Source organism: Dermacentor andersoni, chromosome 8 (assembly GCF_023375885.2).
Source record: "Dermacentor andersoni chromosome 8, qqDerAnde1_hic_scaffold, whole genome shotgun sequence".
Lineage (NCBI taxonomy): Eukaryota > Metazoa > Arthropoda > Arachnida > Ixodida > Ixodidae > Dermacentor > Dermacentor andersoni.
This window is the reverse complement of record NC_092821.1, coordinates 102,277,072-102,349,160: the sequence shown is the minus strand read 5'-3', so window position 1 is coordinate 102,349,160 and position 72,089 is coordinate 102,277,072. Positions and strand designations below refer to the sequence as shown.

The window sequence follows — 72,089 nt, the reverse complement described above, 5'->3', positions numbered from 1 at the left end:
AGGAAAAATTACTAGATAAATACCAGGACATAGGTATTAGAGCTGCAGATCCACGCAAGAAAACTAATGTAAGCCCTACAGCACATAATTCCTCCCATGGTGCTAGAGGCAAGCATCCATAGCACCACAGCAGCGTAATAGACAAATCCCGAAGTCTAAGCCCTAATGAAGTTGATCTTCTGAAACGTGGTCTAAATTTTTGTCCTACGGACAACGCACTCAACGAATACGAACTCCACCGAGATATAACATAGTTTTCAGGACGCATGTGCGTCGAGAAGTCCTTTTTTGATCGGCCAGACGTAGGAAAACAAGATAGATAATCTCTTAAGCCACCTATAAAGTGTACACCGGAAACCGACCAGTACCCAGACCTGGATTCATACAAATAAGGTAATCTCAAAGGAAATTAAAGAGTAAGCGTGGCATTGCCGGAAACGCAAAAGTGTGTCCCCCGCTCAGCACCACATTTTTAAAAAACTCGCCGAAAGGAATGATATTGTAGTAAACCAGCCGACAAAGGCGGCTGTACCGTAATCGGGCCTATAGAAGAGTACAAGAACGACGCCTCTAAACAACTGAGCCACGACACCTATTAAAGAAAACTCGACTCTAACCCAACTTCACACTATAGCAATACTGTGCAAAGCACAATAGCGGAGCTCCTGTCGTGGGAACTAATCACGCAATCTGAATATCGCTTCATGATGCCCAAGAACAAAAAGCAGGCCGTTTTTATCTTCTTAAAATGCACAAAGTTCCCGTTGAAGACATATTGGCGGAGGAATTCCCATGTTCACCTATTCGCCTGTTGTGTGTATTACAACACACCTACCGAGTCACTATCTAAATTTTCAAATCACCACCTGTCAAACATCCCAACTACTTCCCCATGTTTTGTTCAAGACACGCCGCAGTTCATTCGAATTATCGACGGTATCAACGCCAACCAAATCCTTTTTGACCGCACTATTCTAGTCACATTGCATGTTTCCATCCTTTCCACTAACATACCCATGAGCGAAGGAATTAAAGCCGTTTCGAAATCCCTTGCAATCAATCCCCAAGCGCACGCACCTGAAGTTTACTTGTCACTCCTTAGGTTAGTTCTCACGCTCAATTATTTCGAATTCGATTGCATTCACTACGTGCAAACCTTTTGGAAATAGCATCGAATCACTATTCGCTCCCACGTATGCGAACATTTTCACAGGACAGCTTGAAGCAGACTAGTTGAAATCCGATGCTTTAAAACCCCACACCTATCTTGTTTACATTGACGACATATATATAATATGGGAACATGGCCCAAACGTCTTAACCGACTTAATTAGCCATTTCAATCGCATTCACACGAGTAATATATTTACTGCTCACCACTCTCCTAGTCTAATCAGCTTCCTCACACGATAGTGTGCATAGAAAACGAAAAACTGAGAATGACACTTTATCTGAAGCCTACGAATAGCCACCGATATTTGGACTACAACAGTCATCACACGCGACACTGTAAGCAAGAAATTTTTCTGCGACACGCGAAACGAATAAGAAAAATCTACGACGAAGACAACGATTATATCCACATCCACAACATAAGGACCTTAAACAACGCTAGCAGAAAGAAACTATACACAAGTTGATCTCGATAGAACTTATTTTGTCGCGTCAAGATTGCAGAGAGAACGGACTGAGCTAAGAAACGGGCCACACCAGAAATTGACCGACCGCCAGCCGTTACAACAAAATATTCTAATGCACTCCCAAACATAAACAACATCCTACGGAAATACGATCCAAAATTATCAAGTAACCAGCGTCTCAGAAAAGCGTTCCCAGAAGTACCAAGGGTTACCTATCAACGCAACAGAAATTGTAAAGACGTGTTAGTACATGCAAAAGTGAGCCAACCTCCTCCCGCCGTAATAAAATCATGTCGCCCCACGTGCAAGACCTGCAGGCACCATCGAACTGTCATTACAATTAAAAGCTAAAGCAATTGCAGTTAACCAATTAAATAAAACTAGCTTTACTTGTACAAGTTCGGATGTGATTTTCATGATTGAAAGTTCCTTCTGTTAGAAAGAATATGTCGGTGAAACGGGACAATCAATGAACGTCAATTTAGACGGACATCGCACGGACACAGCTAAAGAGCATTACAAAGCTGTCGCCGAGCATTTTAATCAACCAGGTCATAAGTTTGATGAACTTAAACTCTACATCTTCCAGTCAAATTTCCATTATAAACGATAAAAGAAATACAGAGAATTATACCTTAACCATAAGTTTAAGAAATTGCAACCAATAGGCATAAATGTTTCAACGGGAGCTTTAGAATCTATTTGCTATGCTAAATTGCAAGCTATAGGCAACAACGCTTACTTTGGCTGCTTAGTGTTTCTTTTTTTCATTTCTTTTCTTTTTTTCCTTTTATTTATTTATTTATTTATTGATTCCATTTCACTGTTATTTATATTTTTTTTTCACAAGAACCAGTTTCTGCCGCTCTTTCTTTTATCTTTCTCAGAGACACGATAGCCCACGACCACCGGCGAAGCAGATAATAGAGGGGTGCTGTGCACGCCGTTGACACGCCGGCTGACGCACGGCCGTGGACATGTGGCTCACAGACGGCCATGTCACCGGCCTTGTGCACAACACTCCTTTATTCTCAATTCTACACCCTCACCGCTTACATAATTTCAATCGCAGCGGCTCCCACCCGTCTTAACCCCTCTCCCCCTTAGAATAACCCTACCTATATAAACTCTGCCGAGGCAAGCATATGTCGCCCCGAAAAAGATAACTGCACTTGTCGAAACGTGGGCTCCTGCTCTCGCCTTGTTGTCTCTTTGCTTATCGTCTTGAATTTCCATCTCGCTCCACCCTCCTGTTCTGCAAGAATGGCTATGTCACACAAGGGTAATCACATGTCACACAAGGTAAAAGCGGAAGTAAAAGGAAACAAGGGGAGGAAAGGAAAGTTTCAAAGTAAGAGAGAAAAACTAAGATTGGAGCGTAGGACTGGAAAAGGCAACCACCAATTTCAATGATTGTGAAACATCAATGACGACAATGAAAAACAGAAAATGTCTGTCATCCCAGAACTGTCATACTTTAATGAATGTGCCCTATTTTCGTAGAATGGCTAAAATATATAATCGCAAATCATAAGCTGATGATGAAGCGCTGATTGTGTGTTTAGAATATTGTCCCAATTTGTGGCCCCTTGCGGTGGTTGGTGAAATTTTGTAAATCTGGCTGCTACCTCCACTTGTCCCACGCAATCCAAATAAAGGTACAGTCTGAACTATACAATGAAAAGGTATATTAGGGTGTCGTGGATGGGTGTGTATTAGGGCCACCCAACGTCCACATAGCACACATCGACAAGATGCAACAACTCGATCCACACTCACTACGGGAAACAGACAAAGACGGGGTCAGAAAAAAGTCATTTTTAGTTCTAGGAGGCCGTTAAGAGGAAGCTTTAGCTCGGGCCCAACTCCGACGTGGCCTATTCAAATACATGTAAAACGCAAAAACGTTTTTATGAGATAACCCCTGGACCGATTTTGATGAAATTTGTTGCACTTGAAAGAGAAAGTTAAAGTCTAGTGACTGTTGGAAGCAGAATTCTGATTTAGAGCTTGAATTTTCTTAAAACGATTTTCAAATATTTGACCGTTTGAAAAATATAGAAGCACGAAGTTTACAAATTCATAGCACTGCATCAAGAACTGATATCGCGGTTCTGTAAACGGCATCCATTAGATCATATAAAGCGGACAAATTCAATATGTCATTTTGCATCTTACGTGAATTTGTTACGTTGGTTACAACGGTTTTGCAAAAGTTGTATTTCCCTAGGAATAAATCTTTTTATATTCATATGTAACATATCAATTTTGTCCGCTTTAGATGTACTATTAGACGCAATTCACAGAATTGTACTATCATTTTTAGTGGTTTAGTTACGGAGTTGTAAACTTGATAGTTTCGTTTTTTAAAAATTTCCGATTTTGCCAATTTTTGCCTAACTCAAAAATTCAAAACGAACAGTCGCTAGATTTTAAGTTTGTCTTTTAAATGCAACAGACGTCGTCAAATTTGGTGCAGTGGTTGCCGAGAAAAACGAATTCTCCTTTTACATGTATTTAGGTAGGAGCACTCGAGCTAAAGCTTCCTCTTAAGCGCAATCACTGATATCGTTGCCCCCATGTCTACTAAGTCAAAACGACAATCAGTGACAATTATTATGAAAGAGTGACAATTATTTCAGACAGCTCCTCTTTAAACATACAAATGATTGAACCTATTTATGCCGATATTCAACACGATCTAGCTAACTGACCATCAGGGCTGCGCCGATAAGTTTTTGGGAGGTAGTGGCAGTTAGCTTCACCGCAGGAAGAGTAACCGGTTATTCGAGGAACGTCTGTTGGTGAGCTTCAATAGAACGCTGGATAACGGTTCCGCAGTGCCTCTGGATGCTGGTGAGAAATGCTTCCTGGAAATGTGTATGAAGACGAGCGCGTTTCTACATGTGGAGCGCGATTCTAACAAGACGTTCTTGATCAGTCGAACCTTAAGTCTTGGTCACGATTGAAGTAACTCACATTGTGGGCCACGTCCCAGCAACTGTAACAATCTTGTAAACGACGATCTAGCAACTGCTGCTGGAACTGCTTATCCCTAGGAGATCGTAGAGTAGAGTATAATTTCTCCGATTGCTGACAATAAGGCACTCTCAGACTCCGAGCAAACCAGCCAGGCCGAGGCAGTTCTCCATGTTATTCGCACAAAATGGGGCCTAAAGTGGCCATGGGGCTGCTCTGCGTTTGAAGTCGATGACATAAACCGAGGATTGTCTAGAAGCGCGCGATGCAGTATGTATCAAGTGTTGGGGCGAATAGCCAACAGTTTGTTGCATGGCATTGCAAGCCAGCATCTCGTGTCGTAGCTGTCTTTATGACAGTATCTGCTGTACGGTGGCGAAATGTCGGTGCACGGGTTCACATCGACGCTGGCGACGGTTTGCCCATGTGCTAGTCATGAAGATATTGGCACAAGCGATGAATGTTCTGCGTCTCAAATTAACGATAGTTACGTACGCCAACTGAGACAGAAGTACAGCCGCTGACAACTTGAAAATGACAAACGAGCTTTACCCAGAAAAAAAAAGCTTTGCACATGCCCTTTACCTCTAATAGAGAGCCGAGCCCTCTCGAGTTCACTCATGGCTTAGTAACATTGCTCTATTTAGAAAATATAAAAAAACGTTGATTCAAGCTATAACAATAACTTCTGCTCGAGAGATATATGAGAATTCTCCAGAAAATTTGCCCTAAAGGTTCAACATTCATCCTGAAGATAGCACTACAAAAGCAGATCTGTACGCAAAAACCACCTCTCTTTTTACACGTGTTACCACTTGGCGTCAGACAAATAAGGAAACATTATTGGTTGCAGTTACCTTGTACATAATTCTGCGATGGCCTCAGTTCACCCGGCTTTCATTCATGGGTGAAAAGAAAGTGCATTTCTCCATTACTTATTGTAATTTTTACATTGTCAATAGCTATTACGTGATTTGTGTCTATAAAGAAATCGTGGACATTCTGCGTAATTCCTTCGACGAAATGTACGATACAGGCTTTCCCAGACATCCTTGAATCCACTGTTTGAGACACTACAATAATTACTCCTATAAGTGTAGTGCACGTTTCTTTTGGTGCTTTGGCTTTTTGAGCTATTGTTTCTTCTATGCATTTCCGTGTGGCGTAGGAATTGCTAAAACACTTTTAAATTTCCATAACAAAGCTCTTCCAGGCGCTTTTCTTACTGCATCAGTGCTGTCTCCATCAGACATGGCAAAACACGAATAATGCTAGGTCATGGAAAATCCACTGTTGCATCTCACGCTTGTGTAGTGTGTCAGCCACTCGTCAAAACCCTCGCCTACACTTCATGTGCACGAGGGTGGGTTCACGTAACGCTGGACATGTTCGAGTGACATTGAGCTTAGCGCTGGTACAAGTGGTAATGGCGTGTGTCCATCACCGTCCTAAGACATTTTGAAGTCGTTGTCCAGAGTTTGGCAAGATGGCGGCTCCGACCTAGTTCAGGTGGTTGCGACTGCGTGGTACGTTGTGTCGTACCGCGCACTTCCAAAACGATGTTACGCCGACAAAAGCGGTAGATCTCGATGCCATCGAGTGATAGTCTCGGCGGCATTCGCCGAGTGCCTAACGGCATTCAGTTAGGCATACGAAAGTCTTCTATCTCTTCCTCGTTTTTTGCATTGCGCACATTCTTTCGGGGCGTAAAAGTGATACGCACAAAGTTTGCCCCAGTTTGGTTGGTATAACTGTGGGGTTCTGTATCACATCACGTCACTGTATTAGTTTAAAGACCCCCGTTTACGGGATATTATATAAGGGGTGGACTAACAACTGAAGGTTATAAATAAGTCTTTATGCGGAACAGTATGCTTTGACATTTTCTGTAAAATTTGATGGGCGCGCGATTGCTTCAACGTCTCGCGGAAGGCCATTCCAGTCCACTCCTATTTGATACCAATGGCTAATGCTGAGAGATATGTGCGACGGTATGGTGATGTAGGGCGCGCGATTGAGGAAGCTCGGAAAGAGTTTGTGAAGCAGAGGCTAACAATGCGGCCACGCACAGAAAGATTTGGAAGACCAGTCTTGCATTTCAGGGGTGGTATGCTTCTGTGAATTAACCACTTAACATTAATCATGCTATTTATTTTCAGAGCCAACGCAATGAACTGGTTGAAGAGTTTAAAATTCTTGAAGTTTATTTTTCTTCTAATTTACGTTGGAATGCCCATATCAAACATTTATGCGGCAAACTCACTGTGGTTACCGGTGCTATCTCACGTTGCCGCACATTTCTACATCGAGAGCAAAACTTCAAACATGCTATGGTCTCTTCTTATCGTATATAAATTACTCTTACCTTCTCTGGGCTACAACATCTAAATCTGACTTGCAAAAGCTGGTAATACTTCAAAAGACAATAGCTCGGTATATAGAGAACGTTGATCGGTTCTCACCAACAGATAATATATTTCTCAAATACAGACTTAACTGCATAGATAAATTATACGAACATAGATTACCAGAAACAATGTACTTCTTATCCGAATATGTTAAGGATTATTTGACATCCCTTGCTAAGGCAGAACTCTGCACTCACACGAAACATATTACACGAAACACCGAGGTATGGAAGGTACCATGGTTTCGAAACAGTTACAGCCAACATTTTTTAACGCACAACATACCGGCTGTACTAAACAATTATTAGCACACAGCTGCGCTAAATAAAATATGGCTTGCATGAATATTTTCTTTCTTTATAACAACCATTTTAGTATATTGCATTCAAGTGTAAAATGTAATTTTTATGGATACGTTCCATGTGTAAGGTTTGTTGTGTATAAAGCGTTCTGTGCATATATCATGTCAGTGCTACTGCCATGTAAGGGACCCTGGGGCTTCGTCAAGCTGCTGCGAGCTTTTTGCCCTGGTGTCCCTCCAGTTACTTTTGTTTATAGTAAATAAAATTGATTTATTGATATTGATATTATTGATGTCATATAATTATGAAGAATGAATGAATCCAGTTATACGATTTTGCACGGTTTCTAATTCGTTGATTAAGTATAGCTAGTGCGGACTGCAGATGGGCGCCGCATATTCTGGTTTAGATCTTATTATAAATTGATACGCGAGAAGTTTTCTGTCCAGTCGGGCGAGACGCAAACGGCGCTTTTAAAAACCCAGAGACCTGTTCGCTGATGATAAGACATTGATGACATGTGCACGCCAGGAAAGATCGAAGGACAAGGTTACACTAAGGTACTTATAGGATTGGTATTGTTCAACAGTAGTGTTAGAGATTGCGTGGGGAAAAAAGCAAGCGATTGAAACAAGTTTGCATTTAGTGGGATTAAGCATCATTAGCCAAAGATTTCACCACTCCTGTACACGGTTAAGGACATTTTGGAGCGCATTTTGTTCAGAAAGGTTAGTACTTGTGCGATAGATGGCGCAATCGTCAGCAAACATACGGATATGAGAAAATGCATAGTGAAGTAGGTCGTTAATATACATTAGGAACAGAAGGGCTGCGAGGACGTACCCTTAGGGCACGCCTGATGTTACTGAGAGGGAGCTAGAATGTTTATTTTTAATAGAGACGAACTGACAACGGTTGGTATGAAATTCTGAAATCTATCCGAGAATGTGAGGGTGAAGGTTCAACTGGGTAAGCCTTAGTAACAGGCGGTTGTGCGGTACTTCGTCGAACTGCTTTAGCGAAGTACAGAGATATTGCATTAGTCCAAATGTTACGGTCAAGATTGGAATGCAAGTCATGAATAAATACTGCCAGTTGAGTTTCAGAGCATATAGATTTACGAAAGCCATACTGGGAACAACGACAATAATTGTTCGTTTCCAGGAAGTGCATTATGTGAGAGTATATGACATGCTCTATGATTTTGCATAGGACGCTCGTTAGTCAAATGGGACTGCAGTTCAAAGTGGATTGTTTGTTAAGTGATTTAAGGACCGTAATGACTTTACCACTTTTCAGGGATCTGGAAAAATTCCTGTTTGAAGTGGCAGTGAGAACAGTATTGAAAAAGTGAAATTGAGTAATTATTAATCCGCAATAATTCGTTTAGTATATTTAGCAGTTTGGAGTTATTGTTGCCTACGCCCAGCTGGTGATTAAAGTTTAATTTTCTCGATGAGGAACGAAATGCCAGCAACAGAGAATGTCACTGGAGGCATGATTGGTAATGTTGTAGCACGTGGCCTAGGATATCGTAAATCAGCTTCTTTAGTAAAAACGGATGAGACCGCGATCTTAAACACTTCAGCACGATGAGCGTCACTCACTTCCTCGCCATTATCGTTCGTAAGTGTAACGTCGTGTGGCCGTTGCGGGTTTATGATTCTCAGAATGTTCTAGGGTTGCTTGTTAGGATTTTAGGTAAGTCATTGGGATAAAACTTCTCTTCAGCATTTCAGATTGTAGTAAAATATGTGTCTTCTGCAGCATAGTACGTATCCCATACGCACGCACTTTCATTGGGTTTCGCAATACAAAAGAGACGTTTCTTCTTTTTTTCTTGTGTTTATAAACTTTTTGAAAACCATGGTTTGTTTTTATTGGCGAGGAAGGTTACCTTAAGGATGAATTTATTAGTTAGCTCAATAAATTTTTCTTTAAAATTAGCCACTTGTTATAAGGACTTCAGGAATCGATACGGCTTTATACGTAGGCAGCAAATGTCGTAGTTCGTTATTATTTGCGTGGTAATCGGCTTTATCGTGCAAATGAATTGATTTGCTCAAGATGTCGCGTGTTCTGGGGAGGAATATAAATGTAATATGAATTACTTTGTAATCACTGATTTCACGTAGGTATGCGATATATTTTGTGGTTTGATGGATGTTAGTAAGTATTAGGTCTAAAACGTTTGAAGAATCATTAGAAACGCGAGTTGGCTCGGTCACCAGTTGACTAAGGTTGAAGTTCATGCAAGAATCAACAAATTCACTTGCTTCAGTATTGCCTGTGTTTGGTGATGTTTTATTCAGCCAGCCAATGTTAGGGAAGGCAAAATCTCCATCGTGTTGAATATGTGTGTTTGGGTGTTGATTAGTAAGCTGAGACAACATTTCATTATATTCACGGGCGAAAACTGCATCAGTACGAGGGGGCCTGTAGCATACGCCTCTTTTGGATGGGGCCTGGCACGTTACCCATATTGGTTAAAGTTGTAATGTTGATAAGAGAGCATGATAGCTCTTTGTTAGTCGTCATGAGTACGCTCCCGCTGCGTGTGTTTCTGCGGTCATGACGAAAATGTTATAGTGCGGAAAGCCAGCCAGGGCGTTTGTATCTTAAATGTCGTCAGTAGCCCACGCTTCAGTCGATATTAGGGTATTACTGCCCGATGACTGCAATAGATTACGAAGGAGCACGCGCTTAGGAAGAAAACTGCGTGTGTTAGTGTAAAGACCAGAAAACGAAAGGTTTGATCTAGAGTTTGTACGAGGCTGTTGGCGCACTTACCGACGGCGTACTCATCCTTGCGATACCTCTCTGACAATTGCTGCCCTGTCGTCAAAGATGGATCACTGCGATCCAGTGTGCAGTCTTGGAACGCAAAAAGAATGGTGCAGATTCGCCCCTAGCAAAGGTAACGAGCTGCTTTCGTGCAGCTCAAACAGGACGAGTGAAATCTTCGCCAATGTTGAGGTTAGTAGTACCTTTTAGCTTTTTGGCGTTTGAAAGAATAGATTCTTTAGTTGTGTGGGATGAAACCTTCGCTATTATGGGTCCTTTGCGGTTAGTATTGTGCCGCCCTTGGTGGTGCGCACGCTCTATATCTTTTGGTTCGATTGTAATACGAAGGCCAGTGACAGTGGTGAATATGTATTCTGATTGAGCGTATGTTTACTTGGGATTAGTGTGCCGAAGACCGTAAAATATTAGATTCTGGTGGTGAGTGTGGTTCTCGAGGCTGTGAAGACGCTTTTCTACGTCACACAACTGGTGAGATCACTGAACGGTGTTAGTGTTATGGTTTTGGGTGGTTAGACGATTTTGACAATGTTTTTCTAAATCAGCAATGCGTGCAATAAGATTAGTGATAGTTTGGTTTGTGGTCAATAGCTGGGTTTTAAGGCCTTGCAGCTCAAATATTCGTGTCGGCTGGCCGGTGGATAACTTTTTCAACTCCTCCAGGATAACTTTGTCAGGACCAGGGTCTTCCTCTAGGTCACTTGATAGCATTAGCAAGGCGCGCGTGACATTAGCACATGCAGTAAAAAGTAAATAGCAGCACTTCGGGCTCGGCAGCTGCACCAAGCAGTAATCACTTCATATTTTAGTAGGTGTATCATACGAGCTGCCAACTTGCATGATCTGGACGAACGGGTTAGTGGTCTGTGTAGTGGCACAGCCGCGAAGCACACAGTGCACGCTGAAAGGTGGTTGATCCTTTATAGGCGGCGTAGAGTATGTAGTGGACGGCGATAAAGCAGCTGAATTTTTCTCGAGATACACAGCGGGAGGGGAGGCGCTGTCGGACATACTGAAGCATGAACTACAGGGAGGGAGCAAATACAAAGTTCGCCTCTATTAGTAGTAGGCTGTTGGCTTCCCGAAGTGGCAGGCGAGGCTGCCAGTAAGGCAGACATGAGCAGCGGGGCGACGACATGGGCGAAAACCTGCATGATCAGGATGAACGTGTTAGCGGACGGTGTACTGGCACAGCCGCGACGCTCACAGTGCGCGCTGAAAGGTGGTTGCCTTTTTATAGGCGGTGTAGAGCATGTTGTCGACGGCGATAGGGCAGGTGGAGTTTTCACGATGGTCCACAGTGGGAGGGGAGACGCTGCCGGACATCCTGAAGCATGGGCGACAGGGAGGGGGCTAAACAAAGATCGCCTTCATTGGTTGTAGGCAGGTAGCTTCCTGAAATGGTAGGAGAGGCTGCCAGTAGGGCAGACATGAGCAGCTTTGTGATAATATGGTTGAATTATGGGTTTTACATGCCAAAACCACTTTCTGATTATGAGGAACGCCGTAGTGGAGGACTCCGGAAATTTCAACGACCTGGGGTTCTTTAACGTGCACCTAAATCTAAGTACACGGGTGTTTTCGCATTTTGCTCCCACCGAAATACGGCCGCCGGGGCCGGGATTTGATCCCGCGACCTCGTGCTCAGCTGCCTAACACCATAGCCACTGAGCAGCCACCGCGGTTGTGATAATAGGGTAAAAGCCTGCATGATCAGGATGAACGGGTTAGCTGTCTGTGTAGTGGCACAGCCGCGAAGTCCACCTTCACTCAGTCCTCTTACACTAATCAGTGCTCTTACACTATCAGGACACTTTGTATGTAGATATGCGGGTAATCAGAGATGAGTAATTGAAGGTTTCTGATTTTCTAAATTCAGGCTCTCTATGGAATGGGGAAAATCTTATGGCTACTGATCTCATCTATTCTTTTGTAATTACCATTATTTCTCCCTATTTTTTCTTGATGCGTAAAATGGCTAAAGTTGCACGAATATGACAGATATGACAACATATGGCGCAAGATTACATGTACTAAAACTAGCAACCAATGTAGAGCGACTCTAATTGAAAAGTTACACTTATGCGCTGAACTATTTGAGTTCAAAATAATTTTGAATACCCCTTTTTCTTATATTCAAGCGGAATACAAGGCCTGTAGTTACTTTTCCCGGTCTCCTGAGCAAAGGTAGTCGAAGCACAGTTTATATTTGCTGAAACGGGAAGCATATTGTGATCGATCAGTTTAGGCTAATGCCAGTATTGGCAACAATACATTTCACCTAAATACTTGGATGCACTTACACACTACACCGCCGCTGCGTGCGAATACACTGCCTTTTCAGGCTCTACCCCGACAGTTCGGTGAGAATGTACTTACGAGACTGGCACATATTTGTAGCAGTATATCGTCCTCTCACAACCACCGGTATGACTTGCTTGGAACTTAGACTTCACACAGTAACATGTACTGTTCATCCAATCATCTTCGTTCATCATTTGTAGATAAATATCTTCAGAATTTTGAACAAACTTCGGGAAGAGAAAAGAACACTCAAGTGAAATGTTGCTACACATAATAAAGCTAGACCAGTCAAAGGTATTCATGAGCACATGTAAGTATTTGCGCTTAGATATTTGTGATAATGAAAATCTGGGTGGAAGTGGCAAAAATTGTATGCATACGCTGTGTTTACGATTAGAAAACGTGCGCACTAGGTTGAATTCTAAAAGAAGAATACTGTCCGCACGTACGAAGAGAATGCCTAAAAATTCCTTTAATATTGGCCAATAATATGGCCATATACTTTCGCCTTCAGGAGCAGGCAGGCCACGAACTGCGCATTGGGATACACGCTTCGGCATAACACTAGAAAACGAATAACCCAAAGGCCGAGAAAGAAACTGTAACTATGCTCTAACCATGAGATTGTTAACTGGTCGGAGCATATGCTTTTGCAGACCGCAGTGTTGCTGGTGCTGTGCAACTACCTATGGTCGCAGGAGCATGGAAAAAATGTAGTTCTCATTGTGGAAATGGAAATAACGTTGCCGAGAAAATGCCGTATTTTTACGTAACTAATGTTACCACTAATAGAACGAGACGAGGCACTCTTGGGATCTCAGAAATAACACACAGACACACACACACACACACACACACACACACACACACACACACACACATATATATATATATATATATATATATATATATATATATATATATATATATATATATATATTAAGCACGAGTGTAGCTTGAAGTGATACCGCTGCGAGGAAGCAGGAAATGCCCCTTAAAGGCAGATGCCCACAGGGCGCTACATAATCGTTACAGCGAACTGTCATCATGAAAACACAGGGAGAGCCCGATTGAATGCACTATTCAGTCGCGCATCACTACTGACGTCTTTGAAACTGCCGCTGAGAATGCCGTCGTCCTCTTTCGCACCGTTCAAAAGTACCCACAGTGCAGAATTTCATCATTTGTGGACGCGTAGAGTGTGTGTAGGAATGCGGCTCTGTATACAATAGCAATTACGGTGGTACCTAATGGTTAATGTTACTAATGCTTAAACCTCAAGAGAAAATGAAGGAACTCTAAGCGTTATGTTCATGTTACCAGCCAAAGATATAACGGGAGGCGTGTTTTCTTCCGATCGGCAAACTCGGAAAACAAACTGAGGTATGTTCATGCAAATATGGTACGGCAGCAAATAAAGCGATTATGAAGAATGAAGAACTCATGCCATATTCAACCCTTGCACGTGGGAGAAAGAGTTCTTCGTATTCAGAAAGACGGAGCTTAATTTGGCGTTGACCGCTGCGAGTAACAGCTAAATTATATTTGCGTAGTGATGTCGCATCAATGCATATATGAAGTAGGTGCGCTTGCCTCTGAAGACAAACAAGTAAAATTGCGCTGTTCATTATACCCGTCCAGCTGAGTTTCTTGCATTTCTTTTGCTCTCATATTGTGATGCAATCAACAGAATTTACCAGAACGAAATAAGAATGAAAAGTACGTACCTTTAAAACATTTTCTAAACATATCTTTGGATATGAAGGACTTCCCTCAGGTTCCGGCGGCACGGCAGGGTTTGTCTGCATCTGGTCACAGGCTACACCCCATTATTCCATGCATGAAAGTCATCAGTGTACAGTTAGATAAAATAAATTTTGCATAAATTAATAATTTGAAGAAGGTGAATTAGAAAATCTAACAATGTTCAGTACTAAGACATCGCTGAGAAGGTCCCGCGCGTAACTTAAAGTAGGGTTCTTCTCTACTTTTTACTTATTTCAATACGCACTGGGATGTTATTATGTCAGGAGATCAAAAATTGCTTTTTACACACATATCTAATCAACGCTTCTATGCCTAAAGTCACGTGTACCAACGGTCCAAATTGGAGGACCTCATCGCTCTATGTACGTATTTTTCGGCTGAAACAGCCTGACGTAACAACCATACGCACTTCCTCACAACACGATTTTCTTTTCTGCTGTTCTGGTTGACCGCTAACATAACATGTCAATAGAATGCAGCTGGTAAAGGAGCGGTGATGTTTTACGGCTTTTCATTACCATCACGTAATGTCGACGCGCATTTCCGCGACTGTATTCGAGACAGAGCCTAATCGCATTCCTTTGGTGTGAAGAAAATCAGTTAGACGTAAAACAGAGGAATCTTAGCTAAGTTGCTGGAGCTTGTATCTTATAAATTTTTCGGGCACAGTTATCACTATGAACATTGCGCGCCAACAAATGGAGACATACAAATTTGAATTCCTTGTCGAGAAATCCTGTCTTCCTGAAGTGCATTTGTCACTTATACAAAGAAAGGTTATGTTAAGCATTCATGCCAAAGGCACCGGTCTCTTCACGAGGCTTACTAGGATACATCATTTTCGTGAATGCCTTGTCTAAGTGCACTCTGGCACAGCATCGCATTAACGCTTCTAGATATCTTATTTCTTCATTATCGACCGTTCTAGCATAAGCGGCCGCCATAGAGGAATGTATAGTGGAATGAAACACTGGAAGGAAGAATAGGTACTATTAGATCACGTTTCCGGCCATGCAAAGGGTGGTCGTAAAATTGATATCAAGAGCAGCAATAGTTGGATTCCGCCATGTCCAAGACAGCTAGACGAACCACATGTTTAGGGCCACTTTCTCACGATGTTTCTTGTGTGGCTGTGAATCGTGAATATTTATGTAGTGCAATATTTACGTAGTTCCTTTAGCAAAGGCACTGGCAATTGGGAACTGTGCCGAGCATGCCCACGGCGCTTTCCTTTCGGCGCCGTAGTGTTTCACACGAAAGTAAAAAACTAATGAATGAAGTAAATATTTTGCGCAATATCAACAATGACTTCAACAAATAACGGGACATGCCGCACAGGCAGCAGTCTGGATTATTTTGAGCCACCACATTCTCAAGCTGCCTTCGCTTTTTAACGATACCGGGCGCTATTGAATTCCATGCATAATCAACAGGCCCCATTTACCGCTTTACAATGGATTGAGTCACAGGCTCGGATTGCGCTAACCAGCACTGCTGAAAATTTCGCCTACGAATCTACACAAAGGAACCAATCTATACGCAGGAATTTCTAAAGACAGTTCGTCGTTCAAGCGCCTGCGCGAAGCGCTCTGTAATTGTTGCTACACTGAAATTACGGGAACGTGAAATGTCATTGACCAAGAAGTAGTCAAGGTGTTTTTTTTTTTTTTTTTTGTAAAATTGGGAAATTTCAGTCGTAAGCAATTGCTGCAAAGTTGTACGCTTTACCAATGCAACATATTAAGATACTTCGACGACTGAAAATTCTTGCTTGGAGCTATGGCTACAACTGTGGTGCCCTGTTTAGGTCCGCTTAATATGCCTAAATCTCAAAGGCAAGCATCAAGGCACAATGCAGGGTAGCGATGCCTCATGAATCTCATAAGTCTTAAAATTGGATGCAACTTTGCGGCACATCTCGCTCTTTGCCGTATCTCATTTATTGATTCCACAAACCGATTTGTTATTTTCTTAAGTCACTTTATGTAAGACTGCCTAAATGAATTTCGCTACTGGCAAAAGTAGGATAACGGTGTTTCGCCAAGGTTGAGTGGTGTTACAATCACAGTTATGCGTTCTTTAGTTAAAACCTAACCAAGTTAAAAGTGAAACTGCGCCAGCCAGTCCTGATAAAAGAGTCGTGAAGTCAATGTATTGTCACGTTCCAAGGCTCCAAAGCGCAAAGAAAAATTTCACGTGATTTGTAGAGACCATGCCGACTTGTCCAAGCTGCCTTCATGCGGGTTCTTTATCAATTTCCCACAAAGGCATTCAATTTCCAGCGCAAGAAATATCCTTACAACCTAACATTCCGAGCAATCCTTTCAAGTACTCTATCACCGTGTTCTTCATGCTTTGTAAGCCTTCACAAACAACGTGCACATTGCTTCTTGCTCAGGTTTGCCAATGAGTTTTATTCATGGATACTGGGCTTATTTATTCATGGACAGGGCGGGGGCATCCCGTGTCCATTTCAGCACGTGAATTAGCCATGCCACGTTCATACGAACGTTCATCAGAACTCATCTCACGAGGAGTCTGCATGGTATCGTGTTTATCGTTGAATCAATATATTGACAAAACGCATTTTTCTCGTCGAATCGTGTAATGTATTAGGGATGCACTGCAGTCGGAGCCCTCTTTCTTTCATCCCTACAACACTCGGTGCCAGCTAGCGTCGCCTCCACCAAGCTTGCGTGTTTCCCCAGACATGCAGGGCCCGCCGGCGCATGCGAACGCTGAGAAACGCGGCCTGTGTTAACCGGACTCCTCTCCGGTACATTTTTCTGGGATATCGCATGGCGTTGACTAGAAGTCGACGCTTCACCACTGAGACGAGAACCATGGTGGACCGGCTCCTCCAAGCGATAAGAATTGCTTCCTCTCTTGCCGCGTACCATCTGGCACATATTCGCTGAGCCAAGTAAGCGAGAGCTTCATTGAAGGGCGGCGCATACCTTGTTTATTCATGGCGCATCTCGCAAACGCATGAGCGCAAAAGACATTGATTGAAAAGCGACACACACAAAGTGCATTGTATGCGTAGCCTGGGCTCGATTTCACTCAGCATCGGAGAAATTGAGGGTGTTATTCCTCATTGCAGAGCCACAAATTACCAGTACCACGTACCTAGTTACATAACCTGTCATCAAAGACGCTCGCTAAGTGTGGAACACACTACTGGTAGAGAGCCAAGTCGGCATCAAAGCAGAACATTGAAGAGCACCACACACCACGTGTCACATACCCAATGCTACTTATCGTCCTAAAAGAGTTTGTGTAAACTGTGGTACTAACTCCGTCCCGCATATGCGGCGGCCTACTTCTGCGCCAAAGAGGTTAGTTGAAGTGCGGCACATATACACAGATTTCTAAATACTCAGTGGCCCTAGTCTGTCTGACGGTTCACTTTGAACCCCTCTAACAATTCTACCATGGACAGCCCAGTGACCCAGGTATGCGGGAAAATAGTTAGGTTGAAACACACAAAGAAACAGAAATAGAGAAACAGATAGCTAGCCCACCGGAAAACGCGTGATGTACCTATGAGTTCGAATGCTATAAAATAGTCTATACCAAATGTTACTATGGTGGCTACGTTTCATTGGCGGCACATTTTGTTTGCACCACCGTCCCAACTGTAGGCCACAATCCTGTCTCAAATCATTCCGCAGAACGTGTGCACCAGCTTCTGTATGTCGCTCCCTATAGACTTTCTTCATTCGCGTAGAACGGCACCTTCCCTTCAGTTGCAAATACGTTTAATTGTGGACCCCACGAAGGGGTTCACTACGTTTTCGTCAGCCGATTGCAGCGAGTACCCGTCAGGCTAATCTGTCTTGGACACAAGGTCTTCGACACCTTGTTTGTGATTCATTTGTTTGTGTGAGTTCTTTACGCTCTTCTGTGACATCAAAAAGTCGCAAGCGTTCGCGTCACATTCCCCGTGTTGCTAAAACAATGTCAAGCGCTTCCGTGCGTATGAAGGCACCATTTCGTCCATACAGCCCCGCAGTGACGGCCCTCACCTGGCTCTCAAGAGCTCTTAACAGACTTTTATTACATCTCGTGTAGCAACGATTGGAAGGAAACCGTTTAAATTGAGTGGTTTTCAACCACTGCCATTCTAAGCGATAACTATTTCGTGCACACGCATGCCAAATCAGCATGCATTGGAGTGACCGCATACCAGTTCTGCATATGGTGAGCCTACGTGCTTCACTTCTCGGAGCAGCACCCTCAGTATTATAGGCGGACACTCCTGCAGAGTGATGCCAGGGTGTAAATAATGCTTGTTCTGCAGAACAGTACGCATTTGGGCTGGTTGGTTCATGATTACGAGCAGTAAAACAGCGCTAAACAGCAGGAAGAGAAGAGAGACACAGACACCAGCGCTGACTAACAACCATGAGTCTTTATTCTTTCAGTCAGCATATATATACTCCGCCGCTATCTAAAAGCACAGAATCAACAGAATTCAGCATGCAGAGGGGAAGAATGCAATTAATGCATTTTTATAAGCGTCTTAGCTACATGAAACAGCCTATGTTGTGACTGCTGAAGTTAAATCTGTGGTTGATGGGCCTGCTTGATTTTGTTCCTATGCACTTACACTTCAGTGACACTTAAGCACTGTAGCCGTGTGAGAGCTAAAGTATTGCAGCAATGTCGAAGCTAGCGTGTACCTAAGATTGCTACACTATGCCAAAAGATACCTATCACCGTAATTGTGCATCTGCTGAAGACCAACCAAGTCCGCTAGATGAAATTTGTGGTGTCCTTTTGACTTTTCCGGTCAGCTCATATAAATTCTGAGGACACAATTTACGGAGGGATGGAAGGGAGACCAGACAACATAAGCGCTGCTAACAACTGATTATTTTTATCGAAAGATGAAAAATATCAGTAGCGCTAGATGTGTGCTTATATTGTGCAATGGTTGTTCCAGTGGGAAGGTGTGCGTTGACCAATTTCTGTCGCTTGTGATTTAGAAACGTGCCTTTCTTCATGCATTGATAATGAGGGCTAGCTTACATATCTTATTTATGTGGTACGCTTCACTGATTTCTCACGTAAATTTTTCACCAATCGTGAACACAGATGAAAAATCTTTATCACATCTGAAGCCTCCCTGCGGCAATACACAATCAAGCCAGACGAGCATACTGGTCCTTTCAAATGAAGTATAGTGACTAGCCACGAGTGAAAGAAATACAGTGCAATGCCTCTGACAAACGCTTGACAAATTTGTTGGTATCTGTCCCAAGCGAACATCGCTTGCCCTCTCGCCTTTCTCAATTCTCTTGTGGACTGTCATGTATATATACAGTCAATATCATTTTTTTTCTGGAAGTAAGAGTGCAGAACAGTTCACAAGTGAATTGAGAAAGGCAGCCAGGCAAGGGTGCCTGTCATGCCATGAAGATGTTCTAGTGATGCGTATAGATAGTTGTCCTTTTTCAGGCTGTGCTGTGTCTTTGTGCTGTGTCTTTCTGTCACTGCATATGGCAATGGGATGCAGCGCTGTCCAGCTCCGGCTCGACGCACCAGCTCAACCTGGCCAGGCGAGTGGAAAGGGCAGCTAGGGCCGCTGGACCCAGGTAACCACCCACTGTGGAGCGGACGAGCATTCTCTACGCGTGGGCTCTTTTGTAAAAAGTTTATTCTCTCTGTCTCTCTGGGCATCAAGTTGAGTTTGGTTAGAAATAGAAAGTTGCGCAGCTCATATGTAGCGTTTTGCCTTGCGAAATTATTTATTTGCTAAGCCAACACATTACATGCAAGGAAATTATGTGCCCTTAATTTACTTTATGATCATATTTTCAAAGCAAATTCAGTTTTTATGCAACAAATAAACAAATATTTGAGCAGCTCATTTCGCCTCTTACACTACAGCAACTTATCACCTACAGAATAAACGTAAACTAATTGTTAACCATGGAATTAGTTTACCATAACATTACCGCAGTATGGCAAACAATCCGCGACCTCTAGCAATGCCATGGGCACCCTGCAATGAAGTTTGCCTGTACATGTCGCGCCACCTAGCAGCGGCGGTGGGCACCTGTGGGTAGGCCCTCACCGTCATTTCACCCAACGTTACTAGATTCTTTTCAGTTGTCAAACTCCGCCGCGGCACCTGGCCCCTTTCTGTCGCGCCCGCGGGGTGGCGCGCGCAACACTGTTAGCCCGAAGGCGGGCGGTGCGCGCAACGTTTGTGCTCGCGGACAGAGACGCCGATGCGCGCAGCAGCGTACCACGTTTTGCTCGTGTTTCTTATTTGTATGCCAGGAAATTTTTGCTCGCCTTGTGAGCAAACATGCCTGCAATGGAACAATGAAACGGCAATGAAACAAGAAAAATCACGAGGAAGAGACAAAGTGATAGCTAGGGAGGTCAGAGCCCTTCCCATCTATCATTTTGACTGTTTTCACTCGTGTGTTTTTGTGTGTGTTAATAAAAACTTCCGAGCATTATACGACGAATTAGTGTACCAGACCACCGCCTTTGAACTTCGTGAGCATTTCCTAAGGGCTATAAACTTGTTACACTAATCATTTCAGGTCATGAAAGATTTTTTGGAACTTCTAAACTTGACAGAACAGAATGCAATTCAAAAGAACCTGAAACGACAAAGCCGGTGCGAGTAACTCTGATGTCGACTTTAGACATTGTCGATGATCTGCCGCGTCCAGATGCGCTCTATGTTTCGACAGCCAAGTTAATTATCAAGATCCAATGTAGGTAAGGCACACTGTTCACATTTGTTGTGACTGCACTCACATTGCACTGTTTGCTAGGAAATTCCCTCACTCATGTTTTTTCAGCAATAGATTGGACTAGGCGTTCCTTTGGTTGTGATGAATCCCATCCTACTGTAATCAACTTCCCGCAGATTCCGCCTTCTAAGCCTGTATACACCTGTTAAAACAGCGCTGCGTGGTAGTGTGGAAGGTGTGCCAGGCCCTGTGCTCGTCGGCGTCAACTACACATTCAAGCAGATGAAAGAAGCCTGCCAAAAAAAAAAAAAAAGAAAGTCTTCGCAATGCCATTGAGGCGACGTTGACAAGTTGCCTGGACTCCAGCCAAGCAGATCACCAGGATGTGCTTGCAATGAGCACACTTATGCTCGAGGAAACATAGGGGACAATGCTGTTTATTATCTGTGTGAATATGTCATTCATAAAGTCAGAAAGGGCGCACCATGTGATCTATGCATAGCGGACATAAGCTTTGAAATTCCAGCAATTAGCTGCGGCAGTTACTTAATTGAGTGCAGAAGTCTCAAGCAAGGTTCCTTAAAGGGACATTAAAGCGAAACAATAAATCAGTTTAGACTAATGAAGCATTGTTCGAGAACCCTGCAGGCAGTCATTTCAAAAAAATAGTTTCATTATTAGATGAGAAAATGAAGGTCCAAGTATCAGTATTTGAATTTCGCGCCGGAACCCCAGCGCCGCTACGTCAGCGTGACGTCACGGATTCCAAAGTATGTTTTCGCATTTGGGCCGCGTTGGCTGAATAAAGGTTCCCGAAACTTGCCATGTTTAATATTGGTTCCTTTAGAGCACAACGTAGTCAATATGTACCACTATGTATAATTAGTAGGCCCTAGAAGATGCCATCAAAATCCAAGACGTCACAGCCCCAAGGTGGGGGAACTTAAGTAGGCGTCGCCACACGTATTTCGTTCTTGCGCTTTTTCTGGCTTACCAAACGTCTTATCGTTGTAAGTGTGGTGTTTTTGGTGTTGTAGAACGGTAATTTACTGATGCAGAAGAAATCATTTTTCAATTTAGTGTCCCTTTAAAGCACCCGACGCCAAAGATGCTGGGCTTTATGAAGACTGCTAACAAAAGTGTGTCAGCTTCCCTGGATGAGGCAGGCCTTTGCGGAGAGATATTTCGGAAAGTTTTAGATGATCTAGAGGGGTGCTGTCTCCCTCTTCTTGGTTGTGCAGATCATTTGTTCGCGTTCACGTGCGAAGTACTGAATTTCTTCATTGTTATGCGGATGCATTTTTACTCCAGGGATACAACCTGTCATATAGAAATCAGTCACAAGGTAGCTGTAGCAACCAAGAAAGCGCGTCTTTTGTGAGTATCGATGCATCATGCTTAGATTCGTCAATCCGGAGTTGTACCGTTCATATATATATTTTTTTCATCTGTACATAAAACATGCCACAAACGAAAAGCCTCACTGTCCTCTTCATTCACCTATTAGCTGCTTTTTACAGAGTGCACAATGTAAAAATAATATTCTTTGAATATTTAGCGCCACGGAGAGCAGCAAAAAAAAATCTGGCATTGAGTCGGCGGCGCGCTGCTGCCTTGGGAAGTAGAGTTACTGTATATGCTACCTTTGGTAGCATATTCAGTAACTCTATTGGGAAGCTTCCGTAGCCAACCGGGCCAACCATGGCGGCAGCGCCACCTCGCGAGAGGAGCCGCCAGAGGGTCACTTTCTCGCGCCGCTCCCAGGCGGAGTTTTACAACTGAAAAGTACCTAGTAGCGATGATTTCACCATTGTCCGTGGTGCGCTCAGGCCCGCCTGAAAGCCTGCTTTTCCCATTTTCCAATGGATTCACCACGGCCTCTGAGAAGTCTGAACTAAAGAACAAGCGCAAATACTGGATTGTCACAACGGCGAAAGGAGATGTCGGCATAAAATTGTACCGCTTCCCTTCATAACCGAGGGAAGTAACCCGGCGGCTGAAGCGGATCATCGCGGTTCGTATCGGTCTTGCGAATTTCTGTTAAATGAAATAAAATGCAACTGCAAAAAGATTAAAAAAAGTAAAGAAAGAACCAGCAGCGGCATCCGTAAAAACACACAATAAAGCGTCAACTGCACAAAAACGCGTGAACTGGTTCTTGCTTTTATAAATCAGTTTGGATAGTTGTTTAGCTCGTCTTGCTCCAAAACAAACGCGCAGTGGTTCTTACGTCTCAAATCTGGCTTCGTAAGCGCTCCGTGCTGGAGCTTTGTACGCACTGTGCTTCTTCCTGCGCTCAGATCAAGACGCGAATGCTGGACCGGATCTCATTCGCGCCGATGTTTTCTCGCGCTTTGAACAACAGAAATTAGGTTGGAGTACACTGCAGCACACGTTGTACATTCGAAAATTAGCATTTCTCTAGCCCAGGCTAGCGCATATTTCTTCAGTCTTCACGTTGTTTAGTCTCAGCTGATCGCTCTCTATGATGCTTCAGCGGTAATGCGCTCTCACATTCGAGTCCGAACGACATTACCAGAATATGCTCGAGACCCTTTGTCAACGGAGAAAAAAGAACTTACCTGCTAATTCCACGAAACATCTACAATTGAGAGGTGGAAGGCATGCTCCAAGTAATGAAGGGACAAATGATAGCTGAAAGACGTCCACGGCCGTATTTGCTCACTTAAGTGGCATAAAATAATGATTCGTTACCTTCCTTTGAGTTCGACGTCGTAAGCATGCTTCCTTTGTTGTGACAAATACTTCGCCACCTGCGGTGGTTGCATAGTTGCTATCGTCTTGGGCTTCTAAGCACGCTGTCGTGGGATCAAATCCCGGCCACGGTGCCCAAATTTCGATGGGGTCGGAATACCAAACCCCCAATGTAATTAGATTTAGGTCCACGTTAAAGAACCCCAGGTGGTCGAAATTATTTCGGAGTCCCCCACCACGGCATGCCTTCTAATCAGATCGTGGTTTTGACACCTAAAAACGCATAAGTTATTTTAAGCCCCTAGCTCCGATGTCTGTGCTGTTTACTTTGACACGATGTAGATGGTTGTAGCCGTAAATTTGACATCCTTTCTCAAGCGCCGTTGCTCAAAAATGGACGTAGATGTTTCCGATTGCCTCAATAAGGCAATTTAGAACGACCGACAGGTTTCATACGAGCGCCGCAAAAGCATGCCTCCTTAGCAGTGGCCGCCTCGGTGTTTCGCGCAACTGACACGGTGGCGCTGACGGCTGAGCATATAGGCTACATAAACATGCAGGGCGGGCAGAAGAAAGGAAAAGTGGGCAGAGATTGAGGAGCAGTTACATAGAGAACAAATAGGGGTGTATGCGGTTACAGAAACGCACCTTAGAGATTCAGAAGAGCCGCCAGTTATTGAGAATTATGTATGGGAAGGGTGCAACAGAACTAAGTCGGAAAGAAAGGGAGGGGGAGTCGGAATGCTCATCCATCAGGGAGCCAAATGAAAAAGAGTAAATTCACAATGTCAAGAGCATCTTTGGTCATCAGGTACAATGAGTGGGAAACTTGGCTGGGAGTTACGTATTTGTGGACCGGAAAAAATTGCACAGAGAAGAATAAAGAGTTAGTGGAATGCATAAGCACTGATATTAAGGGTTTCGGGAATGGTGCTGAGATTGTCCTATTAGGTGACATGAATGCCCACATACAGGATTTAGATGGCTATACCGACAATAACGGGAAGTCAATGCTAGACCTTTGCGAGCAACATAACCTCGTGATCGTGAATACAGGGCCTAAGTGTGAAAGACAGATCACGTGGGAAGTGGGAAACCGGCAATCGACCACTGATTACTGTCTGATGACAGAAGAAATTCATGATAAGTTGAGAGAAATGGTCATCGATGAGGAAGGGTATAGCAGCATAGGGAGTGACCATAAACGCATCATTTGGAAAATGGGATATGTAGTTGGGAAGGAGAGCAAGGAAAGCACAATGGCCAGTCCGAATTTGAACGCTGAACAAATAGCAAATATAGTCACTAGAGTTGAAGAAGAACTTGGCAAGTGGCCAAGTAAGGAGTGGGAATATGGTGAGCTTCTAAGTGTAATAACGACAGAAATACGTAAAGAGAAACAACATGTTCGTTGGAAAGGAAAAAGGAAACCGAAAAGATGGTGGAACAAGGAGATACGAGAAGCGATCGCCGAACGACAGAAAGCATCTCGAGAGCACAGGCAGGCAAAGAAGGCGCAGTTGCCACAGGATGAAGTAACCAGTAAATGGGAAATATACCGGGAGAAAAAGTCTATGGTTCAAATACTGGTGCAAGCAAAATTAAAAGGTGAAAGTGAACGTTGATTGTCAGAAATACGTGAGAAAAAGAAGGCGCCACCTAGAATATTTTGGAATCACATAAAATTATTAGGCAGGAAGTCAGCAACAATACAACAACATATCCTAGACGAAGATGAAAACAGACTGGAAGGAGAAGCGGCAATAAATTACATCCGAAACGCATCAGCCGAATCCTTCCAAGGCAATGACGAGGTTGTACTTGAGGAAAAAAATAGCATGAAAGAGACCCAAGTGGAAAAGGAGCTGGTGCTGACAAATTTAAACTGGAAGAAAGCGGAAGAGAAAATTCCTAAGCGCACAGCCACAGGGCTAGACGAGGTTCCCGTTAGGCTGATAAATGAGCTGGGACCAAAAAGTAAGGAAGCTCTGGTGAAAGCAGTGGAAAAAATTTTAAGAGAGACGAATACCAGACAGTTGGCGACAAAGTAGAATGAATTTGATTTATAAAGGTAAGGGGGAGAAAGACAGAATTCACTCGTATAGACCGTTGACCATTACATCGGTAATATACAGACTAGCAATGCAGGCAATCAAATTAAAGCTTCAAGCATGGGCAGAGAATAATGGCATTTTGGGAGTGCTTCAGAATGGCTTTAGAATAGGTAGGCGTTTGGATGATAACTTGTTTGTTCTTACTCAGTGTATCGAAATATCAAAAGCAGAAAGCAGACCTTTGTATGTGGCCTTTTTGGACATTACAGGAGCATACAACAACGTAGACCGCAACATTTTGTGGGATATTCTGGAAGGGGAAGGCTTAGGTAACGATTGTCTACAGCTTTTGAGAGAGATTTACTTAGAAAATACCGTTTGCGTTGAATGGGAAGGGATGAGAAGCGCGGAGAAAGTTCAAATTAACAAGGGACTGAGGCAGGGGTGCCCTTTATCCCCGCTGCTGTTTATAATGTACATGGTGAGGATGGAGAGGGAGCTAGAAGGAAGTAATATCAGGTTTAATCTCTCATACAAACAGGCAGGTACAGTAATAAAGCAGCAACTCCCAGGTTTATTTTATGCGGACGACATCATGTTGCTCGCTAACAAGCAAAGTGATTTGCAACATCTGGCTAATATCTGTGGACAGGAAGGCAACAATTTAGGTTTGAAATTTAGTGTTAGAAAATCAGGTGTTATGGTATTCAATGAAAACAGAGAACAGACAGTGGAGATACAGGGCCAAGAAATACCTCGGGTAACAGAATATAAATACCTTGGTATATGGATAAACGAAGGCAATGGATATATGGAAGCACAGGAAAAAATCATAACAGTCAAGGGGAAGAGAAATGCAGCCATAATGAAGCACAGAGTGCTATGGGGATACAATAGGTACGAGGTCCTACGAGGTATGTGGAAAGGGGTAATGGTTCCAGGACTTACTTTTGGAAATGCGGTTGTTTGCTTTAAATCAGGGGTACAATCAGGGCTCGACGGGAACCAAAGGTCAGTGGGTCGCCTCGCATTGGGCGCTCACGGGAAGACTACAAATGAAGCTGTGCAGGGGGATATGGGCTGGACTAGTTTTGAAGTGAGGGAAGCTCGCAGTAAAATTGAGTATGAAGAACGGCTGAGGAATATGGACGAAAGTAAATGGGCTGGGAGAGTGTTCAGGTATCTGTACAGGCAAAACATTGATTCACAGTGGAGGAAAAGAACTAGGAAGCTTACCAGCAAGTATGCGGCCTGTGGGGCGGGCAACACAGCAACTAAGAAGGTCAAGGGGAAAGTTAGAGAGGCGGAATTAATCTCATGGGTGGCGGCAATGGAAAAGAAACCTGCCATGAGTAACTACATAAGAGGAAAAAACGAAATCAGGAAAGAAACCATTTATGATAACTCAAAGGGAAGCTCATTACCTTTCGAAGCGAGATCGGGATGCCTCAGAACACGCACCTATAAAGCGAGATATAAGAAGGAAGAAGAAGCATGTGCTTGCTGCGGTAAAGCTAGGGTAACGACGGAGCATATTTTATTAGAATGTGAAGACGTCTACCCAGCGGTGGATTTCGGCACCACTGGCCTCCTTGAAGCCCTTGGGTTCAGCGGGAGCAGTGGTAAAGCAAACAGGTCCGCAATAGACATTAGTAAGAGGCGATTGGAGGATTGGTGGAAGAAAAGTAGGGAAACGACAAAAGACGGAGACGTACAAAAACACAGTTCGCAATAGGGGATCAGAAAATTTGGACGTGTTAGTTCATAGTGTTTTTTTTCTTTTCTTTTTTCATCGGTTAACCTAGGTAGGATATCAGGCAGCATAGTAGTAAGAGCTTGGTGGCGCAACCCACCGCCCCGTTCCAAAGGGGACGCTCATAACATCAATCCATCCATCCATCCATCCATCGCTGCGCCGCCTGACCATTGAAGGTGGCGCATAGCCGCAGAGCTACCGCCGCGGGCACAGAAGTGTTGATTTAACGGTCGATCGCTGTTATAGTGTCGCCTGCACCTTGTTAAGCGCTTCAATTATTACGGCTCGGTTTCTGCACGCCTTGCGTAGTTTGTCCGCTTGCCATATTTGCTTGGTGTTTATTTTTCAGAAATTGCAGCAACGTACTGTTTCGTAGCTTGAACTTCAGCTTATCCAGTTTCCTCACAACCGCCGTCGTATAGTAGTATGGTTTGCTTGCCTTCTCACGTAACCCCCGCCCCTGCCGTGTATGGGAACTGCCTCTTCTCCTCCTTCCTCCATACAGTTTGATCTACGTCCCCTCTGGACTCGAACGTTAGTAGAAAGGGAAGCACTGCATCTTCTTCAATGCTTCCGAGGCGAGTCACGGAATAATTACAGCTCTCAAGAGGCCAATGTGGCGAAGGCCAGGGAGCTGCAGAGGGTATTGAGCGCATTCGATGCGGTGGGGCGGAAATGAGTCTCTGGCGTTGCCTCTCCTCTCTAAGTCGCCCCTATCATGTATACACTCCGTGTGCGGCAACTGGCGCGCCGCCACGCGGCTGTCAGAGAAGAGACTCGTTGAGCACCAAAGCAGAAGGAAACGTCTCCGCATGGTCTCCGTGCTTACGCCGGAATACGCATTCATACCTCCGTGGAGACGCGTAGGCCGTGACCGCGTCGTTAACGTGTACCTTATTGGAATAATGAATTGCTGCGTAGTCGGCTGTACCAACAGGTATATGTCGTGCCGAGCACGGACGAGCTTTCACGGTTTCTCAACTCGTCCGTGCTTTGTCGGGCAGCGGCAACACTGGATTACGGCTGTGCGACGAAAAAAGTAAGTTTAGTTCCCGTGACCATGACTTCTCTCTCGGCCGTCTCGCGTTGTGCGTTTTTGTTTGTCTTGTTCCACTACGATCTGCACATTTCAGTGCCGACGGAACAAACTGGGAGCCCTCTCGGCGCACGAAGATATGCAGCGTCCATTTCGTTGGGGGTGCCCCGTCCAAGGATGGGTCATCCTCATCGTACGTGCCAACGATATTTCCTGACGACTACCGCAAGCGGTGCGTGCTTCAGTGGGTGTGCTCGATGGTTCGTGTGCGCAGAGTTGCGCAAACTGTAGGTCAAAACTGCCCTCTCCGAGATGTCGCGGCTCCTCGAAGGGTTCCCCTAATTAAAGCAGAAATAGTACGGCGGGGGTAGCTATATGACACTCGAAAGCTTTGAGAGGTCGCTAGACCATAGTTTGGCTTACACCATAATTCCCGCAAAAAAAGAAAAGCGCAGTGACTTCACACAGACGAGATAGCCAAGTGCACACGCACTTAGAGTGGTGCATACTTGGGAGTAAACAGCAGTGCATGTAGTCATTCCAGGGGTTGATGAAATGCGCAAAGTGTGCAGCATGGGGACAAATTTGCATGCGGAACAAAGGTTGAGTCTGTTTATTCTCGTCTTAAGAGATCTGGCAGTCGTTGGTTTTTGTTTGTTTGTTCTGGTCTTTCACCACAACCTGACAGGGAGAGAAAGGGGAGGAGATTCATGATATGGACTTGTTGGCTGTAAACGAGATTTCTCCACTCTAAAGCAGGTCTACTGTAGCACCTCAGTTCATGCGTGCTATGCCCGTGTGAGCCAAACATTACGGATTGCAACTGTTCAAAATTTACAGTAGCAGTGCCCCCCCTAACTATAGAGGCATTTTCTTGTTCAATGCCAGCCGGCATTGTGATTATCTAGAGAAGTTACGGTGTGAATTTTTCTTCTTTGAATTAGGAAGCGGACAACAGCTGCAATAACTGCTGCAGAACTCACCCGCTCATTGACATCTTTGCCAAACATGGTGCAAGCTGCACCATCTACGGCCACTATTGAGGCGCCAGCTTCTCCATCACCAGCAGTCACACTACTGCTGGAGGAACCTGAAGGCACCGGCGCCGATAGGAATAAAGAACCCAAACGACTGCAAGGAGTTGAGGTAGGTTGAGGCAGTACTACCATAAGTTATCGAGTAAGTGCCCACTCAAATTTTGCAGGTTATAAATAAAAGGAATGCAGGGGGAGTTCTTGTGGTTGAAAGCTAAGAGGCAGAACAGACATATTGTCAAGAATGACAAACAATGCAGCAGTTAATAACAAACAACTGAACATTTATTGTGGTAAGCTTGTGCCAAAGACAAAAGAAAAGCAGCCTTTACTGCCTCCGTTAAAAGCACATCACCCCGATGCAACACAAAAAATGATGGTACACTGAAGAGCAACCTGGAACACGAAACGTGCACAGTCCTATCGAGTGTGGAAAGGCTTGAGAAGAATAATGTGAACCGCCTCTGGTCGCCAATGGTTGCATTAAAAAAATTGCGTTTTGTTAGCCGCCACTTCATAGTTTGAGTCCCCCAGGCAACGAACAATCCCGTAGGGTCCAATCCTTGCTGTTGTTATCCCTATTAAAAACCTGACATGGTAGTTCCCTTCTTGTTCTTCACAATGACCGTTCATTCAGTTTCACCTAGTTTTCTAGGGGTACTGTGGTGAGCATTGCAAGGGCTTTCATGTTTTGGTGCGCCTGGTTAGCGCTTGTCAACGTGGCATATAGTCGGTATTCTAGAGTAAGATAAAGCGAAAAACACCTTGTTCTCTTGTGTGAACATTTTAACATGCCATCAATTTTATGAAGGCGTCAACTCAGACGCTAGAGACACCGCAAGCCCACAGCAAAGGAGCCCTGATGATTGCCTGCACCCTGTTCGCCGGTGCATGGGAAGCATTCGCCCATGTTGAATTCTTTGCACCTAAACAGCCTGCAACGGCTAATGCAGGTGTTACTGCATTGCGTTTGGAAGACCACAAACCAAAGGGTTTCTATGGCTACCAGCCCCTGGTGGACAAGAAAAACTGCGATGCCCTCAGAGACCTGACTGGGGTGAGAGTTACGGTATTTCTGGCCCTGTTGAGCCTCTTGCCACAGGTAAATGTTAGATCAGCTTCCAAATGACACCAACGATAGCATATTCACAAATTTCCCAATTTAAATTGAACTGAAAAATAGATATGCTGATATCATGCACGGTAATCTAAAGGTGCAGCCTTTCTTTATATTTGATGTTGTTCTTTGGGAATTTGAGAACCACCTCACAAAGTTTTTTCTGGTTATGGATAATGAACCGCACAGATGTGTACAAGATGTCTGATGTATTAGAGCTTTCTTTCCGTTTTAACGTGCCGTGGAATTTGTCCGAGCATATGGTACTGCAGCATGGTGGTATTTCTCCTTGTTTTCACGTGCGCTAGCAGACAGTGTATCTGCTAACGAGATTTCAGCTACCTCAGTGCAAGCTGAACGACATCGATCAGAACTAAAATAAAGAACTGACTTCCTGGTCTGACAACATTTATTTAAGGTTAGTGATGAAGAATTGTTTTTAGCACATTTAGAGTTGAGGATCATGCTCTCAATAGGAAACCTCATGCCCAAACTCAAATCTTAAAACAAGCTCTTCGTACGAGGTGCATAAACATAGGCGCTGGAGAAAGTAAGCCGTTGAAAAGCGTTTATTTCGCCAGACGACAGCCGTGAAATGATGTCTGTTCTTTCTGGGTTGAAACGCTGGCTTTGTGCGTACATCCGTTCAACTTTTGATGAAGAAGGTGATGGTGGTGCGGTGAGATCAGGTGCATTTTTTAATCCTTTCACAACGCAATTCAGTGGGCAACTAGCTTGTTTTTACCCGTAGCATGGCCTTCGAGCATCAGTGTGCCAATTTATGTATGAAGACATATTTTCAGTTCCAAATACGGATCTCAGAAAAGCTTTGCAAAGTGACTGAATCTTAGGCGTGTCAGATGGGTTCGGATCCAATAAGCCAGGAGTGCAAGTTCCCCTGGTCTTCTTAAGTCTAACAAGATTTTCACAGTCGTCAAGACCTTCAACTGCATCAGGATTGCCAATGTTGGACTCTGCAGTTTGAGAATGAACGAGAAACATATGTCTAAATTGATACTCTGGTCATTTCAAGCTTGCATTTGACAATGCAATCGCACTAGGTGCCAGGGGGACGAACCTAGACATCGTCAACTGCGACATTCAGATAAGTGTTGACGTGAGACACAACACAGTGTTTGCATCAATGTGCCAGATGCACAGGCCAAATGAGCTTGAACAAATTTGGGAGCGATGTCTACCCACACCAAACTACCGCCTACTTGTGTTCAGACATTGGACGGTATGAAGAAACCCTTCATACACCTAAAGCACTAAACAGGCTGAGCATTCGTTGCAAAATTGTGGAACTTTCTGAATTAGTAAGAACAAAAAGCTTTTAAGGTTGGTTTTATCACTACTGTAAATGTTGTGCTCACAGAATACCTCTCATGTTACAGGTGCGTGGCGAGAGATACTTGGGCCTGGTGGTGGACAGCAAGCTTCTGCTGTTTCTCATGAAAATGAAGCATAGCCTCACATTCTCTGCATGAGCCATTTTGTTCGGCGTAAATCGAACTACCGCGTCGCGCATTTTCTATGCCACTCTGGATGTCCTGTCCGTCAGCATCGGAGGGTGGATCAAGTCGTTTTCAAGGGATGTCTTACAAGCATCGATCCCAATTGTAGGGTTATTGTAGACTGTTCGAAAATCAGAATTGAGAAGCCAAGTAAAGTGGCAGAGAGGCCGAACTGCTGGAGCAACTGCAAGAGTGACTTTACACTGAAATTTCTAGTTGGGATCACGCCATCCGGTTACATAACATTCATTTCGGATGTGTTTGTGCGCAGGTCGAGCGACACGTACATCATCGCCAACTCTGGATTGTTTAACCTGCTGGAACCTGGGATATGGTAATGGGGGACAAAGTCTTTCCCTATGTAAAGTGCGACTTGGAAAGTAAGGACGTCGCACTTGTCATGGCACAATTTGCAAAGGCCAACGAGCAGTTTACCAAGGCGGAGATGGAAGAAACTTATAATGTTGCATGTCACTGCATTCATGTGGAGAGGTGCATTCAATGCATCAAGAGTTTTGCGATCTTGAATGAAAGGCTAGCCCCAGAACTCAAGTATAACATCGACAAGATAGTGCATGTGGGCAGCGTGCTGGCTAACCTACAAGCTCCTGTCATCAAGACTGTGTGAGTGCTCTGAACAGAAACACATATTTCGACAACTCTTTATTTTTGCTGTATTGTGCAAGCGTGCCACATTTTGTTCAATAAAAGAAGAACATGCTTCACAAGTAAACACTGCTAAAGTTTAATACAGATTTCGGCACCTCAGCACAGCTGGGAAGTAGTGCCTAAAATAACCATTCCAATTTCGGCCCAACTTTTTTCAGAAAGGAGTCGTTCCTTCTTCTACACATTTCGACCTCTTTGACGAGTACACGTAAAAGTCACATATGCTCGCACCTACAACATACATGGTTATTTGAACTTGTGTGTAGTACACATGACTTTCCCGTAGTTGTAGCTTTTGTTCTTCATAGTGGAGATAGCCCACATTTATGCTCTCATTAACAATGGGCTGTGTCTCACATCATGAAGGGGCCTTGATCTCCAGCTAGCGGATTCCTTGCTTTTCGTCAACCAAACGATTCGGGCTACAGCACAACCATGGTTGCGGAATTCTGATGACAAGACCTACATGAATTACCTTGCGCCCCTCTTTGGATATCTACTCGTGGCCTGCGACTGTCTCTTTTGCCACACCGTATGTACATGCAGCGCTTTTAAAGGAGTGTAGCGTCGCTAGTTGTTTTCCCAAGCTTTCAAAGTCTGACTTGACGTGTCTTTATACTGTGACCCTTGGAACTGACTGAAATTTTCAGTGCCCTCTCACAATGCCACTGTAGGCATTCACTATGTAGAATCGTTTGTCTTGCAATGTTGCTGCGTTCATCCTCTGCCACCACTACCTCAAGAAGGAAGTCGTCACTCACTTCTTCAATTGGAGTGCTTTCTGCTCCGATTATTTCGTTGGGCTGACGCAGGCGCCCGAGCAGTCTGTCCAAGCATGTTAGATTTTCCTTTACTTGCTCCTCTTGCCGGAACATAATGCCCAAGGGGCAGTTTGAGTTGATGGTGGCTCTGGGCACAGGTTGCTTCACCAGCATGTCATCTGGACGCTTAGGTGGGTACATTTCCGAAAACAATAGTACCTTGTTATACATCCCAAGCTGCTTCGCCGATGGCCGTTCCCACACATTTGCTATTGACGTCTTCGTTGATGTGTCGTCTTGACTGACCTATGTAATCACTGCTGCTGAATGCTTGCACTGCCCTGGGACACCACCTCTACAGGTGCAGTGAGCTTAGGTGATGTTCCTGCTGACATGCAGCTGATGAGAAAAGAAACGTATGCTAGGCACTTTAATACTGAACAAAACTGTGGGAACAATTTCATAAACTTTATTAGCCCACCATCTACCTTTCACAAGATTTGAGAATGCAGTGCGAGGTCAGCTAGAGCTGTCCACGATTTATTAATTTGTTAGGAACATGAAGCAGTGAACTGAGTTGCCTAGCATATTAACGTAAACACACCTAGCGGCACGGCACCGCTACGACTACTCTGTAGAATCAAGCTAGGACGAAGAGTAGCTAGGCTACCAAAACAAGGGTTGCAGGAAAAACAAAGTGAGGCTTTCCGGCCCGCGTAAGTAAGCTGTGTGGACCTTGTGATGACAGAAGGGCATAAACATATACGCTTCTGCGCATGTGCATTTCTCGTATGTATTTCACGACGACATTATGGAATAAACAGTTGAAAGTAGTACCTGTCCTGTGTTTGCCCTTCCTTTTGTGCCGTGTCCCTTGTTTGCGCTGTGCAAACCTTTTTTTTTTTCTTTTTTGGAAAACAACATAAACAAAGAAACGGGTCGTTACACCAAGCGACAAATTTCAGCGAAAGACTGCGCAAGACGCGGCGACATGGCTGCGAATAGTCGTGACCCGAAGCCGCGATCGCAACAAAGAAACGCCGCCTAGCCAGTGGCCGCGATTTCATCTAAGCCATCGATAATTCTCAATAGCCTCAATATTGTGCAAGTACACGGGTAGTGGGTACGCACCGAACATACTCTAAGCATGAAAGAATGATAACTTACCTCGATCGTTAAGGAGTAAACCTCTTGCGAGACGCACGCCTGACGCCCACATTTGGCCTTCAAAACCGACGTCGCCGTAGCAAACCATTCGTGCACGTCAAAAACATGCCCACTTTGATGCAGTTTTTCGCCTTTCTTCGTAGTGGCATCGCGAAAGAATGATCCCACTACAATATCTTTAAAGCCAGCTCGAAGGCCTAATGCGCCAGCCACGGGCACTTGCAACCGCCATAGCTTCGTACGCAAGGAGCCAATACCGTCTGCTACGATTCTCAATATTGCACGCGAATCGCACCGCAAGTGGCGCTGCGTGCGGCTTTCAAGGTGCCCCCTATAGGCTCCGCACGGAGTGTATACACACGCTATGAATCACGCCCTCCGACGCGGTCTACTTGACAGCAGCAGCCACAGCAGCAACAGCAGCAGCAGCAGTGGGAATGTCGAAGGAAGAGGCAAAGAAAGCTTTGCTTTAAAAAAATCAGATCCATTCCACTCGGTGAACGAATGGCACTAAATTCATCCATGCTAACTAATGTTTCTTTAGTTCTGGATAATTTAGTGGCAGAATAAATTTAGTTGAAGAATTTAGTAACATTGATTTGTGCAGAAAGAAAGTATCGTGAAACCTTCTTTCCGATAAACTAAAAGGCGTGCAGTGAATGAGCATATTAGTAGTTTTATTTGAAACAGACATATAGGTCTTCTTAATGAGTGAGTCATTCTAATTTTATTTAATCACTCCTTCATATATATGGGCACAAGTACAGTTTGTTCAAAGAAGAAAAGAAAACTTAAGGAAACCTCCATTATAATTCAGTCATAAAACATTTCACTTACATGTCGTGGTCAGTGAAACTTCGGATGTAAGTAGCGCAATCAGCAGCAGCAGTACCATATTAGTCGTCGCTTTGTTTAGCCAATATATTCTGAGGAGATACAGCAACAAATACCTTCAGTGCATAATTGTGTGAGGGGTTCAAAAAACAAAGCAATTCTTTCGTCTTGGTAGTATAACATTTAAGCGACAATTTTATAGTGGCCTGTTCAACGGTAATCACTGAAATATTTTTATGCAAGAAAATGCGATAACTCGGAAATTACCTAAAATGCAGCTGAAGCTTCTTAGTCCCAGAGAATGCAAACAATGAAATATACTAATTAAAAGCGAAAGCACAGTAGTAATTTTAATTCATGCAAATGGAGCTGCTTCTTGATTTTAATTCATTTCGGTGTGAACCTACCACAAATGAGAGTATTTTTTTTCAATTGCCAGCTGTTAGTTGAATCCAGAGCCAAATGTAATTCTTGATTATTATGCCTATTTTTGTTCACAGATTGCGTAACCGAAGCTTGCACCGCATTACTTTTGAAGCACAATTTAGGTAAAACTTGGCGGAACTACCAAGTTAGGGGGAGAAATTGAACGCTCAATGCAATTGTTTGCATATTCAATCATACAAGTGAGCTGATTTTGCGGATTTTTCGCGGCAATAGTTAGAATCATTATCATCAGCCTAGTTTCGTATATATTGTAGGACGAAATCCTCAGCGAGTGACCTCACATTGCTCCTCTCTTGGCTAAATGATTCTGAATTGTGCTAGGAAATCTCCTAATTTCATCACCCCACCGAATTTTATGCCATTCTCGATTGCGTTTCCATTCCTTGAGCACGTGCTCTATGACGAGAATGGCACACCAGCTATCTGCCCTACAAGTTACATGGCCTGCTCAGCTCCATTCTTTTCGCTTAATGTCAAATGAAATATCGGCTATCTTCGTTCGCTGTCGGAACCTCGACACTCTCCTCTTGTCGCGTAACGTTACACCTAAAACATTTAATTTCATTGTTGTTTACGCCGCCGTTAAATTCTAACGATACGATGCGATAATTGTGTATTGGTTTTCAACGACAGCGGTAAGCTCTCAGTCAGGATTTGGTTTTGCCTACCCTATGCACTCAAGCACAAATTTAATCTGTCAATTTCTTTCTCAAGGTCAGGGTCCCCTGTGAGTAAGTGACAATTGACCAAGATAATCGTATTCCAGCAGAGAGCCTAGAGGCCGCCTGGCGAGCATAAATTCTTGTTTTCTTGCCGGGCTGCCGAACACCCCATTTGTTTTCTGCTTTGTATATTGGAACATTTTTCATGCTTTTTTAATCGTTACTATGCTATAATATCGATTATCGCTTCTTGCTTATAAGCTTTGTAAGTATAGATGATCCCATCTCATCTGTTGAGTAACACACTTTCATGATCAGTCGCTTTGGTTGCCCTTGTTTCTTTCTTCCTAGTTCAATTTGTGCTTCAGCAATCAGCATAATTTTGCTTTCATTCATTATCTCTAACTTATCGCTGTCTTAATCTTCTTAAGCTGCGCATTTGTTTGCGAGCCCCCAAGCCTGAATTTTACTTCCCCCTTTACTGCCTCTAGGTTAACCTGTGTCTTCTTGATTAGGTAGTGTTTACAGCGTATACCCTATGGGCTCATTCTAATAGCCGTTTCAGTTGTTCATGTAGTCCGCAGCCGGTGGTCGGCGAAGCTATCGCCAGGAATTGGGAAAAAATGCTGAGTTTCCACGAGGGGTGCTATAACCTAAAACTATTGTGAACTTTTCTATTCCAATTCTGCAATCGGCCCTCCGCGATTGGTGAAAGACTTTTTGGACCACCCCCCCTTCACCTGTCTGTCACGCGACGTCATGAAAACCGTGACAGCCTTCCATCTGATATGGCTTGTACACACTGATTATGCATCATTTCACTGAACAAAAGAAAAATAGTTCTTTCTGAATCGACGCCTTTTCGCCATTAGCTCTCGGCTATTGGTCGAAAGTTTTCGGGGTGCAGCCATTTCACCTGCATGTCAGGCGACGTCACAAAACCGCAAAAACTCACTGCGTCAAAGTTACGTGCATGCGTTAAAGATACATTCATATGCAGAACAAAACTGAATTTTCTTCTGAAGAGCCGCAGGCTGCCCCGTTTCGAAAGGAATAAAAGATGGCTGCCGCCGATCACTCAAGCACTGGCTACTCGCACTTGCCGGAGAGCATTGGTTTATTTGCGTGTAATAAAACTTTTCGCGTGGCCGTGTAACGTTTTCGAGTACTTTCGGCACGTTTGCGTCCTTGTTCTGCGAACAGTTCGTTGCTGAGGATCCGTTTTAGCGTCATTCTTAAGCGTCCGTTGAATGCCGCCGCGATTATTGACGAGCCACCGTGAGCTAAGCAAGGGTAAGCGGACCGATCACCGACGCCGGCACCACTCTCTTCATCCGGTTATCGATTTTCAGTGCAGTGGCTCGGCCCCATTGAATCCCTCTCCACTTGAGCGTGCTCCTCGCCTCTTGTCGGTCAATTAGATAAGACAATCCGCTCATTGTAGGCATCGTTATTCGTTTTTCAAGCAAACAAAAGTGACCTCCTATAAACAAGTAGAGGTTTTGGTTGGTCTGTGGGTGAGCGCCCGATGCTTGCGTCGGCGATTACGCAAATTTGACGTCAAGAGATTGGAATAAAACATATTGGAATAGTTTTGCGGTATAGGGCCCCAGGATAGAACCGGGTCCCCAGCACGGGATTCTGCTATTCTACCACTGCGCGTGCCAGTGCTTTTCAGCTGCCTCGAATACATGCCCTATACACGCGTCCTAGCAGTCCAGGAATCAGGCGACGTAAGATGCGCACAACGTAATGTCAAATTGTACACATTTTACATTGCATTTGCATTTTAACGAACCATTAGGCATGACGTGTAGCAGTTGCATAAACCGTGCTAGAAGGTATATCGATCAGTCTCGAAGAAAAGGAAGTTGAGATGTGCACAAAAGTGCTACAATGAAAAATGTTTATAGCATGCCTCAATAAATGAAGCAGGCTAGGTGACTTTTGTCATGGCCTCGCTTCAAAGGAGATGCCGAATATTTCAGATCATCGTTGTCAGCAGCAGCATGTTTACGGAACGCTTGCTAGATGCGGCGGAAACATATCGTTTACTTGTGTCCTCACCCATGAAGAGTCATGCGATGTGAGATGCACGCCGCGTGGCATCCATATGTGCACTATTTGCACTTCAATTGCGTATTGTGCCACTGTATTGAGTATTGTACAATTGCATAGGTAGCAGCGCGAGGTATATAGAGAAGTTTCGAGGAGGCAAAAGATTACCGATATGCATAAAAATGCTAGAATAAAAAACATATATAGCATACCTTATTGCATCAACCAGACTAGGTGACTATTTGTCGAAAGAGATAACAATCAATCATCATATTGGTCTTCATCATCATGAGCAGCTGCAACAGCACAATTGTAACACAATATTCGATGCGCGTACCGTAGCATTGATACGTCCTACCTTTGCTTGAACTTACGTTCTAATTTACCGACTGTCCCGACATGTAGTACTTACACCGTGTCGGACCATGTGTGAAGGGATGTGACATCGACGCCACTCAGTCTCGATTGCTGTGTTTGCCCTTTTGTAAAATTTTCACACCTTCTCGATATGCACGAACCGCTGATGAAGTACAGCTACGCGCGCGGCTGTAACTAGGCAACGTCGGTCTCGGTAGACTGCTGTGCAGAGACAACCACAAGCCGCACCTCCACTTTAATGACGGGCGGAGAGTTCAGTTCGCTCTTGTGACAACGGTGCTCTTGTGCATGCAGCCGAAAATGGAGCTCCTATAGGGCCCTTCCACCAGCTCACGCTGTGACATTGGTATGGGCGCCACGCAGGCCTGTGACTTATTTATATTTTTAATTGAGAGCAATCCTTGACCTCACCCTATCATCACTGCCATTTAACCTAGTGTCTACAGTCTTTACTTTGCCGTGAACGACAAAGAGAACGAAATCTGATATATTATGTTTTTACTCCCTTAGGCCTATTTGAGGCCCCAATCCTGCCACTGGGTTTTCTGAACAACTCTTGAAAAACCACATAGGAACCTGCGTCACTAATCCATCATGAACAACACGAAAAGCATCTCATCTGTTTGCTTTGACAAAGTGTTTGCAAAACGCACACAGCGACTTTGAGTCCTAGATCCGGCTGGTATATTTCGTTCCTGTTAACGTACCTGCCGGCGTCTACGATTGGTCCGCTTTCCCTTGCCTAGCTTGCTCTGGCTTGTCTAAAATCGTGGTGGTGGGCAAGCGATGGTTAAAAACTCGGCTAAAACGGATCCTTAGCAAACAAGAGTTGGCAGAGCGATGTCTTCTACGTGCCGAAAGGGCTAGATAGCGTTATACTGCCACGCAAAAGGTTTGTTATATGCAAAGAAACCTAAGCTCTCCGACATGTGCGAGTAGCCAGTGCCTAAGCGATCGGCGGCAGCTATCTTTTATTCCTTTCAAAACGCGACAGCCTCCGGCTATTCAGTGGAAAATTTAGTATTGTTCGGCATATTATTGCATCTTTAGCAAGTACAGGTCACTTTGACGCAATGAAATTTGGTGGTTTTGTGCCGCCGAGTGACCGACTGGTGAGGTTGGTGCAGCGTGAAACTTTTTGACTAATAGCAGTGGGTTAATGGCGAAAGGGCGTCGAATCAGAAATTCAGAAATAATTATGTTTCTTTCGTTCGATCGAATCATGCATAATCAGTGTGTACACCTCATGTCCGATTGGGACCTATGGCGGTTTTCGTGACGTCGCATGACAGCCAGCCGAAGTGGGAGTTGTCCAAAAAAGATTTTGACCAATCGCGGAGAGATGATTGCAGAATCGGAATGGAAGAGTTTGGAATAGCTTTATGTTATATGTGCCCCTAACTGCCATCTATGCACGAGGAGGAAGAGGGAGGCAAAAGGAACCTTCGAACAATCATTTCCACAGAGGGCTCGTACATCGTATTTAACTTGTCTGGCAGGCTATGTTACTCCAAGAGAAGGTTTCTGCGGTCGGAATATCAGCATTTTATTCTTAATTTTACGTAACCAGGGGCCCTATAACGTAAAACTATTCCAATATGTTTCTATTGCAATCTCCTGACGTGAAATTTGCGTAACCACCGACGCAAGCACCGGGCGGTCACCCGCAGTGTTGTCTGAACAGACCAATCAAACGCTCTCCTCGTTCATGGGAGGTTACTTTTGTTTGCTTGAAAAACGAATATCATTGCCTACACTGAGCGGCTTGTCGTATTTAATTGGCTGACAAGAGGCGAGGAGAACGCTCAAGTGGAGAGGGATTCGATGGGGCCGAGCCACTGCACTGAAAGTCGATAACCGGATGAAGAGGGTGGTGCCGGCGTCTACGATTGGTCGGCTTTGCCTTAGTTAGCTTGCGCTGGCTGGTCGAAAATCACGGCGGCATGCAACGGAAGCTCAAGAATGACGCTAAAACGGACCCTCAGGAAAGAAGAGTTGGCAGAATGAGGGGGTACACTTGCTGAAAGTGCTCGAAAACGTTACACGGCCACGCAAGAAGCTTTATTATATGCAAATACACCCATGCTCTCCGGCAGGTGCGAGTTGCCAGCGTCTGACCGATCGGCGGCAGCCATCTTCTATTCCTTTCGGAACGGGGCAGCCTGCGGTTATTCCGAAGAAAATTCAGTTTTGTTCGGCATATTAATGCATCTTTATCGCGTGTCGGTCGTCTTTATTGCGTATCGGTGGTCGAAAAAAGTTTTTGACCAATCGTGGAGGGCTGATAGCAGAATTGGAATAGAAAAGTTTGGAATAGTTTTACGTTGTAGCGCCCCAGCATTGATTTGTTAACGGTGTCACTTTTTATATTGTACTCTTGTGACACTAAACTCATTTCTTTTAAAGCAGGAGTAGCTGGGCCTGCAGAGAAACTTTAAGCAGAGTGCTGTGGTGCTCATCACAGCTGATCTCGACATCTGAGTAGGTGAAACAATATTAGGCACCACTGTGCTTCGCTTTATTGACAAAGCATTATCATGTCACGAACTTGCACCTCAATGACTATTTTGAGTTTGTTTTGAGAAATGCGTTAAGGAAGAATACACAAGGGTTGACCTTGTTGATAAGAATGTTCTTTTTCTTAAAGTGCTCTTTTTGCAATCTTCCTCTTGGGCATGTTTTAAAAGGATGCGCACGCTCCTTAATTCCAAACTATCTTCGAGCTTGTTTACGCTTTAAATAGAAAACATTTGCCAAGAAAAACCTCATTTCGTGCAGAACTCATAAGAAAGGTAAGTAGGTGACAGGACGTAACACAGTCTAACAAACATCTAATTTTACTGCTTACCCGGGAATATCGTCATGTAGTAGTGATGGGCGAAAATACAGCAGCAAAACTGTTATTAAGGTAACTAACCTTTTACTGGGCGAACCTGGGCCCACAAAAGCAAGTTACACACAAATCACAAAGATAGTGGCGAACGTAGTCGAGAATTGTCGAAAATCTGAAGTGCCGGTCAAGTGCGTCTCCTTTTAGACACGAACCATCAAACGTTCCAAAGAAATTGCTGGTGCTCGCGTGTCTTCCAGAAAGTTCTACACCTTTCGCGTCGCGCATGCTTCCCACAATGCGTCTGATGATCTGGTAGGGTCCCAAGTAGCAGCGTAAAAGCTTCTCGCTTAGTCCTCGTCGGCGTATCGGGGTCCAAACCCAAATACCGTCGCGAGCTCGTCTTAGTGTCCTAGTGTCGGATGTTGGTTCTCTCGTTGTTCTTAATCAGCAGGCGGGCGAGCTTTCGGGTTTCTTCCGAGCGCTGAAGATAGGTGGCGATGTCAAGATTCTCTTTGTCGGTGACGTGCAGCAGCATTGCGTCGAGAGTTATCACCGCGTTTCTGCTGTAAACCAGCTTGAACAGCGTGATCTACGTTATTTCTCGCACCGCCGTGTTGTAAGATAAGCATACGTATGGCTGGATGGCATGCCAGGTCCTGTGTTTGACGTCGACGTACTTAGGAAACGTGTTGTTGAGGGCCTTATTTAGGCGCTCCGTAAGACCATTCGTCGGCGGGTGGTGGGCAGTTGCCCTCCGGTGGCTTGTCTGCCTGTAACGCAGAATAGCTTGGGTGGCCTCCGCTGTAAAGGCCGTTCCTCGATCGGTAATAAGAACTTCTGGGCCCCATGTCGCAGCAGGATGTTCACGACTAAGAATTTCATTACTTTGACTGCGCTACCTATTGTCAGAACTTCCATTTCAGCGAACGGGCTGAGGTAATCCGTCATCACTACGATCCACTAATTTCCGGATTTGGGCGTAGGGAAAGGGTCCCAACAAATTCATCCCGATCAGCTCTAATTGTTGGCAAGGCGGCTCGATCGGCTGTAGTACTCCCGGTGGCCTTGTCGGTGGTGTCTTGCGTTGCTGACAGTCTCGAACGTTCAAGAGTAATCGCTGGTGCTTGTGTGTCTTCCAGAAGGTTCTACATCTTTCGCGTCGCACATACATGCAATAAAATACATAACGTTCTGTGACAATAGACAGAACCATTGATAATATTCCAGAAACTTCCGATACATGCAGTCGCGTCCCATGTTGAGTGATAGCATTTGTTAGGCAGTGAAAAGCACTTTCCCCCAAGTCCGTATGCCAATATAAATGGTGTGGCGAAAAGGCGTGAACAGATAAATATGTAGTGCATTTAGCTCGCACAACTGATAAAGAAGACATGGAATGGCGACACTGAGACTTGTTTTGCAATGATAAATAAGCAGTCTGGCTATCTAATAATCCTCAGAAATCTCGCCAACCCTATTGTCCTTGGACATACCCACAGTCACACAGTTTTTAAACAAAATGGTGCAAGTGAGCTATGCGCTACCAGATGACTTCCAAATCACCTGAGCATCAAGCTAGCATGATCGCAAATTCAGTCTTTTACACGTTGGCCTGCTTTGGTCACGTAGCATGTACTGCACGATAGTGTTATTTGATATCCGTGGACACCCCTGTGCTCTACGCACATTTTTTTGCTTGCTTTTTGCGTGCGAGGCTACACAGCAAAGCATGCTTGTGACATTCCGAGAAGGAATTGTAGGAAACACCGACGTGAGACTACTTTTCTGTGCACTGAATAAGCTAGGCTTGTTGGTTTAGATTGGCGGCCGTTGGTTCTATTGGTTTGGAGCCCCACGCAGGTTCTTCAATTGCTCACACTAAGGCAGAGAAGCTTATGGGGCGTGCTTCTGCAATTTGTACAGCACACTGTACAAATTGTACTAAGGAGTAACAAATTGCAGTATAGAAGCGCAGTAACGGCATCCTTTAGGGTGCAGATGACTGTCATTCAGTCAGCCAGGGCACCAAAGTTGTTGTTTGTTCCCTAGCCTAAAACGGCAAATTTATGCTCACTATAGTTGTAGGAAGACAATTCCAGCATACCTTCTATGGTTTGAGCGGGCCCCTTTGCCCTAGGGCATCGTGTTTATTTTTCTCGGATTTATCTGTATTGGGGGGGGGGGGGGGGTGCTTCCTTAGCTGCGGCATGAAGTTCGCATGAAGTTGTGCAAATGGAAACTCGTGAACAATGACCCTTTAGTTGGCATATTGCGAAGAACGAATCAGCTTTGATTATCTTTATTTCCTTTTGGAATACCTTTACATGTGGTGTCAGTAAGTTTTTCTCAACTTGCTGAATTATCTTGAGGTCCCAAGGTGACGATACTGGTGTCTTCAAATGCGGACTTTTCATGATAAAGTCCCTGGCTTTGCAAGTGTTGTTGAAAAAAAAAGGTGGCACTTGAAGGTGTCTGTCTTAGATGTGAGTGAAACGAACCGGCGAAACTTGAGTACATATTGTGTTTAGTTCTGTAGTAAGTAAATGTTTGTCTACAATTCGTCTCGTCGCTAACATGATGGCAGTCACTTACTTGGTCATTGGCCACAAATTCACAATCATGTTAGCTGACTAAATGAATTTTAATCTAACCCTCGATGACACCTTCTACAGATCCCAATGACAGAGCAGACCAGCATAGACGTTGGACTGCTCGACACTACCTTTAGTTGCCTTTCCCTCTTCAATGAGGTAAGACGTATGTCGAGTGAGCTCCTGTACAACATTTTGCAAAGTGATGAACGGTTTATAAGTCCTAAATGCGGGACTTCATAGAGGGACGACGTAATGCTAATGCATTTTCCTTCAGTTATTGCCTATGCACATGTCATTTTTCTGTCAAACAGCATTGTTCTCCCACATTTTTAGCGACATTAATTTTCTGCTCATACCTTGGGGTATTGATTATTGATAAATGAATTTATCATCATGAGTGTTCGCAAATTAGACACGTCTCAAATGCACTTAGTGTGAGATTGTTCATTTTGAATCAGGTAAATTTATTTCGTTGCCGGTTACTTCGGTTGAACGAGTTCCACAAAACCACTAAGATATGCAATCTGAAAGGTAGCTTTGAAAAGTGACCCGGCGATTAAAACATCCCCATACAATTGCTCGATTATTATAATGATATTGACTTGCAATCTTTTTGAGACACCCCATAAGTTACTTCCCGATGCACTCATGCTGTTATGTTCTCCCAAATTTAGCAGGTTTCAGTCAGCGCAAAGGGTATTTGAAGTATCAGTAGACAAGCTAAAATATATTCGTAACCGGCACTGATTACAACGATAACGAGTTCCGTAATACTACACAAGTGTACTCATGAATTTTTAATGTTCTATAAGCAATCGTATTAAAGGCATGCGTTGTTATGTGATGACTAGGGAGAGCTCCAGGTGATATTTGGTAAAAATTTCGTTCTTGGAGCTCTTCAAGGTACCGCCACATCTAACTAAATTTAGCGCGAAAGCTTTTGTTAGTAATTTCGCACGTTTTTGACGTCTCTGGTTCCAATCAGACTAGGCAAGAATGTTGTTCATTAGCTAGCTCTCTCTCCCGCACTCTCTCGCCTGCTCATTTCTCTTTCCTTTGTTCGTTCAGGCCCCATTGGCCATTGCAGAATTTTCCTTCTATGCAAGTCGTTTGAATATGCTATTACAAACTTGTTCTCTAGTTGGAAGTTAACGTTTTAAAGCGCACCTTTTACGAGCCCATTCCTGCGTGTCACGTCGGTGTTGTCCTTCGGCATAGCCGAGGGAAGGAGCACAGCGAAGGATAAAAGAACGAACGGAGTGTTCAGCGGGGGACGAAATACGGCGATACTGAAGCGAGTGGGAGGAGCATAGCGAAGCTATCCGACGGAAAGTGGAGGAGGTGAGTGTGGCGTTAAGCGGGAGTAGAAAAACGTGTTGCTGAGCAAGACGGGCTCTGCGACGGCACCGCCACGACATGGCGCCAGAGTAGCGCGCCATCGTCGGTTCATCGACGGCATGCGGCGAGCGTGTCCACCGATATTATAAATGCATCAAAGCGCTGCCTGAGCGGCTGTCCTTGTGCGGCGCCTGCTTTAAATCACGCGCAAGCATCACCCACGCGTTGTATCTCGCGATCTCCCCATAAGCAAGGCAGTCGCGCCACACTCGTTCCGTGTGCTATGTGCCACATGTAATCGATTTCCCGCGCCAGTCAATATATGGCGGAGTGAATTGACGTATACAACTGCGCTCAACTTTCGAATTTCGGAGTATCGAAATCATGGGTGTTTTTTTTTTACTAAATAACAACATAGATTTCGTCAACTACAATTTTATGAGGTGCAATTATTAGCTTCAACATATAGCTTGATTTAGAATTTGGACGAATCACCAGTAATTGATAGGACTTTCTGTGATTTCAACAGGGCATGCGACACTATATGACATGCCACACAATTATGAAACTTAGTGCATTTAAAGCTGTAAACCATTTACCATTATCTACTGTTTCTTGTCTATTACAGAACAGAGAGATGCACAGATTCAAACCCGTTCGTGCGACGACTGGCGTCCTTCAGCGGCTCTGTTACTTACCAACGGCGATCTGCTGGACGAGTTGTGCAAGTATCTTGCCGAGGGCAGCGCAAAAAAACAGAGAAAGAATGTAAGTACAGATCCTACGTAAACTGTGCGCCCAGGGCCTCAGCTTCCTGCTTTAATATTGACGCCCCTGGTGTAAGTGGTAAATTTTAAGGTCGTCTTCAAACAGCTGCCCTCCGCTAAGAAAATTTTAATCCCGTCTGACATTTGTATCCTACAGTGCGACCTGTAAAATGTTTTACCTCATCCTTCAAATATTTGAAAGCTATCATGAGAAAGCATCTGTGCATGGTATTAAAGCTAATTGTACACTTTTTAGGAACATCAATCTAGCTGCAGCCGTCTCAGTGAAGTTAATATGCAAAACAGTCTTTTCCTGAAGCTTGACTGTGCTTTAGCGTAATGACGTCAGGTATTGAAATCACTTCTAAAGCCACGTCACTTAACCTACCTTATTTAAATTCATTCCCAATTAGCGAACGTATCTTCTATTTACGAAAGATAGGAAATACGGACATTTATGCTACGCACTGTATTTTTCCACTTAGCCTTCTTCCGCGACATATGTAAAGCAAAAGTTCCCTGAAGATTTCTCTATAATACGTGATTTAATGCTTAAGTATGGATGTGGTGGTATCAAAATTGTACGCAGCACAAAACTTCTGGGAGTAATAATCTCGCAATCGCCTAATAAAAGGCCCGCATGAGAGCTTAAGATCAACAGTCAATTAGGTATATTGTGTTCTGTCAGTACATATTTTTTTTTACTAGTAATAGCTAACGTAATAACTTCGAAGCAGTCGTTATTTCATGTATTTACCTCCCGTAACTCACTTATCCTGACCAACTTTTAATGTTTGGAGAACATCTACGAAGCATAAGGGCTCCCTGCCCGATCTTGCATTCAAATTTCTGGTAATTGCGAACGTATATAGTATGCGGACAGTAAAAAATATTTTTCTAGTTTGGGGTGATCCACGCGTCCCATATTTGTCTATGGCATTATTGATTTTTAAAAAGAACGCTTTTATATCGTAGGACGTTTATCTACGGATATTTACTACCTTCAAATTTATGTACACATAGATAAATTCGCACCAAAATGTGTTTTAAAATGTGTGCATTTGTGTGTATACATTTTATTTGCACATAGATCAAATCTAAACTAGTTGCAAAGATGCGTAAATTCGTAATGCCCCAGCTGTTTCATTGCCAATTCTTGTCACGTTTGGTGCAATGGGGTACGTTATGTGCGGCGTCTTGACTGATGTCAATTCTATCCTCTGACTATAAAGTGAGGCATCAAAAGGTCGTTTCCTTTTATTTTCCTCCTCCCTGGGAACTGCCATCAATGACAGGCCAAAGAAACAAAATGTGACGCATAGCAATCAAAGAACTTGTCGAACATTGCATTTCAGAATCGAGCCCCCGAATGGTGAAATTACTTTCCCGCTTCCGTCCCCTCCATCACTAGTAATGGGGTCTTAAGAGAAAGCTTCAGCTCAGGCCCAACTCCGACGCGGCCTATTCAAATACATGTAAAACACAAAAGCATTTTTCGGAGGCAACCGCTGGACTGATTTCAATGAATTTGGTTGAAGTTGAGAGGGAAATTTAAATCGTAGTGACCGTGGAAAGCGGAATTTCGATTTAGGGCCTGAGTTTTATTAAAAAGCTTTTCAAAAATCCGGAAGTTTGAGAAGAATAGAGGCCAGAACTTTACAAATTCATAGCTCTGCATCAAGAAGAGATATCGCGGTTGTGTAAACGACATCCACTAAATCATTTAAAGCTGACAAATTCGAACTGTCATTTTACACCTTACATGAACTTGTTACGTTGGTTGCAAGGGTTCTGCAAAAGCTGTATATTCATATTACTAAATGTTTTTATATTCATGAGAAACATATCGATTTCGTCCGCTTTAGAGGTACTATTAGATGCAATTCCCACAATTGTATTATCATTCTTCGTTGTTGAGTTAGAGAGTTGTAAACTTGATAATGTCGTTTTTTCAATTTTGAAAATTTTCGATTTTTGTCAATTCTTAATAAAAATTGACGCCCTAACTCAAAACTTAAAAACCAACCGTAACTAGATTTCTTGTTTTTTTTAAATGCAACAAATTTCGTCAAGTATGGTGCAGTGGTTGCCGAGAAAAAATTAATTCTCCTTTTACATGTATTTAGATCGCAGAAGCCGAGCTAAACCTTCCTCTTTATGTCAGCCACCTGTGACCATCTTGTTGGTTGAAAATTGTTTACTGAATGTCAGAAAAATTGGGAACTAAAGAAAAATGCAAATATGAAAAAGAGCTTACACGTTGCAAATGCTTATTGGCAAATATTTCTAGCCATTAAAGTTTCCAAAAGCATTCTTCCGCTTCTCATATCTGAGGACGTAGCTCTTCACGTGAAAGCATGACGAAGGGGCAAAATGAAAACTGAAGGAAAATCGAGGGGCCCTAACATTATTTTTGGAAAGGATTCCTCCTGCGTAAGCCAATGTGTACACATACAAAAATAATACACTGAGGCTGTACAAAATAGGTCCCTCTCAATGGGAAAATATAAACACACTAAGCAAGCGCCAAAATACCTCCATGTAAAACCGTTTTTCTTTTTTATTTAATTCGTAGTAAAGCCCATTCCTCACGATATTATACGCCCTACTCACCTACGACGATGAAAAAAGGCTTCCACTGTACGCACGGACATTTCTCGTTACAGAAGACGAGATACAGTCGAGAGACAGAGGGATTGCCGAGACATTGTTTACGAGATACGATCGCCAAATCTCTCGTTATGTCTTAAACAATGCTGGGGAAAACCGTGTAGGATGCTTAAACTTCGCATTTAGGGGTTGAACGCGATAGCATTCAAAGATCCCGGACAGCTTCTCACGCTTCTCCGCAACCGCTGCTTATGTAACCGTAATGTTTCCGCGAAAAACTGGCGACGAGCACACAAAGGCGAACTTTCTGGTTCTCCTTTTTCTTTCTCCCCGCGGCGGGTGCTGCCCGGTGCTGTGGATCTGCGGAGGCGAGCGCCATCTAAATGGTTTTGCAAGGAACCGAGCCTGGCTTGCCGCTCCTACTCGGACAGACCTCAAACGCATTTGGATAAGGAGTTTCTGTTTCAGTTTGCGCCTAAGAGATTTCTTTTGTATATTAGAATTACATATAGATGCTATTTTGTTGGTAGGTTTTGTGTATTCCGTCCTTTACCAATTTTTTGATGCATTTTACTTGGACAAATTGTATTGGTTCAACAAATCCTATGTACCACGTGGAGGACTTGCGTAGTTCACGATGCATATTTCAGCTTGATTTTTCTATACTGGACAAAACCACCGACGTCAACGCTGAATTTTCTGCCACGTCGGGCGCTTAACAATATAGTGTTAAAAAAGAGAACAGGCGGGTTGTTTTCAGTTTGTTCGAAGAAATGTCCCCCGGCCTACGTGGCCATCGTGGCATCGTGGCGGTGCTGTAATCGTGATGCTCAAGCTGGGAGTTGCGAGTCAGGGCTGGTGGTTTCTCTCAGGCTTTTAATTCGTCTTGCTGTTCGTGCACTGTTACATATCAAGATGGTAAAGCCCTTGCCACGAGAATAGCAGGAGCTACAAAACAGTGGCACGGCCCGAAAAGGATGCTCCCGAAGAAAATAGAGCCTACACGCCATGTTGTATGCGTGGTTTTGTATGCATGGCGTCGCTTTGTATGCATCTGGCTGTCACAATCGTCTCCTCCTCGTTGCAACATGTGGACTGCGCAAGCAGGTTACTTATAAGAATGAGTACGCACGCTCCCTAATCCTTTCATTTAATCAATGGCCCATTCGGCCGATGTCACCACAAGTAAAGGCGTCCTCGCCGTGCGGCCCACCCTTACATTTTTTAAAACAGTCATGACCTAAATGAAAGGTCTGAGGTAAGGTAAATCTGACGGATTACTGTCAAAAACCTTGCCTTGACTGTAACAGGTGTAGAGCGACTTCCTTGGATAGTTGAAATATTTTGTCTGTTTTCTTGAGAAAGCTACCCTTGCTAGCTTACATTAACCAGTGGTAATAATAAATCATGCAAAACTTGAATACGAGCGCCTTTCGGGTTGATAAAAATTATGTATGAGAGAGTAGTTCCAAGGTATCAGATTTCTGTTTGTCCTACTTTTAGAAAGGATATTCTAGAAATTTCTAATGTAAAAGTTTCGTAGATACTACATCTGGATGGAACACCGAAATACGTCCTGGCTAAAGTGTTTAGAAATTTCACATGTTGTTGTTAATGTAACCAAATTTTTTATGTACTCCTAAGGCTTTCTTTGTATAAATTCAACATTCTCACATTTCCTGCTGTCAGTGCCCAAGCTAATACGTATGAATTGAGCTCTCAATAGAAACAGGGTAACACAAATCACCCGTACAGTTAACTAAGCGAAGAAAGGGCAGCGCTTTCTCATCCTTTCTGATATTTCCGTAGTGACTAACGCTTACTGGTACATATATTAGGCTGTTGCAGTGAAGTAATCAATTTTCAGAACTGTTCTTAGTCTTCCGTCCAAATTTAGCGCATAACTAGTTGTGTAACATTCTGCAGCTACACAAGAATTTACGAGTATTTTCAATCTGAAAACGTTGCAGTTAGCGAACGCACGGAAAACCACCCAACTAAACTTTCTTTATATTACGACAGTACTCGACGACAGCAGCCATCTTCTCACGGATTCGCCGAACCTCCTGCGGACTGGCCACAGGGCCAAGGATCTTGAGTTCATTCAAGTTGTAGTTCCATTTTTCTTGATTATCAGCTCGTTATCGCTTCGGCAGGGGTTAGACTTTTCATAATGTCCTTGAAAATACTATTATATCGTAAAAGTAGACAACGTGCGTCTGCCACTTCAGATCTCCCACATGTTGCAGTGATATTTCATGTGGACAACAGCTCAAATGGAAAGATAAGTGTAGTTAATTTAACAGATTGCTATCTTGGGCTAGTTAATAGGGGGCATTTTTCTCACCAAAAACTATTATTTTATGTGGATGTTAGGCATGAAAGAAAGAAACGGACATAGATATCATCAAAGAAAATGCAGGCATGTGACCAAAGACACCATTTGAAGAAACTACATTCAGTGGTAAAAGGAAACGAATTGTATGCTGATACTTAAGCCACCCTTCTTAATATACTAAGTTAGCTCTCGTGCCACCGCATCGTGTTTGCTTTCAAGAATGCCCTTTCTTATCCATTATTCCCGTGCTTTCGTAAATTTTGCTCAACAGTCGTGGACAAATGAAAACAATTAGAATTGGCATAACCTAAACAACAGTTAAAAACACCGTTTCTTTTCACGGCCACTCTTGCTGTATTCTATATGCTGATGTTTCTGATTCAAATATATTGGAGACAAGTGTGGGCAGCTGCTTTACATGACAATACCAGTGAAATTAGGGTTCGCGTAGGGAATCAAACACTGCTAAGAAGAGAAGATCTGCAGGTACACTTCAAGGCGCGGATTCCCTGGTGCGCCTTGTACTTTCGGCTACAGCTCTGTGAGAAGCAGTGAGGACTCGTGCTGTAACTACGGATGGCATAACCACAGAAAACTCTTCTTGTGGTGAAATATGCGGCGGCCTGTGTTCTTTCATTTCCATCTGGCGGATAGTATTATTGACTTTACTGACTCGAAGAAATTAAACACTAAAAAAAAAAATTAGAAGACCGTGCGTCATACCCGCACATAAGAAAATGATAAAGAACAAGAATAAGCTTTACCACGCTTTTCTACGTCTCGATCGCCAGAAATATTGATTAGATTCAAAAGCGCCCAAAACAAACTAAACTCTGAGCTTAGACACGCCAAGCGAACATATTATCAGAAAATACTTTCTGAACTTGCAAAGAAACAGCCCAATGTAGTTTGGGAATTGACAAATGACGTTATGAGCCGCGGCAGAAAGAACGCGTCAGTAGGAAGAATAAACCACAAACCGTTTTCCTGCGTGACTGCGTTAATTTGTAGTCCATTATCAAATGGGTAGTGCATCGTTCTGCTGTGCAGAGGCAACCCAGTTGCTAGCAGTCCAAGGCGCCAAATTGGACAAGTGAGAATGTTGTGATATGCAGAAGCGTGCTGCTCTTCAACAAAACTCTTTCACGTCGGTATGTGTCACTCTAGTCGAGGAAAGCTGTACGCCCCGCTTATCGAAGAAACTCTCTGACGCCAACGTGAGACACAGGGTATGGGCCACTGGACATGCGCTGGTCTTCAAATAAACTCTTTGATATCAAGTTGTGGAACGGGGCGTATGCCAGTAGGACTGTGTCGCTCTTCAATGAATGCCTTTGACGCCAGCTACAGTAATTAGGTATTTGCAACTGGCAATGTGCTGCCTGAAATGGTGAAAATGACCCCTAAATTTCTTCGCTTGCGATTTCAATCTAACCCTCGTGTAAAAGATTGCTCGATTTCAGCAAACAGACAAATTTGCAGGCGGTGGTACAAATGAGCTGGGTATGTAATGTTTTTCAAAGAACAGCCATCTCACCAACGCTTTAGTTGCTGGATCATGGATTTACTGGGCACGTGCTCTCCTTTAATAACCATCTCGCCAACGTGGGTCACTCAGGGTGTGCCACTGAGTGTGGAGAAAGCGCCGTAGGAATTGTCAGCCTTCGAAGGCACCGCAGCGGAACGCTCCTCATCTCGCACACGACGCGCGCACTTCTCTGTGGTGCCACAAGATGACACAGCGCGTTCTGAAAAAGAAAAAATTGAGGGAGGACTTCGGTTGTTGAATCTACGCGTTTCTCAACATTCGCACGCCCCAACGCGTCGTTCGTTTCGGAGGTCAGGGGAACTGACGCAGGCTGTTCTCATGGAGACGCAAAAGAGGGGTTGTGCTGCAGAAGACGTCTCATACATAGCTTGTTTTGGCAGTGACAGTCAATAAATGAATATGGGCAGTTATGTACAAATATTCATTTATTGCTGACACAATAACGTAGACTTTATTTTCCCGAATACATCTTAGCGCTACCCGATAATGTGTCAAGTCAGCACTTGGGAGAGACAAAGTTTGTTAGGTTTTAAAGTGCCTATTGCCACAATTTAAGTTGTTTCAGTGCGTTCTTTTTGATGTGTTGTCGCAATCAAAATGGCTTGTGTTGATATTGGTAGTGCTTTTATTTTTTTCTATTGCGTATTTGCTGTGTTTTGCTGTACATGCCACTTTATGATGTTGATTATGTATTTTTCGGAAACTAAGCGTTTGCGAAAGTGCATCTTCAGGGAGGCCGGAGCTAATCACTGTGTTTTCCATCTTTTTCTCTGAGCCACCTTCATCTACGTGAGGAAAAATTATTAAGTAATGGAAAAGTGTCATAGTCCGAACTCAGAGTATATATCACGCGGAAATGGTCTTTCTTATTCTTACCACATTTATTTACGTTATTATGAATTTGTATCACAGAACGCACCTTAAGTAGGTTACGCTGCCCGTCATCAAGGCCTTCTTTACCTCTTGCCGTTTGCGTGCAGATGCGACAAATCACTCTCTGTCTGCTGTTGCAACGAGCAGTGTTAACTTGAAAAAGTGAAAACCATCTTAAATGATTTCGATAAATTAGGTACCTAGAATGTTGCGCACTAGACGTAGATTGATAAAGCAGAAACCACTCGTTACACGTCACTACTGTAATTTGAAACATGGTGCTTAAGTTTCGCCGTAGTATTGCCTCCCTAAACACTAGCCATACCGTCTAGATACGCCCACACGATTGAAACTTTTTTGACTAAGACGGACAATACACTGCCTCCTGCCTCAGTAGACAGCCGTATACTGTGCTGCGTTTGGGACCTTCATGTGTTCCGTAAAATGTGCGTGCAATAAATATTCCGAGAAAGATGTTGTGTACGCTCTTTAATTTTTACGTGAACAGTCAATATGTCAAAATGGTGTCTTGGCTACTCGATTTTGCATTGTTTCTGGTATTTTGCAATTATGCTAGCTTCATTGCATTAGTTCTATGAAATTACAAATAGATACTGACATTTATTCCCTGCTTAGCGGTTAGTCATTCTCATGGATGACGTGTAAAATCTATGCTAACAAAGGTGAGAGTATTTTATTATGATTTACTGTTCTGACACATTTTGAAGGCGGTAACCTTTGGTTTATATATCAACACAATCACGGAGGGACATGAAAAGATGTCAGGGAGTTCTTCGACTGACATTTCCTGAAAATTTTAATGTCGCACGTGTTCTTGTTCTTTCATTCATATACAGTGCAAAACTACCTGTACAAGATTCCGGAGATATTCACGATTCCACAAATATTTTATCAGCGAAAATAAGCCAGAAAGCGAAGGCAGTGAAAAGCATATATTTAGGTTTTCGCCAATGTACGGAATATTAGACGACGGTAGGAATCTTCTCATGGTCTCACCGACTGTCCTGGGGACCGGCCACATGAACGGGGATCTCGAGTTCACGCAAGTGGTAGTTGTATACTTCTGGATTATCAGCTGTGTATCACTCAGTACAGGTGTTTGACCTTCGCTAACGTCCTTGAAAAGGCCACGATGTGGTAAAAGTAGACGCCACGCGTCTGCGACATCAGATCTGTACACAAGATGCGGCGAAATCTGAAGTGGAAATCAGCTAAAGTGGAAAAATAACTACATTTAGTATAATAATGTGCGATGTTGTGTTATATTTCGGAGGGGGGGGGGGCATTTGTCTCACTAAAAACGTGTTTGTTATGTCAGTGTTAGGAAAAGAAGGCGAAAACAAGCATAGATATAAAAGTGAGATGAATGTACGTGACCAAAGACGCCATTTGAAGCATCAAAACTCACTCTCGTAACAAGCAACGTACTGATTGCTTATACAAATGTCCCCCTTCTTAATAGAACAAACTGGTATTAGCTCTCGCGTCCCCGCATCAAGCCTCCTTTCAAAAATGCCAGTTCTTTCCGTTACTGCAGTTCTTTAGTAATTCTTGCGCAACAACCGTAGACAAATGAAACACTTTGAATTGGCATAAGGTAAAGGCAAGTGAAAAACAACATTTCCTTATATGGTCACTCTAGCTGTCTTCTCTATGTTGATGTTCCCGTTTCAAATATATGGGCACCAGTGTGAGCAGCTGTTTACATGACAATACCAGTGAAATGAGGGCTGGCGTAAGAAAATAAACTGCTAAGACGACATAAGTATTTTTGTGGTATAACTTCATGGCACGGAGTCCCTAGAGGGCCTTGTACTTTCGGTGGCAACTCTGTGATACCCAATGCAGACACGCGCTATAACTACGGTTGGCATAACTGCAAAAAGCGCTTCTTGCGGTGACATAAAGACCAGACTGCGTTATTCTTTTGTTTCGATCTGATCGTTTTTAAACGGGAAGCTAGGAGGCTTCAATCTTTCTATCATTGACTTCGCAACGTGTGGTACGTTGTACATATCGCAGAGTAAAGTACGTTGTGTACGTTTCCCATAATTGTTCCTAAATTGCAGTCGGATGTATAGGGCGTCCAAGCGTTCAAGAAATTGAATGTCATGTTGGAACTCTATGCCTGTCATTTACGACACTGTAGATATTCTACTGCAAAGGATAGTTCTCGCACCTTGCGATAACTTTCCATGTTCGTTTTGATGTATTTATCTATGTTTTAGTCTGACCGTTTTCCTGCCAACCTGCGTTAATTGGTAGTCCGTCGTCGAATGGGTAGTGCACCGTGCTGCTGTGCTGAGGCAACGCAGTTCCTAGAAGACTAACGCACCAATTTAGACAAATGAGAAAGCGGCAATTTGCCCAAACGTGTCGCTCTTCAACAAACCTCTTTCACGTCGAAACGTGTCGCTCTAGGCGAGTTATTCTGCACTCATCGCTTATCGAATAAGTTCCTTGACGCCAACGTGAACACTGAGCATGGGCCAATAGACATGTGCTGAATTTGAAATGAACTATTTCACGTCAACTTATGTAACGGGGCATATGCCAATAGGACTGTAGCGCTGTTGAATGAACGAGTTTCACGCCAACTTGAGTAATGAGGTGTTTGCAACTGGGAATGTGCCGCCCTACAATGACGAAAATGACCCAAAAATTTCTTCGCTTCTCAGCGGAATGTAACGCTCGTGTAAAGCGCTCCTGGAGATCAGCAACCAGACAATTTTGCAGGCTGCGATACAAATGAGCAGGGTAGGTACTGCTTTTCAAAGAACACCCATCACGCCAACGCTTTAGTCGCGGGACCATGAATTCACTGGGCGCGTGCTGTTCTTTAATGACGATCCCGCCAACGTGGGTCACTCAGTGTGTGCCACTGAATGTGTGGCAGGCTACGGAACAATTGTCAGCGGTCAAATGCCCCGTAGCGCCAGCCATCTTGTCTCGTAGGCGACGCGCGTACTTCCTGGCGGTGCCACTAGATGCCCCAGCGCGTTCTGAAAAAAGAAAGCGTGAGGGAGGAGTTCGGTTGCCATCGCAGGCGTGTCTTAACATTCGCAGGCCCAAACGCGTCATTCATTTTGGAGGTCACGGGAAATGACACGGTGTGTTCTTATATAAACGCAAAAGAGGGGTTGTACTGCAGAGCACGCCTCATAACTTGTTTCGGCAGTGACAATACATTATGTATCTATATTCATTTATTGCTCACACAATATCGTCAACTTTATCTTATATAAAACATTTTAGCGCTACGCAATTATGTCTCAATTCAGCAGTTGGCAGGCCTAATGTTTTTATGGGTTTTTGAAGTGCCTATTGCAACAATTTGAGTTGTTTCAGTGCGTTTTGTTTATCTTTTGTCGCAATAAAAATGGGTTTTATTGATTGTAGTAGTGCTGTTATTTTTTCTATCGCGTTTTCTCTGTGTTTTCCTTTACATGCCACTTTATAATGTTGACTATGTACCTTCCGGGACACTCTTGTTTTGCGAAAGTGCATCTTCAGGGATGCCGAAGCTAATCAGTGTGTTTTTCAACATTTTCTCCGTGCCACCGTCATCTTCATGTTGAAAAAAAAAATTATTATTAGGTCGTGCAAAAACTTAACTCCTACTCGGAACATATATCACGCGGAAATGGTCCTTCGCATTTTCACTACTTTTACCTACTTTATTATGAATCTTATATCCCAGAACGAACCCTAAGTAGGTTATGCCGCCCCCATTCCTGGCCCGTTTTGCCTCTTGGTTTTTTTTTTCAGATATGCCACATCACTCTTAGTCTGCCATGCCAAGCGCAGTGTTAACTTGAAAAATTCAAACATACTATAAATGGTGTCGATCAATTAGGGAACTACACAGCTAGGCACTAGACGCTTAACGCAGATTGCTAAGCCGGTAACCATTTGTTGCGCCTAGCTACGTTATGTTAAGGCATGTTTCTTACGTTCTGCCGTAGTATTGCCTCCCTTATCATAAACCGTACCGTCTAGTTACGCCCACACGATTAAACAGTTTTTGCTATGAAGAACATTACACTTCCTGCTGCCTCACTAAACAACCGTATATTGAGCTTACTATGCGGGGGTTGGTGTCTTCACGTATTTCGTAAAATGTATGCGCTAGAAATATTCTTAGGAAGATGTGTACGCTCATTCATTTTTACCTGAACAATTAGTATTTCATAATGGTGTCTTGGCTACCAGTTTTAACATTGTTTTCGGCATTTTGGAATTATGTTCACTTCATAAGAAGGCGTTGCATTAGTTCAAAGAAATGAAATCTCTAATATGACCTTTATTCGCTGCCTTGAGGTTATTCATTCTCATGGATGACGTGTGAAATATGTTATTAACGGTGAGATACTTTTACTCTGACTTATTGTTCTGACAGACTTTGAAGTCGGTAACCTTAGTTTTATATATCAACACATATGACGCAGGGACTCCAAAAGACGTCAGGGAGTTCAACTGACATTTTGTGAAAATTTTAATGATACACCTGTTTTTGTTCTTCCATTCATATGTAGTGCAACACTACCCGTGTAAGATTCCTGAGACAATTAGGAATCCACAAATATTTTATCAGCGAATATATGACAGTAAGCGAAGGCACTGAAAAACATTTATTTAGATTTTTGCAAATGTACGGAATATTAGACGACAGCAGGAACCTTCTCATGGTCTCACCGAATGTGCTGGCGACTGCCCACATCAACGAGGATCTTGAGTTCATGCGTGTGGTAGTTGTATACATCTGGAGTATGAGCTGTGTATCGCTCAGTACAGGTGTTTGATCTTCGCTAACGTTCTTGAAAAGATCACGAGGCGGTAAAAGTAGACGCCGTGCTTCTGCTACATCAGATCTGCACATGTGATGCGGCGAAATCTGAAGTAGAAAGCAGCTTAAATGGAAATATAGGTGTAGTTAGTATAATAATTTGCAATGTTGGGTTACGTTTATGGGGGGCGCATTTTTCTCACTAAAAACGTGTTTTTTTATAGGAATGTTAGGAAAGGAAGGAGAAAACAAGCATAGATATGAAAACAAAATATATGTACGCGACCAAGGGCGCCATTTGAAGCATCAAAACTCACTCTCGTAACATGCAACGTATTGAATTCTCATAAAAAAGTCACCCTTCCTATTAGAACAAACTCATAGGAGCTCTCGTGCCACCGCATCAAGTCTCCTTTCAAGAATGGCCTTTCTGTCCTCTACTTCAGTTCTTTCGTAATGTTTGCACAACAGCCATGGACGAATGGAAGCACTTTGAATTGGCATAACTTTAACAGCAGGTAAAACCACCGTTTCACTTCATGGTCACTGTAGCTGCCTTCTATATGCAGGTGTTCCTGTTTCAAACATATGGGAGACCAGTGTGAGCAGCTGTTCACATGACAATAGCAATGAAATCAGGGCTGACGTAAGAAAACGAACACTGCTAAGACGAGACTAGAACTTTTGTGGTTTAACTTCTTGTTGCGGAGTCCCTAGAGCATCATGTGTTCTCGGTAACAACATTGTGGCAAGCAGTGAGCACATGTGCTATAACTACGGTTGACATAACCGAAGAAAGCGCTTCTTACGGTACAATATGCACCTGAATGCGTCTTTCTTTCTATCGATCTGGTGGCTTTGAAACGGCAAGCGTCCAGGCTTCAATCACAGTATCATTGACTTTGTGACATGTGCCACGTTGTACATATGGTAGAGTAGAGTACATTGTGTACGTTTGTCATAGTTGTTGCGAAATTTCTGTCGGCTGCATAGGGCGCCAGAGCGTTCAACAAATTGAATGTTATAATGGAACTGTATGCCCGCCATTTACGACAATATACATTATACTGCACAGGATTGTTCTCGCACTTTGCTTGAACTATCCATGTTTCTTTTTATGTTTTTATCGATGTTTGTATCTAACCGTTTCCCTGCCTTCATGCGTTGATTGGTAGACCGTCGTCGAATATGTAGTGCATCGTGCTGCTGTGCTGAGGCAATGCAGTTCCTATAGCAGACCAAGGCGCCAAATTGGACAAGTGAGAATGCCGCAATTTGCACAGACATGACGCTCTTCAACGAACCTATGCCACGTCCATATGTTTCACTGTAGATGAGGTATTCTGTACTCATTAATTATAAATAAATTATCTGACGCCAAAGTGTGACACTGGGTATAGGCCACTGAACCTATGGTGGTCTTCAAATAAACTCTTTGATATCAACTTATGCGACGGGGTATATGCCACTAGGACTTTGTCGCTCTTCAATGAACGCTTTGATGCCAGCTTGAGTAATTAGGTATTTGCAGCTGGCAATGTGCCGCCTACAATGACGAAAATGGCCCATAAACTTCTTCGCTTGTGAGTTCTACCCAACCCTCGTGTAAAAGATTCGTCGATTTCTGCAACCACACAATGCAGGCTGTGACACACATGAGCAGGGTAGGTACTACTTTTCAAAGAACACCCATCACGGCAACGCTTTAGTCGCGGGACCATGGATTCACTGGGCGCGTGCTGTTCTTTAATGACGATCTGGCCAACGTGGGTCACTCAGTGTGTGCCACGGAGTGCATGAAAAGCCAGGGAGCGATTCTCAGCGGTCGCAGGCCGCGTAGCGCCACCCTTCTTGTCTCGTAGGCCCCGCGCGTACTTCCCGGCGGTGCCACTAGATGCCACTGCGCGTTCTGAAAAAAAATTAAGCGTGAGGGAGGAGTTCGGTTGCCGTCTCAGGCGCGTCTCAACATTCGCAGGCCTGAACGGGTCATTCATTTTGGAGGCCACGGGAAATGACGCGGAGTGTTCTTATAGAAACGTAAAAGAGGAGTTGTACTGCAGAGCGTGCCTCATACATAACTTGTTTCGGCAGTGACAATACATTATGTGCCTATATTCATTTATTGCTCAAACAATAGCGTCGACTTTATTGTTCCGGAAACATTTTAGCGCTACGCAATTGTGTCTGAATTCAGCAGTTGGCAGACGTAAGGTTTACATAGATTCCTAAGGTGCTTATTGCCACAATGTGGGTTGTTTCAGGGCCCTGTTTTTAATGTTTTGTCGCAATACCAATATGTTGTATTGCTCTTGGTAAAGTTGTAATTTTTCTATTGCATTTTATTTTTGTGTTCTCCTGCACATGTCACTCTGTGACTTTGATTATGTACCTTTCGGGACGCTCTGCGGTTGCTAGAGTGCATCTTCAGGGAGGCCGGAGCTAATCTGTGTGCCACCTTCATCTTTATGACCAAAAAAATGATTATTAAGCCATGCAAAATGTAATAACTCAAACCCAGAATATATATCACGTGGAAATTATCATTCGCATTTTTACCACTTTTACTTACTTTATTATGAATTTTTGATCATAGAACGCGCCATAAATAGGTTAGGCTGCCCGCCTTCCTGCCTCTTTTACCTCATGTCGTTCACTTGCACATATGACACATTACTCTTAGTCTGCCGTTGCACGAGCAGTTTTAACCCTGAAAAAGTGATAATAATTTTAAATGATTGCGAATTATTAAGTACCTCTAAAGTTAGGCACTATATGCAGACTGCTAAGGCAGTGGCCACTTGTTACGCGCCACTACGGTATTTGAAGGCATGGTGCTTAAGTTCCTCCCTTAACATAAGCCATAGCGTCTAGTTACGCCCACATGATTAACCCTTAGTTCACTATAAATTACAATACATTGCCTGCTGCCTCAGTAGACGCCCGTATATTGAGATTATTATGCAGCGTTTCGTTCTTTGATGTTTTTCATAAAATCTGTGTGCTATAAATATATTGAGAAGGAGGTTTTGTACGCTCTTTCATGTTTACGTGAACAACGGATATTTCAAAATGTTGTCTTAACTACTAGATTTAGCATTGGTTCTCGCATATTGCAAATATTTTCGTTTCACATAAAAGCATTGCATTAGTGCAAAGAAATTACATATCTATTCTGACATTTATTCCCAGTTTGTGGTCATTCACTCTCATGGATGACGTGTGAAATATGTTAATAATGGTGAGGTTATCTTATTCTGAGCCATCGTTCTAACAGATTTCGAGGTCGGTAACCTAAAGTTTATATATCAACATATATGACGCAGGGACACTGAAAGATTCAGGGAGTTCTTCGACTGACATTTTCTGAAAATTTTATTGTGAGACCTGTTCTTCTTTGTCCATACATATGGAGTGCAAAACTACCTGTGTGAGATTCCTGATATATTCAGGAATCCAGGAATATTTTAGCAGCGAAACTTTTGAAAGCGTAGGCACTAAAAAGCATATTCTTCGGTTTTTTGCCATAGTATGAAATATATGACGACAGCGGGAATTTTTTTTTAGTCTCGCCGAACGTCCAGGGGACTGCCCACATGAGCGAGGATCCTGAGTTCATGCAAGTCGTAATTGTATTTTTCGGGATTATTGGCTACTTATCACTCAACTCAGATGTTTTACCTTCGCTAACGTTCTTGAAAATACCACGATGTCCTAAATGTAGACGCCATGCGCCTGCTAATTAGATATGCACATACGATGGGTTGAAATCTGAACTCAGGAACAGCTCAAATGAAAATACAAGTGTCGTTAGTATAATGATTTGCGATATGGGCTTAGTTTGATGGGGGGGGGGAGATTTTATTCACTAAAAACGTGTTTTTTATGTGAATGTTACGAAAGAAAAATGAAAATAAGCATAGATATCATCAAAGAAAATACATACACGTGGCCAAAGACGCCATTTCAAGCAACCAAACTCACTCGTAGAAAGAAACGCATTGTATGCTGGTACTCAGGTCACCCTTCTTAATATAACAAACTAATTTTAGCTTTCATGCCACCGCATCATGTCTCCTTTCAAGAATGCCCTTTCCTGTCTGTTACTCCCCTTCTTTCGTAATTCTTGCGCAACAACCATCGACAAATGGGAACACCTTTAATTGGCATAACCTAAGCAGCAATCGAAAGCACCATTTCTTTTCATGAGCACTTTTGCTGTATTAAAAATTAAACTGTGCGGTTTTACATGCCAAAATCACGTTCTGATTATTCGCGATCAGCAGCCCAACAAAAGTTCTCAATCACTTCTCTTCTGTTTAGATAAACATAATTACGACGTTGTATTAGGAGCAGATTTCAATATAAATATGTTAGCAGATATCCCTATTAAAAGAGAAATAGACGAGACAATTCTTTCATTTGGCTGCAATAATGTTATCACCACTCCTACAAGAATCACCGTCTGCTCTTCCTCTTTACTTGATCTGTTGATAAGAAGTATACAGCCTCCTCGCTTACAGCCGCGTGTTATGAGCAGAGACATCAGCAATCATGATAGTACATTTGTATGTGCACATAAAATGCGTTAGGAACAAAAACACAGCCGGTGCCCTTTGAAGACATACCAGCTCCACAGTAGAAATCTTCCCACAGAATGTCAAAAATTTTGATTGGAGCGGAATATTTCACGAAAGCGATGCTGACTACGGTTAAGATAGGCTTCTAAATCATTTTGTTTTACTATACAAGGCTTTTACAAGGCTATACGAGGGTGCAGCGATGGCGTAGAGGTAGAACACCCGCCTCGCGTGCAAGAGGTCCGTGGTTCGAATCCCGGTGCCGCGCAATTTTCCACTGGATTAAAAGAAAAGGAAAATCCGGGTGTTGATAAAATTGCATAAACAGGCCTGGAGTGTAGCCTAATCCTGGTGACCAGAACAGGTAACGGACTCCCTCACCAGAGCAGGATTGGCCACCCTGGTGCGAATACAATGCCAAGGTAGGCAAGAAGCAGGCTGGAGACAAGGCAGTGGGGGAATATGGCATAGGCACTAGGAATAGCAGGGGAGATTTATTAGTAGAGTTTGCGGAACAGAATAATATGCGCATAATGAATACTTTCTGCCGCAAGCGGGATAGTCGAAAGTGGATGCGGAGGAGCCCGAACGGCGAGACTAGAAATGAAATAGACCTCATACTCTGCGCTGACCCTGGCATCATACAAGATTTGGACGTGTTCAGCAAGGTGCGCTGCAGTGACCATAGGATGGTAAGAACTCGAATTAGCATAGACCTGAGGAGGGAACAGAAGAAACTGGTACATTAGAAGCCGATCAATGAGTTAGCAGTAAGAGGGAAAATAGAGGAATTCCAGGTCAAGCTATAGAACAGGCATTCGGCTTTAACTCAGAAAGAGGACTTTAGCGTTGAAGCAATGAACGACAGTTTTGTGGGCATCATTAAGCAGTGTGCAATAAATGTCGGTGGTAACTCCGCTTACAATACCAGTAAGCTATTGCAGGAGACGAAAGATCTGCTCAAGGAACGCCAATTTATGAAAGCCTCTAACCCTACACCTAGAATAGAACTGGCAGAACTTTCGAAGTTAATCAAGAAGTGTAAGACAGCTGACATAAGGAAGTATAATATGGATAAAATCGAACATGCTCTCGGAACAGAGGAAGCCTAAAAGCAGTGAAGAAGAAACTAGGAATTGACAAGAATCAGATATATGCGTTAAGAGACAAAGCCAGCAATATCATATGGATGAAAGATGGAAGAGAGAATAGTCTTGAGGAATTCGAAATCCCACAGGTAACGCCGGAAGAAGTAAAGAAAGCATTCGGAGCTATGCAAAGGGGGAAAGCAGCTGGGAAGGATCAGGTAATAGCAGATTTGTCGAGGAAAGTGGGCAGATTGTTCTAGAGAAACTGACCACCCTGTATACGCAGTGCCTCATGACCTCGAGCGTACTGGAGTCTTGGAAGACCGCTAACACAATCCTAATCCATAAGAAAGGGGACGCCAAAGACTTCAAGAATTATAGACCACTCAGCTTACTGTAAGTTGCCTACAAACAATTTACTATGGTAATCGCAAATAGAATCAGGAACACCTTAGACTTCTTTCAAGCAAAGGACCAGGCAGGATTCCGTAAATGCTACTCAACAATAGACCATATTCACACTATCAATCAGGTGATAGAGAAATGTGTGGAATATAACCAACCCTTATATATAGCCTTCATTGATTACGAAAAAGCGTTTGATTCTGTCGAAACCTCAGCAGTAATGAAGGCATTGCGGAATCAGGGTGTAGACGAGCCGTATGTAAAGATACTGAAAGATATCTATAGCGGCTCGACAGCCACCGTAGTCCTTCATAAAGAAAGCAACAAAATCCCAAAAAAGAAAGGCGTCAGGCAGGGAGATAAGATCTCCCCAATGCTATTCACAGCGTGTTTACAGAAGGTATTCAGAGACCTGGACTGGGAAGAATTTGGGGACAAGAGTTAATGGAGGATACCTCAGTAACTTGCAATTCGCTGATGATATTGCCTTGCTTAGTAGCTGAGGGGACCAATGGCAATGCATGCTCACTGACCTGGAGAGGCAAAGAAGAAGGATGGCTCTTAAAATTAATCTACAGAAAACTAAAGTAATGTTTAACAGTCTCGGAAGAGAACATCACTGTACAATAGGTAGCGAGGCACTGGAAGTGGTAAGGGAATACACCTACTAAGGGCATGTAGTGATTGCGGATCCGGATCATGAGACTGAAATAATCAGCAGAATAAGTATAGGCTGGGGTACCTTTGGCGGACATTCTCAGATCAGGAACAGCAGGTTGCCGTTATTAGTCAAGAGAAAAGTCTATAATAGCTGTGTCTTACCAGTACTCACCTACGGGGCAGAAAGCTGGAGGCTTACGAAAAGGCTTCTACTTAAATTGAGGACGACGCAACGAGCTATGGAAAGAAGAATGATGGGCGTAACGTTAAGGGATCAGAAAAGAGTAGATTGGGTGAGGGAACAAACGTGAGTTAATGACATCTTAGTTGTATTCAAGAAAAATAAATGAGCATGGGGAGGACATGTAATGAGGAGGGAAGATAACCGATGGCCAATAATGGTTACGGACTGCATTCCAAGGGAAGGGAAGCGTAGCAGGGGGCGGCAGAAAGTTAGGTGGGCGGATGAGATTAAGAAATTTGCAAGGACGACATGGCCACAATTAGTACATGACCGGGGTTGTTGGAGAAGTAATGGAGAGGCCTTTTCCCGGCAGTGTGCGTAGCCAGGCTGATGATGATGATGATAAAAGGCTTCATTTCTAGACAAGATTTACGAGCCTGCATTACCGGAATGCTCTATACCGCAATTATTATGCAAGAATCGGAGAAAGTAAAAAAAATTTTTGAGACATTTCTTAAAACTCGTGCAGTTTATTTACTTAGGGTTTCTGAAGCGTTTCGGAACAGGCTAACAAAAGAAATTCCTACGGCAAAAAAAAAAAACAATTTCTGCGAGCTCGTTTCATTTTCAGCGTCAAGACCAGATATAATATGGAACTATCTAAATCCCACACTTTATCGTTCAACGCATTCGAGTAATTCAACAAAAATAGGTCAGAATTATGAAAACCTCAGTGCGAAATGATTATAAGATTTATTTAATCATTATTTTGTCACTCTCGATATGGTAGAAGCTACTGAAAACGTTCCGCATTACTTCGAACATTGTAATGATAAAATCTATTTTCTTCTCTCAGTAACAATGACCGAGGTGGTCTACATATTTTTACAACTGAGTTACACTGCTAGCAGCTAGGCAGATGGTAATTAAAAAACACCCGTCAAATACGTGATCGACCTTTTAGCACCTTGCCTAACACGTGTTTGTAATCTCTGTTTAGTAGAACAATTTTTTCCACAACATATGCAACCCGGGTAGGTAAACGAATTGCATAAAAAATGATAAAAAATAATATCGCTAAATCTAGGGCAGTATCACCGTTACCAATTTTTTGAAAGGCTTGGAAAATGACATTTTGTCAAGATTGTCTAGCTTTTGCGATAAGCGTGAGAAAACGCACACTGCACAATTTCGCTTCAGGAAAAACGCTGAACAGATCTCGCTTTATTAGAACAGGGCTATTCCTTTCAAATGCTTTTGATAAACGGACATGGCTCTGCGGATCTATGTACATCTTACAAAAGCCTTGGACTATCCTAATCATAAATTAGTAATTAAAAATTTGAAAAGAATGGATATCGTGGCAAAGTCTTGACCCTTCGTCATTCTTATTTAGGTTTTAAGCACCAGTTCCTAAGTATAAACGGCCACACATGCGATGTAAAACCTGCAGTTCTACAAGGAAGTATTCTTGGTCCATTTCTCGTTAAAGTGTACATAAATGACATTGTATATACCAGTAAAGTAACAAAATTTGTAAATTTCGCAGATAACACGATTTTGCTAATCTTTGGCATTTCATTATCAGGCATTATAATTAGCGGATACACAACTATAATGCACCTAGGTAAGACGACTGATTACAATGTACTAAAGATCAATATTACCAAAACAAAAGCTGTACTTGTACACCAAAAATATAGGCACACGGTCATCGACGCAGTTTAAACATACAACGCTTCAATAATTGACATAATTAAGACAATTAGGATACTTGGAGCATTATTTTGAAGAAGATGTCTTGGTACGGGGGCTACGGTATGTTTCAATAAGGTTCTCGAGTATCGTAGGACTAACTTTCTTAACACATGAACTCTTCCCACGAAAGTGATACTCCTTATTCATAACTTGCTTTTATTACTTGCTATCTACTACTGCCGCAAACCTATGAATGCTGCACTCTCTTCAGAAAGAAAATTCTAATACACATATACAGTATAGGTTTCCATAATCCCTCGGCCCAACCTTTTCGCACGCAAGATATATTACAAATTCCTTATCTATAGTATAATCGCCTAACCGTAGCACGCAGATTAAAAAAACAATGGACACTTTCTCGCTCAATTACCCTGCTTCGACAGGAGGATCCACAAATATGCCGTTCATCAAGCCGACACTTGGAAAGTACAGCTATGTAGTACTAATTACGGGACACAAATGCCCAGACACAAACATCTTGAGTTACGGAACTTATGTAACAGTCAAAACATCGCACCGGAAGAGTCATCCAGAAATGAATTGCATGCTTTCTTTTCAAATTTCTAAATGTTGCTTTGTTCATTGCTTTGGTAAATTAGTCTCCAATCATGTGCTTACTGCCATAATCGAAGTTGTTTCAGTGTGTTCTGTTTAATATTTCGTTGCATTGATGGTTTTATTGATGTTCAGAATGCTGTTGTTTTTCTATTGCTTTCTTTGTTTTGCTGTACATGCAGCTTTATGCTGTTGACTATGCGCATTTAGGTATCATCTGCGATGGCAAAGTATTTTCTTGGAGGCCAGAGCTGCTCAGTGTCTTTTTCAACTTTTACTACGAGCTTCCATCATCTGCATGACGGAAAAGATAATTATTATATTTATTATTATTATTAATTATTATTTATAATTATTATTATATTAGATAATTAGAATGTAGTAACTTCATTTCAGAATATACATATCGCGGGAATGGTTTCTCGCATTGTTACCAGTTTTATTTACTTTATTATGAATTTTATATCACAGTACACACCGCAAATACGTTACGCTCACCATCCTAATGGCCGGGTTTAGCTTTTGCCGTTCCCTTGCAGTTATGACACTTCCCTCCCAGTCTGCCGTTGCCCCGCGCAATGGGAATTTGAAAAATTCAACATCATTTTCGACGGTTTCGATCAATTAGGTGCCTTGAAAGTTAGGCACTGGACGCCTAATGCTCAAGCAGTAACTATTTGTTACGGGTCAATACGGTATTTAAAGACATGGTGCCCTAGTTCCGCCGTAATAGTGCTACGGAACAATATGTGCGATAACGAAAAGGCGATCAGTGCGAAGACAACGACGACGATGAGAAGCTAGCGCGGGCTGTTGCCTCTTGGCCAAGCGCAGCGTATTTTCTTGTAAATATACTCGTACACAGTTTTTCGTCTGCGTCTTCCTACGTAAGATATCTGGTGGAGGTGGACGTTCCCTCTACCTCGTCACGGAGCTTCGCAGTGGACGCTACGTCAAGCCTTCCTCCATGGCTCCCGGCGACGACAACCGGACTCCCCCGGCTCCGACACCTGCTGCCACTTCGACGACCTACATCACTCTCCCCGCTCCCCGTGATCCTGGTGTATTCTCGGGCAAAGATGGGGAAGACGTCGATGACTGGATCAGCCTGTATGAAAACGTCAGCCGCAATAACCGGTGGGACCCTACTAATACGCTCGCCAACGTAGTCTTTTACCTCGGTGGCACACCTAGAGTTTGGTATCGCACGCACGAAGATGAGCTCACCAGTTGGGATTCACTTAAGACACAGCTTCTGGACTTGTTCGGCAACCCCTACGGTCACCAACTTGCCGCGCAGAAGGCGCTTTCCGGCCGTGTGCAGACGTCAATAGAGCCCTATGTCACGTACATTCAGGACGTCGTGGCTCTGTGCCGCAAAGTTGACACCCACATGACTGAGTCAGACAAGGTTGTCCACATCCTCAAAGGCATTGCCGATGACGCCTTCAACTTGCTCGTTTGCAACAACGTAGCGATTGTGGATGCTGTTATAAAAGAGTGCCGCCGCCTGGAACTCGCTAAAAGCCGACGTATTGACCAGCAGTTTGCCCGTCTGCCCAACACCCCAGCGACATCTTCCTGTGCCAACACTCCTCGTCCCAACAACACTGCTGATGTTACCAGGATCGTCCGTCGTGAGATCGAGGCCGCCTATCCGGCTGCCTTCGACTCCTGTCCCACCAACACATCTGCAGTCACGGTCTCACTGATCCAGGCAGTTGTCCGCCAAGAGTTCGAAAACATGGGTCTTCACACCATCTGCTCGGCCCATCGTCCTGATACCCGCCCGGCTTCTTCGATTCCGCCCCGTCCCGCACCTTCTTACCCGCCACGTTTGCGCAACCCACCCGAATGGCACACTGCTGACGACAAGCCCATTTGTTTCCACTGCCATCGAATCGGGCACATTTCTCGGCACTGTCGCAGTCGCTGGAGTTCCCCGACCCGGTCTACTTATACCGCCTACTCTCGCCCCCCAGGTGGCCCATCTCGTCCCTATGCCGCACGCTCCGATAACGCCACCGCTGATTCTCCTGCACCGTACCGCTCCTATTCTTGTTCGCCTTGGCCCAAACACCGACAATCTCGCTCTCCCCAGCCCCGTCGCTCCTATTCACTGACTCCCTTCGGACGCCGCTCCCAGCCGGAAAACTAGACGCAGCGCCTCGAGGTGACGCTGCATTGCTCCCTACGCCGCCAAATCCTCTACTGACGTTGCCCACTCATCTGAACCTTCTTGACGTGCAAGTCGACGGTGTTCCTGTATCTGCTCTTATAGACACTGGGGCGCATTTGTCGGTAATGAGCGCTGACCTTCGTACCCGCCTGAAAAAAATAATCACGCCCGCCACGACGCCTGTTGTCCGTGTCCCCGATGGCGGAACAGCCCCCGCAATTGGTATGTGTACCGCTCGCGTCTCCTTCGCCGATCGATCAACAATCGTGCTATTCACAGTCATCGCCCACTGTCCCCATGACATCATCCTCGGCTTAGACTTCCTTAGACCTATGAAATTGCTCCTGTGGGTTCAACCTCGTCCTCTCTTCTGGCATCAAGTGATGTCGTGCATGTCAGTAGGCTCAAGGCCTACTACACTGCTTCCGAGTCCGATCTTTAGTCGCTCCGGGACGGCGCTTTTGCAGCCGGGGATAGTGCTACGGAACAATATGTGCGATCACGAAAAGGCGAGCAGTGCGAAGACGACGACGACAATAAGAAGCTAGCGCGGGCAGTTGCCTCTTGGACAAGCGCCGCGTATTTTCTTGTAAATATACTTGTACATAGCTTTTCGTCTGCGTCTTCCTACGTAACAATATTGTCTTCCTTAACATTAGTCGTACGGTCTAATTACGCCCACACGCTTAAGCCTTATTTGACTACGAAGGAGTTTATACTGCCTGCTGCCTCAAAGACGCCCTTATATTGAGCTTACTATGGGGCGTTTGGTGTCTTCATGTGTTTCGTAAAATGTGTGCGCTAGAAATATGTTCGCAAAGATGTGCACGCTCTTTCATTTTTACCTGAACAGAGAATATTTCAAACTGTTGTCGTGGTTACAACGTTCAGTATTGCTTGTCCTATTTTGCAGTTATGTTCGCTTCATATGAAAGCATTGTATCAGTGCTAGGAAATTACATATATAATCTGACATTTATGCCTTGCTGAGTGGTTATTGTCTTGGATGACATGTGAAATATTTTATAAATGTGAGATCATTTTATTCACACTAATTGGTCTGACAGATCATGCAGTCGGTAACCTTAGGTTTCTATATCAACGTATATCACGGCAGCGACACGAAAAGACGTCAGAGAGGTCTTTGACATTTCCTCAAAATCTTATTGAGAAAATATGGCCTTAGCTTAGCCCTCAAGCAACAGCTTTTAGTGGAACATCGCTAGTGAGAGATTTAGCATAACGTTTTAATATAAAAATGATTTTGTATCTTTATTTGTGTAAATACTCTTTTAATTACCTCATCATTGTTAAATATCAATATCTTTTACTTTACAACAATGCAAGTAAAATACGCGCCGTACTCTGCCCCCTAAAGTCCGCCAAAACCTATGAAGCTAACGGAAGCAGGCATACACACGCATTAAGAAATCTCTGCGACTAGCGTAGAGAAATCCGTCATCACAGAAGTAGAAATGAGCGAGGAACCGCCTACGATGAACTTTGGTCTCCACACCAGCCGCAAGCTAGATGACATACAACTGTTGAAGAAAATAAGAGGGGCCGGCAAAGTGAATAATATAATAAATATCACCACAACGCCGACAGAACCAAGGAACCAATCACATACCAACTCATGACTACATACCGCCGCCGCCGCAGCAGCAGCACCAGCAGCGGCGGTAGCATCTTCAGCAGCAGCAGCAGCCATGTAAGCAGCAGACTGCACCAGATAAGAAAACAAAACGAAGTATCATCGTGAGTGTGTATCTGGTAAGCTAGCAAACATTGCCTGAGCCGTTCAACAACGAACAGAAAGCAAACATTGTATAAGACAAAGTTTTAGAT

The 72,089-nt window shown here is 43.6% G+C and overlaps 2 pseudogenes; one reads left to right on the top strand and one right to left on the bottom strand.

The window, feature by feature from the left end:
* The first annotated feature begins 28,351 nt into the window (after positions 1-28,351).
* LOC126529269 (uncharacterized) lies at positions 28,352-32,778 on the top strand (annotated as a pseudogene).
* A 117-nt stretch (positions 32,779-32,895) lies between these two features.
* Positions 32,896-33,811, bottom strand: LOC126529271 (uncharacterized; annotated as a pseudogene).
* Positions 33,812-72,089: the final 38,278 nt, after the last annotated feature.